The sequence below is a fragment of the Mastigoproctus giganteus genome, chromosome 3, assembly GCF_048544385.1.
Source record: "Mastigoproctus giganteus isolate SK-2022 chromosome 3, ASM4854438v1, whole genome shotgun sequence".
NCBI classification, from domain to species: Eukaryota; Metazoa; Arthropoda; class Arachnida; order Uropygi; family Thelyphonidae; genus Mastigoproctus; species Mastigoproctus giganteus.
The window spans coordinates 174,883,006-174,955,094 of NC_143577.1; the positions used below are offsets into that span (position 1 = coordinate 174,883,006).

A 72,089-nucleotide genomic window follows, 5' to 3' on the forward strand; every position below is an offset into this window, starting at 1 on the left:
TAGAACTTGTGGTTTGGTCACTCGCACTCTAGCAAGACTTTTGTGGATTTATTGAAGGATCGGTTTCTACAGCAACATGTTTAAGAGGCAACCAGAGGGAGTAATACCTTTGATCTGATTATCAGCAGTGATTGTTCATGCATTAAGAATTTGCAGATAAAGGAACCACTAGGTGACAGTGATCACAGTGTACTGATGTGGGATTTACTTAAAGATGTAACTACCATCAAGGGAAAAGGGAAGGGTTTCTTTTTCGTAAAGGCGACTGCTGTGGTCTCAGACAGTTTTTAAATTCTATACAGTGGGATCAACTGATGAAGTTACCAACGGTGAATTCTAAATGGGAAGCCTTCAGGGACTTAATCTTGGAGGCTACTAGGCTTTTCATACCAACTAAGAAATACTGTTCAAGGTTCAGGCCTAAATGGATGTCGGATGAATTAATGAGGCACGTGACAGAAAAGAATAATGCATAGAATGCATATAAATTATCAGGCGCCACAGAAGCCTACAGCATATATAAGCTAGTCTGTAATCAAGTCACAAAGGGGGTTCAAAGGATGACACAAATAATTATAGACCTGTTAGTTTAACTTCTGTTCCTGGGAAAACAATGGAGTCACTGTTTAAGGAGGTGATACAGAATCACCTAGACAAGACACCAGTAATAGTTCAGACATAGCATGAGTTTGTAAAGGAGAAGTCTTGTCTGGCCAATTTGATTGGATACTACGATGTGGTCACAAAGGAACTGGATGCAAAAAATAATTTTGATATCATATACTTGGATTTCAGGAAAGCTTTTGATACTGTTGCACATGGAAGACTTCTGTACAAATTGGAGTGGTATGGCATTAATGGCAAGTTACTGCAATGGATAAAGGGATGGTTGAGTGGGAGACGGCAGAGAGTGGTAATAAATGAACACTGCTCTAGTTGGACGAATATTATTAGCGGAGCTCCCCCCAGAGTTCAGTGCTGGGCCCATTGATTTTTGTGTATTTATCAATGATATCGATGAAGGTATATTAGGCTTAATGTCGAAGTTTGCAGATGATACAAAGGTTGGCAGGGTTGTTAATGACAATAAAGACAATATGCTACTGCAACAGGATCTAGAAAAGTGAGGCAGATGGGCTGAGAAGTGGCAACTGGCGTTTAACATTGACAAATGCAAAGTACTCCATATGGGTAGCAGTAAACCAAGAGAAATGTACCAACTATGTGGTACTACACTCAGGGAGGTGGAGAATGAAAAAGCCTGGGGGTAATTATGCACTCAGATATAAAGTTCTCTGAGCAGTGAGACGGGCTGCCAGAGCAGGTCATGGATTTTTGTCAATGATATATAGGATTTTGCTAGAGACAAGGAGGTGATTATACCTTTTGTATAAGGTAATGATCAGGCCACACCTTGAGTACTGCGTAAACGTCTGGAGGCCTCATTTCAGGAAGGATGTAGAGGTGCTAAAATGAGCACACGATTGGTGAGAGGAACAAATGGGTCTCTTACCAGGAGAGACAATGTCTGTCCGTTGCAGCATCTGGAGACCTTGTACACCTCAATCAGATCACCTGCGATGTGATCTGATTGAGGTGTACAATGCCTTGAATGGCTTGAGCAGGCTCAATGCTGATGGAATACTTCCACCTGCTGAGACTAAGAGAGTGGTAAAAACCTGAGGGGCATAGATTCAAACTGAGAAAAGACAGTTGTAAAACAGATGTGCGGAAGTTTGCCTTTAGCCAGCGGGTAGTTGAGTGCTGGAACAGACTTACGTCTGTTGTTGTGGAAGTTGATAGCTTAAATAAATTTAAAACTGAACTAGACAAACATTTGGAGTGACCGGATGGTTGAAACGGGAAGGTTTTTTTTTTTTTTTTTTTGGCTGATTCTGTATAAGCTTGCTTTCTTGAATCATATGCATCAACTAATGCTAATGCTGATGTATATGTTCATGAAGTGTGACGATTTAACTTATTTTTCTAGCTATTGTTTATTATTTTTTTAAATTTAGGGTTCAGATACATGTTAAAGGGGTTGTATTAAATGCATTTTCCCCTGCATTTAAACTCCTGAAAATTCCTTAGTAATTTTACTAGCACGTAAATAATTTTACAAAGATCTTGTATGTGTGTCCACCTACATAAATCGTGAACAATATGATATTTGTTACTTTTTCGCTGCTAGGTGGCAGGTAGCGTGGAATTTAGTTTCTATGCTTAGTTGGATTCGTTTGTGTTGTTTTGTTTTTTGTTTCGTTGTCGCTCGTAAAGATTTGTATTTTAGCAAAATAAATACTGATTCATTGTGCTTTTCCCATTTTCGGTTCATATTTATATTGTGATATGAGTTTTTGAATAGAAAAATAGTGGGATGGTGGTGGTAGTAGTAATACTAGGATTTAGTCCCTGTTAAATTATATGGAAGTGTAATATTTATGTTTCCTTTCACGAGAGCTTCACCTGCAAATGCTGAAGAAGTGAACCGAAATATGAGTAAATCAAAATATATTCAGACGCAGGATAATGTGGAACTTAGAGATTCTGTGACATCTTTATCAGATGGTCGTAGTTTTACAGATTCCCAAACATATGTAGAAGGCCATGGAGATATTGTCCACGTATGTATTGTACTTAACACTAGAAAACTACCAATAAATAAGTATAATGCAACTGTTTGGCTGAATAAAAATTTTGTATACAAAGAATATTAAAGATGGCAAAGTATACATATGTAAAGCTATTTTATATCTTTTTAATGTTTTTTTTTTTTTTTTTTTTTTCAGTTAATAAGGCACACTATAGGTAACCAATAACTACATCTGAGAACAGAACTTAATCACAAATTAGCCTTTCTTCCGGTGCTGTCCACGTATTGGCTTCTTTCAGTGTTCACAGCAAGTGAGCCGTCCTCCACTTCCGTATACGGAAGAAGTGGAGGACATCTCACAAGCATCTTAGAAGGGGAGTGCAGCTGAATTTGGTTGAATGTGTAGTGTATAAAAAATTATCTTCATTCATAGTAAAAATGAGGATTAAATCTCAGATATGTTATTAACACTTGCTTCATTTACCAATCACAAGACAAACCTCTTTTCCCACTCACATGCTGTTATGTTTTGTTTCTGTTTTTATCAGTATTGGTAGGTATAGTCATGGTAAAAAAAATCTAAAGTTAATGAAGTTTTATTTGATGTCTGTTCATTAGTTAACCGTATTTATATTTCTTACTACAGAATTCCAAATTTGATATTTTATGTTTATTTCCAATAAAATGTTAGCTGCCAGAGTTATTGGGATATTTATTTATTGCCCAATTTTAACCTCAATGTAATCATTAGCTTTACTCGTGGAGTAGGGAGTGGGGGTCACAAAAATTGATTTAGCATTTTAGGGGTTCATAGTATCGCAAAGTTTGAGAACTCCTGATATATGGGAAAGCAATTAAGGGATTTATAATCAGAAAAGAAAGTCCACATGTATGCATACTACAGTTATAGTAGGTTACTGTTACCAGTAATTCTTTATAAAATTGCTATTTCAGTAAACCATATATATGGTTAGGTGCTGCTGGAAATCAGTGCTTTGCCATCACATTTTTTAAGTATAGCAGTGGTGTGCAGATGAATACAGGATTACAGATACAAAAAGTAATCAAGGTTACTTCTTTATCCATGATGTGTGTTTTGAGAACAATAATAAAATTTGAAGGAAAATTCATAACATTGTTCTGGAAGCATACATAAAATCATAAAAAAGGTAAATGTATAGAATGACAGAGGTTTCATTATATGTTTAAAGAAAGAAAAACGAGTGCAACAGTGATTTCATTACATCTCACTAATTACTTCATTTCAAGTCCCATTGGAAACTGGACAAATTGTTACAGGGCATTTCATGTGGCTGAAATTTGCAGATTGCAGGCAGAGAGAATAGAGCCCTCCCTTAAGTTATTCACAGTTTTTCTGCCTGCACAACATTCATATCAGCCTATTAACTCCTATTTTGTGGCATGCTGTAAGGAGTACATATTAGACTGTGAATTTGGCACAATATGACTAGAGTAGTCAGTGCACTAGGAAATCCCAAGAATAAGAGGCATGGACTGCAAAAAAGGCCCTCCATGAGCTGTGAGAGATTGCTTGAACAGCCTCTTCTTTTGTAACTGTAGTTAGCCAGTCAGAGAGAGAGAGAGAGAGAGAAAGAGAGAGAGAGAGAGAGAGAGCGAGCGAGCGAGCAACATGCCAGTTGATTCATGAATACACATTTGTATAGACATAATACAATCTGTGATCACTAAATTTTGACCACCTACCTAATACCACGTTGGGCATCCATTTACATGGATAACAGCCACTAAACCGCTTAGGCATTGATTCCACTAGATGGCTGTAGTTGTCCATAGGGATCTGTGGCCATGCTACCTGCAAGGCTTTCCACAGTGTCAGAATAGATGACGGTTGTGTGTCCATATGCCTCACTTCCCATTCCAGAACATTTCACAACTGTTCAATTGGATTGAAGTCAGGCAAATTTGGAGGCCATTCAAGATGGGTGATATCTTCTGTGTTTCTTGAGTCACTTGTTCACAGTGCAAGACCAATGACATGGTTCATTATCATCTTGGAAGATCCCGTTTCTCTCTAGGAAAATATGCAACTTGGCAGGGTGCACACGGTCTCCTAAGAGCTGCTGATAGACCTCACCAGTGAAACCGTGGTCCATATACCTAGCGGTCCTAGTTCTTGCCAGCAAAACATGATCCATATTAAGAAACCACCACCTGCTTGGATAATGGGCACCATGTACAATGGGTCCATGGACTTGTGTTACTTGCACCAACCTCAAAGGCATTCTGTGGAGTGTTGCACCAAGTATTTTGTTCTCATCTGACCAGTACACTTATTTCCAGTCCTCCAGTGCCCAGCCAATGTGTTGTTGACACCACAGCATTTGCCAATGATGATAATCAGCAGCACAGTGAGGGTGTCTTTTGGGTCATCTGCTGTGGAACCCCATGTGTCTGAGAGTGCAGTGCATCGTCATTTTGGATATTGTTCTTGCATTGCTCATATTGTATTGTGATCAACTGTCAGACAGTAATCTGCTGTTGTGCCCATACAACTTGTTACATCCTTCACGCACTACGGACATCCACCTTGTGTAATCCTTTACAGTTCTGTCAGTGGGAGTTGGTTTGTCCTCTTTAACACCATTCGTTTACACCCTTAGCCACACTGGATCGTGAAAAATTGACAAGATATGCTGTTTCCAATATGGAAGAACCCAATGCATGAGCCCCCACAATCGTGCCCTTTTGAAACTCCATGTTATCTTTATTACGACTCATAACTGCTACTTTATCAATTTGACATGCACAACTAGATACAAATTACCAATGCTCTAGGATACCAAGCTGATTGGATTTTTATGCTGTGAGGTATGCGGCATAGTCTTTTATGGATGGGGGTGGTCACTGTTCAGTGATCACTGAGTACATATGATAAACTATATGAACTTATGTATCATAAATTGGCACACAATGTCCATGTAGCTGATACTCCAAAAAAATGCAGGCAACCATCCTCCTTTTAATTACTCACTCTGAAAATTTATATCATTTTGAAAATTTATATATTCAAAAGAATTTTGACAAGTACCATATTAATTGATAATATATTTTATTTTTACTAATGTGAGTTTTACAATAATCAAATTACATGTTCTGTTTTTAATTAAGTTTAATTTTGTTTACATTTAGCCACATAAACTTGACCCTGTTCATCATGAATCATCTTTTATTGAAATTCCACTCTCAGATTCTACTCAGCAGATTAAGAAACCAAAAAGAGTTCTGTATTTTAGTGATGGTATTTTGGAAGAATATAGTAGTGATGATGATCAAGAGGATGAAGAATGTATAGAACATGATAATGAAAGCCAGCAGCGAACTTCTGTTGAGCCAGTAAGTTCTTTATTAATTTTTATTAATAGTAATTTTACTTGCATTATTGTTGAAATTAATCAATTCAGTATAACAGGATATACAGGGTGTTTCAAAAGTGATGGTCAGTAATTTAAAGGTGAACTGTACAGACTACAATATGCAAAAAAAGCTTAGTAAACACAGTCCTTAAGTGAATCATTTTTGAGATATTGCACATTTCTAGTTTGGATCCACCACTGACAAGGTGAACTGTACAGAGTTGGGATCCACCACTGACTTGTTTTTTAGGTTAGGTTATGCTCATTCTCTCCCTTTCCCCTCTCTCAATGCTCTGAGATGTAGTGTAGCCTCCTCCGTAGCCAGGTGGGAAGGAGCAGCAGTGCGTAGCACACGCTTCTTGATTAGACCGTGGTTCGAGCCCGTCACCACCAAATACGGAGGATGCGGAAAGGTCAGGGAATGACCACCGCATATCCCGGAGCAATATGGCCTTAGTTGCTAATGCTCCTAAAAACCAAATAACAACAACTCTGAGATGTAGCAGGCATACTAGTACTTGTCAAAGGATAGTCAATATGAAAAGAGATTGCAGCAATGAAGAGTATGCGGACATGCACTTAATGTGTGGTAAAGCCAACAGCAGTGCACTCGAGGCTGCATGTTTGTACCAAGAAGCATTTCCCCGCCAAAGACATCCCAACGGGCGCACATTCATCAGGGTACATCAATGCCTTAGAGAACATGGGTGCTTCACACATGGAGTACAAGCGGGTAGGCCCAGAAGCATAACACCTGATGTTGGGGGAAAGGGTGTTAGAAAGAATAGAACAAAATCCAGGAATTTTGACAAGGAGGGTTGCTCTGCAAGAGCGTGTACTGAGTCATAATAGTGTGTGGCAAATTTTGCATTGCCAATTACTGTACCCCTACCATATCCAGCATGTAGAAGGTCTCCGCAATAGACTACCCTCCCAGAGTGCTCGCATAGTCAGTGGCGGATCTTAACAGAAAATGTGTATTATCTTGAAAACGGTTCATTTGCTGCCCGATGTTCACTGGGACTTTTTTGCTTATTTATTTTGTACTTTTCACCTTTAAATTATTGACCAACATTTTTGAAACACCCTCTGTGTGTGTGTGTGTGTGTGTGTGTGTGTGTATATATATATATATATATATATATATATATTATTTTTTTTTTTTTTTTTTACTTAAACCTGTTCAAAAATAATGGAGTAAATATTAATGTATGCCATTTTTTTGAAAAACAGAATTGTAAAACCTGTGAATAATTTGAAATACTTTTATTTTTAAATAATTGGAAAATACATACACTAGCCAAAAAAAATACAAGCCTTTATAACTTTGACATGGGGCAATGACATCTTGCCTTGTTGAGTATAAAGATGCACAGGCTGTTTGACTTCAGTAATCTGAAGCCAGAATTGGGAAAGCACATGATTTGTCAGACTTTGAAAAAGGTCTTATCGTGAGTGCACATTTAGCAGGAGCCACAATTCAAGAAGTGAAAGACATAATTAGTTTCTCAAAAGCATCTATATCACAGGTTTTTAATAACTGGAAAGCAAGAGGTTGTTCCATCTCAAAGGCTCTTGAAGTATTGTTTTTTTTTTTTTTTTTTTTGTCATAGAAAACAATCTTCAAGAGCGAAGGTACTATACTCAAAGGAGGATATCCAGTGTGCAGCAAATGATATTTGAATTCAACCAAGCCAGAACCATTCTATTTCAACCCAAGCCATATGCAGGGAATTGAAGATGGGTATTGGCAGTCTCCTGCCTATTGGGAAATCACTTTTTTCAGAGAAAAACAAAAAAATCTGTTTGCAGTGAATTCCAAACTTTTAATTTTCAACCAATATGTATGAATTTTCAGAATGCTAGGGATATTGAAATGTTGATTTTTTTTTTTTTTCTCAACATTCCAAAAAATTATGGTACGTTGAATGAGTTCTCTCACATTTAGGTGGCAGCAAACGTGTTAAGAAATATTGAAAAATAAATTGTGGGCAGGAACTAGATTAGTTGCCAAAGCAAACATCTGCTCTGTAGCTTATTTTTCGCATATATTGTGAACATGCAATGAATATAACCAAAAATTGGTTGTAATTTTACTACCACTTGCAATTAATATCATCTGACCCCACTTTGTAGTTCAACTAGCCTACCAAGCAACTGTAGCTTATAAGAGAGCAGACTGGAGGATAAGTTAATTTCTAATGTGATGAACCATTCAGTTGCATCTAGCTTGCCAGTATGTTAAGATTGAAAGGACCCACCTTTCATTCTTAACATTTGTGCATTCTTAATATTTGTGCTAAAGAGCCTTTGGGAAGGTTGGGGCTTGTTTCTTCTTACAAAGGTGTACTATAGATAGCTTAGTGATTATCTGAACAAGGTTCCAAGAGTCAAGAACTGAAACCAGAAAATCTCATGTAAGTAAACATCTAGCAATAACGTAGAATAATGTTAGATACTTTTGCCTTTGACACAGTGATAGAGGTTTGACAAACTATACCTGTTCGTACAAAGAAAGTTGCAGTGGCTTCTATGCAAGATATTTAATGTGAGTTTTCCTCACTGATGATGTGAGTTTTCCAACCTACAGGAAAGTGCCTACATTTAGCATGTTGCATAGGTCCATGACCAAGTCTCATATTGTTTACCTCTGAATCCATATTTGCCCTATAAAGTGATTTGAGGTATAGATACTCATCTAGAATAGCCAGGAATGTGGGGATATAGTATGTTTCTAATAATATAATTGAAAGGGAGACCTAAATGATTGGATATAGTGGAGGGGAAGGCAGTATATTGATTTGGGCAGGCAACTGGGTAGTTGTGCTGACCTATATATAGCCAGGAATGTGGGGATATAGTATGTTTCTAATAATATAATTGAAAGGGAGACCTAAATGATTGGATATAGTGGAGGGGAAGGCAGTATATTGATTTGGGCAGGCAACTGGGTAGTTGTGCTGACCTATGTGTGCTTCTGGAGTACATAGTAACTGCACAGAAGTATACAGATGGCATCCTGCTTTCTTATGTAAGACCTTATTAAGGTGCACTGGGGGGGATTCATCTTAGAGGATGATAATGTTTGACCACATATCACTAAACTGGTTGACTTTTATCTAGAAATGAACACAGTTATCTTATCACCAAAGTGTGGCCACCAGACTCTCCTGATCTTGATCATGAGAGCATGCTTGGGATGCTTTTGGGAAACATTGCTGTCCTTCTCTCTTGGACTGTTGTGAATTGGCAATACACTAAGCTTGACACAGTCACTCTCTCCTAGAGCATAAGCAACATTCAGCATCATTGTGAGCCCTTTTATATTGTAACATTGTGGGAGGATAGACTCCTATTGACTATGAGTTTACATTTCATTCAGTTTCGCTTTTAAACAATAAGCTGTCCTCAGTGATTTGTGTATAGCAAGTATGTCTTCCTTTAGCCCTCAGAATAGGTGTAGATTCATTGTGACATGGACTCAAGGTGTTGAAGGCATGCCACAGGGATCCGGTTCATTTTGATTCAGTTGCTTCCCATAGTTGTTGCCAATTGGATGGTTGCAGATCTATACTATGCAACCATCCAGTTTACTATCAGTTCTGTAAATTTTGGCCTTGTGACATGGTGCATTATTCTGTTGGAAGAACCCATTTCCAGGTAACCTGTGGCATCCAAATATTGCTGCACCGATATCAAGGAGAGGTGGGGGGGCAGTGTGCACCATGATAACACTCCTCACACTATTGCACTGCTGACCTGCATTGTTTATCCCTGCCAGGATGGTCCATGGGAGGTATAAACAATGTTATAAACAAAATTATACTCCCAGCAGTGTAACACCAGAAAGTGAGATTCATCAGACCAGGTAACATTTTACAATCCTTCATCATTCAGTATTGGTGTTCCTCAGCCTGCTGTAATTGTACCTTCTTGTATGTATGTGTGTGTGCATGCCTACCTGCTTTATATCATATGATGCTGTTACCAAAGGAGTGTTCCATATTGGAATAAGAGTGTACTAAAATGGCCACTCAGTGTAACTCATTAAAGACAATCTACTTCAAAAGTTGCAATTGATGGATGCAGATTAAACTCTGCATGGATAATATAGCCAGCTCTTCAAAGTGATCTTGTTGCACCCAAGACATCTTGGATGCCTGACAGATCTATCATGGTTATGTACATCTAAATCAATGTCTTTCCCCCATCGGCGCCTCCGTAGCCAGGTGGGAAGGAGCAGCAGTGCGTAGCACACGCTTCTTTGATTAGACCGGGGTTCGAGCCCGTCACCACCAAATACGGAGGATGCGGAAAGGTCAGGGAATGACCACCGCATATCCCGGAGCAATATGGCCTTAGTTGCTAATGCTCCTAAAAACCAAATAACACACACTCTTTCCCCCATCTATTATATTCAGCAGAAATATGGGCATCGGCAACTCCCTTCATCATCAAACTAGTGTATGCCCCTGAGTGCAGAGTAATATGGCCTTAGTTGCTAATGCTCCTAAAAACCAAATAACATAGCATAACAGCCTCTGAGTATTGGCTTCTCAAATGGACTTTCCATAGGCTCAAGTTATCACCCCAGCTCCACACCATGGCCATGGCCAACACTACCAATATTCTGGGGCTCCCATGTTTTACTGAAGACAGGTGATTCCCTAAATAACAGTTAAACTTCTGGCTGGCATAGTTTCCTCACCCTCCTGGGATACCTCTGCTGGAAGATCCCAGTGTCTCATCTTCAGTTAGCCCTGCAGCTGTTCCCTCTTCCTACACGCCTTCACCTGTCTGACTGATTTCTTACACAGCAGATGCCAATCTTAAGAAATTTGCCGAGGATTATGTATAAAAACGTATAATGCCCCTTGACCATTTGTCGAAACCACCCAGTCTTCCGTTATGGCTTTTTAACCCTAGATCTGAGCTTGACTGGAGGGTTCCTCTAAGTCTGACACAGGCATATCTAATTCAGGCACATCTAAATATTTGGACATTTATGCTTTGGCAGTTGTTTGTAACTTCATCTTTTATATGTTAATTTATACATTAAATTGTATTTTTTCTTATAATTTATATAGATTTCTTAGTGTGTTTTTATTTATTATTTTTTTTAAAATAAGGTTTTCCCATATTTATTATTAACTCCTGGCCAAAATGCCATCGTGGGCTATTGTAACAAGCAATATATGTTTATATCATTTTCTACATATTACAGTAAAGATAATTCTTTTTTTCTGAATAGTTCTATTAGTTCTTGCACTATGCTCTATTTGGACTATTGCTCAAATTTTGAATAGTAGTTTATATGGGTGTAATAGCATTTTGGCATATAATTTGATATGAGATTTAGTAGAACTGCGCATACATATTTATTTGTCCTGTTGTGAGCTCTGATTAAATTTTCAGGTGACATTTCTTTTTATTTAAACCATGCACGATAAAATGGTTTTCAACTCAACTTCAGTAATTTGTTCACATTTTTTATGTATTAAAATTAACTCTGTCCCACATGTGCACACTCACAATATTTAATTAAATCTAATTTGTTATTTATACACAACTTAAAGGTTGGTTTCAGCTATGTTTTGAAAGTTTGAATAAATAATGATATCTTTTTTCTTTAATGGGTATCTCAAACAAGGAAAGATTGTTATATAGACTGGATGTAATAAAATCTCTGTTTAAAACAAAGGGAACTGTTCGTCTGAACAGCTCCATATAATTCTGTAGACTGTCTTATTCTAATTCTGCTTATATATTATATAAATTAAATTGAGCCAAAGGTTGAATCAGATATCGGCATGAAATCAGGCGGAGAATTTTATTTTTTAAAGGGCTAACTAATGCAAAATTAGTGTTATCTTTTTGTCAAAATTATTGATCAAAACCAGTTTCATCAATAATTTTTTTTAAATATGCTACTTTTTATATTGATTCATGTAGGTTCTTGATCTGTATAGTATTCATATTATATGTTTGCAGAGTAAGTTAGCTTTGAAGATATGAGGGTTTTTTTTTCCCTCTCCCTTTCAACAACCAGTGGCTTAATGTGAAGTTGTATCTGAATTTAAGTTTCTGGTTGTCAGTTAAAGACAGTAGTTAACAAGCTTACTTTAAAGTATGCTGTAGAGCAGCAATGGCAAGCATTTTCCAGCCAGCGCCTGCCTGCCAAAAATAAGCTGAAACAGAAATATAACAATTTTCATGTGCCATGGGGGGGGGGGGGTTGACTAAAATTAGTAAATAACAGTACTTGAAAGCTTCTAATGCATTTTGTTGCTCATGGTTTTTGTCGCTAGATGTGGCTGTAAACCACACAATAAGTGTCTCAAAATAAAATGTTTTTTTATAATATAAGCTTGGAGTGGTTGTGTCCTGATATCTTTTCCTATGTGTGTGCTTCTTACGGCCTGCATGCCATTGGCTCACCATTGCTGCTATAGACTAATTGCTATAGATTATGTAACAGGACATTAGGCAGTCATATTAATTATTCTTAAAAGAAATATCTTTCCTGGGTATTTAGTACTTAGAAGTTGTCTACTTAGCACTGCTTCATGTGGAAATTGGTAAAGATTTAAAGATAAGTTTACCTAAAGGTGTAACTACAGATTCTGTACCTTCTTCTCCCTGCTGCCCATTTCATTTTCAACTGTGTCCCTCGTGCTTTTAATAAACTATACCAAATAATGGTCATCAGACCCTCCCTGCTCCCCCCCAACACACACAGTAGTGAATTTGATGGTGTCTTACCTATTTTTATGTAGTAGAGATGTCTAACATGCCAGTAAAATAGAATGATCAACTTTGGTTAAATCATGCCATATTCATGTTTTTCTCAAGTATTTATAGTATGTGTAAATGCTATAATTGTAGCATTTGTGTTTTAGTTTCTTGCAATTATATTGTAGCCTAAAGTGGAGCTGAAATAGATTATTGTGTGGAGCAAAAGAATCACATAGCTAAATAACCTATTTCCATTTTTGTGCATGTCATAAAAAATGATTCCAAAATTATCAGGGAAAGTCATGGAATGTTATAGGTAATTAAAATTTAGTTTCTATGAATATCCTGTAGATATGAAATAAAAAAAAAAGTAGTAGTTTTTCTTAATATTGGAGATTGATAGAATTGATAGGTATATTCAAATTATAGTAGTAAAAAATAGGTTTTGCTATCATGCCTCTGATTTTATTACATATTTCTGCTGTGCTACTCTGTTAAAAAATATTTATAGGAATGACTCTATTAATAAAACAAAGTACTGGGATGTTACAAGGTGGAACAAGGTTTAACAAGGAGAGAACAAGAATAAATAATGTGCAAAGTGGATTTGGTTCATAGTGTGTATAGTATGAACTAAAATTCAGAACAACTTAAAAACACAATAAAAGGCACTTTGTTTATATGATGTGTAGACATATAAAGAACCAAAATGTTGCTTTGCTATGGTCTCACAAACTCAATTAAAGAAATAGGTGTTTAACGATATATTTCTGTAATTGAGCCTGAAATTGTTAACATGACTGTAACCCAACATTTGGTTTATACTGTATAAATAGGATTTGAGTGGACTGCAAGGGTTTTCCCAAGCCTGTTAAAAGTACTTCTGATCTGCAGTGAGAGGCACATACAGACTGTTTCAAAGGGTGACAAATGGAAGGCAAGGTCTGCAGACTGTAGTTCATTCAAATTGTTCTGTACACAGACTTGGACATCAAATAATTTTTTTGTAAATGTTTTGTTATCAAAATATTGTCATAGTTTGAAATATTAGATAACTGTCATTTTTTGTTGTGTGTATTCTTTATGAACGTGAATTTTTTTCTGGAATACCCAAGAAGGGTAAATGCATAATAAATAGTCATGGCCCATATGTCATACTTTGGACATGCATTCAAAATTTATATAAAGAAAAAATTCTTAATTGATCTATTTTTGTACTGAATGTAGTATTTCAAATATTGTCATCTCATTAAAACACTTAATAATTAAATTGCAGAGTTCTCTGACGTGGGCACCATACTTAGGTCATCTTGCATTGCGATTTGGAAATAAAACTCTTAATGGTAAGTGTTTACAGTATATTCAAATAATGTGCTTGTTATATGTGGAAACTTTCAGCACTTATACAGGCAGTCTTGGGACTGATTATCCTAACCTTGATGAGCTAGAATAACTATCTCTTGTGGGGTTGCAGGAAACCATCAGCGTCGTTTGACTAAATACTATATACACTTTGTACACTGTACTCATTGGGATGAGTTATAATGTATATATAGACAGATGGGTGGGCCTAAAAGGCTGAATGTCTTATTATGGAGAATTTTAACTTAAATTTGTGGGTTGGTAGCTGACTTGAAACCACTTTCTGTACCAACATGCTAAACAAGCAGCAAGGGAAAGCAGTACTTTTGCTCTGATTCCCTTCAGGTATTCATCATGTATTAAGAACTTCAAGTAAAGGAACCACTATGGGCTTGATATATCAGAGTGGGAGTTCGTGGAATATCCATATAAATGCTAAATACAATTATTGATTGTATTCATCATCAAAATGATTTGTTGTAAACTTATCTGACATAGTGGTCTAGACAACAATAACTAAGTTAGAACAGTGCCAACCTCTGACATCATCAGCTATTTTCAATCCACTGCAGGGTTACGGCATCTTAAGGTAGTAAATGGATGGCCATCCATTTACTACCCACAAACTCGTGAATTTAATCTCTCCATCTCCATTGTTGTCTTCCAGGTTTTCTTTTAGCTTCTCTTGGGTACCTTCTGTTATTTTCTTAGTCCATCTGTCATCATATCTTTGAGCTGTGTGTCCTGCACAAGTCCATTTCAGTTTTTTAGATTTTATAAGAATGTCTTTTATTTGTGTTTGCTGCCTAATCCTTGTGTTTCTCTTCTTATCTAACAGTCTGATTCCTAATATAATTTGTTCCTTTCTTTGCTGTGTAGTTTTCAGCTTCCATTCTTTTGGTGAGTGACCAAGTTTCACTTCAAATAGATCATGGTGGGGAGTATACATTGGTTCATTATTTTACGTTTCAGATAAATTGGGATATTGCTCCTCAGACCATGACTATATTTTCTGAATGCTGTCCATCTGAAATTTATCCTTCTCTTGACTTCCAGCCATTTATCATTATTACAGCTAATTACTTGTCCCAGATTACTGCTCTTTCAATGATTATATCCCTTTCTGGCATACTTGTTCATCATTACTTTTGTTTCAACTATATTTATCTTTAGTCCAAAATCCTTACTAACTCTGCATATCTGATAAAGATTTTCCTCTAATTCTTTGGGATCATGGCTTAAAATCCCCATATCATTTGCTGCTGTTGTTTAGGAGCATTAGCAACTAAGGCCATATTGCTCCGGGGATATGCGGTGGTCATTTCCTGACCTTTCCGCATCCTCTGTGTTTGGTGGTCACGGGCTCGAACCCCAGTCTAATCAAGAAGTGTGTGCTACGCACTGCTGCTCCTGCCCACCTGGCTATGGAGGTGCCTCATATCATCTGCAAATCGTAAATGGTTTTGATACTCAATATTCACATTGACTCCTTTCTGTAATCACTCTTATCTTCTGAGCCAACCGGGCTAGCCGGGTGGGTAAAGTGCCTGCCTGGCAATCCAAAGGTCACGGGTTCGAATCCCGCCTCGGGCTTGGATCAAAGTACTGCAAAAACCTGAAGGGCAGCAGTAGACAACTTTGAAGATATTGTCAAACTCTTTTCTGAATTTTAAATTTGCTACTGTCTTTGTCTAGTCTAATAAAGGAGCTGGCGTTCTCATATATTTTCTTCAAAATCATAATGTATGGGGTACCTATGCCTTTTCTTTCTAGTGCCCGAAACATTGCCTTATGCTGTATGGAGTCAAATGCCTTTTCATAATCCACAAATGCCATGCATAATAGTGTTTTATATTCATTTGCTTTCTCCATTATTTATGATATTACATGAAGGTGATCCATAGTTGAGAATCCTGTCCTAAAGCCAGCTTGCTCTTTCGGCTGATTCTCATCAAGTATTCTTTCTAATCTGTTAGTAATGACCCTTGTGAACAACTTGTAGATGTGAGACAACAAGCTAATTGATCTATAATTTCCCATTTCTGATTTATCTCCTTTCTTATGCAGCAAAATTATGATTGCATTATTCCACTTCTTAGGCATCACCCCCTTTCTTAATGTATTTTGTGAAGTCTTGCCAGTTTCTGTGTTATGTCTCTTCTTCCCAATTTTAACAACTCTACAGTAACTTAATCTTCATTTGGGGCTTTCTGATTCTTCTTTTTCATCACTGCATGTTCTACCTCATCAGGAAGGATATCAGGTATGTCATATGTATTGCTGTTGTTGTTTGTTGTTGTTTGGTTTTTAGGAGCATTAGCAACTAAGGCCATATTGCTCCGGAATATGCAGTGGTCATTCCTTGACCTTTCCGCATCCTCCATATTTGGTGGTGACGGGCTCGAACCCCGGTCTAATCAAGAAGCGTGTGGTACGCACTGCTGCTCCTTCCCACCTGGCTACGGAGACGCCTATGTATTGCTGATTTGTGACCCATCTTCCCCACTGCTGGCATCATTCCCTTGCTTCTTGTATAATTCTTTATAGTAGTCTTCTGCTATTTATAAGTACGCCGTTGCTATTGTTCAGTTTCAGTGTGATTTGTCTTTCTGTATTACTGCTCATGGCTGCTCATTTAAGTCCTTTGTTTTCCCTTAATGCTTGTTCTACTTTTCTTGTGTTAAATCTTCTAATGTCCTCTCTGTCTCTTTCTAATAGCTTTGCATAATTCAGTATACCCAATTTTGTGCTTGTCAGTGTTTATCTTGCTCTTCATTTGTCATCTTCAGTTCACCATGACAGGTGTTTCTTGACTATTTTTTTCTTCTTTGGATTTCTTTGTAAAACTGTAGGTTTCTCAGGCTCTATCACTTTCTGAAAGTTGTTGTATTCCTCATTGATATCTTGGTCCTTAGAGGTCTGAAGAAGCTCAAACAGGTTCTTAAGTTCCAGTACATACTGCTTTTTCTCTATTCTGGTATCTTAAAGGCCTTCATGTTATTTACTTGAGTCAGTCAGTGTTTTTTTTTTTTTTTTTTTTTCCTTTCCTTTCCTTTCCTTTCTTTTCTTACATCTATATCAAGTGTGCATCTTACCATTCTGTGATCACTTCCAGCATTTGCCTTTTTCAGGACCATAACGTCATTCACGATATATCTTCTGTTTTAGTGAGGATGAAGTAGATTTCATTAGATATTAATCCATTTGGGCTCCTCCATGTACACTTTCTGTTCAACCGTTGACCAATATATTTAAATAAAAGACCTTTTCTTGGCACTTCAATTTAAGTGCTGAGAAAAGCCATGGTTACTTTTTTAAAAGCAACCAAATAAAAAAATACAACAAATAATCACTAGTAAGTGGTACTGACTCATCCAGGTTAATTTTTTTTTTTTATGTAAACCCCAAACACGAGAGGTATTAGAACCTATAGTACTTTGTACCGTGCTTGGGTTGGAGGTTGAGAAGACGAAAGAAGATATTTGTTGACATTGGACTTGAACTTCTGTAGACTCTAATTTTCAGGAAATACGTATGAAGGAAGGTTGTTACAGAAAACGGCAGTTGAATGAATAAACGAGGAGGATGAAAAGTTGGTTCTGTGAGTTTGAAGTTGGAGAGTAAATGGATGTTGGCTGGTGGCGGCATGTGTTCGGACTGTTTTGAAAGAGAGAGCGGGAATTATGGAAGCCAATTCAGAAGAACAGTGCCCATGGAAGTATCTGTAGAAGAGGCATGTAGCAGAAACAGTATGTCTATGAGACAGCAAGTGGAGAGACTCTGTTAGAGATGAATCATTAATTAACCTAACTGCCCTCTTCTGAATGGAATCAAGAAGCCTGAGAGAGGTTTTGGGGGAACCACCCCAGATGTGGGAACAATATTTCATGGCAGGGCAGATTTGTGATTTATACAGAGTGAAATTAGAAGTCAGGGTAATCCCCAAAACAGATATATCATTTTTCCTAGAAATCGGAGTGTCACTAAAGATCAGCATAGGAGCAGAAGAATCCTTTTTGTGAGATATAAGACAAGGCTGAGTTTTAGAAGGGTTGAAATCAACTAAGTTGTCTTTGTCCCACTGGAGAATTACCTGAAGATTGGCATTTAAGGAATTGGTAGCAGACTTTCGAGAAGTTGAAGCTGATTGAGCAGGGCAAGGTTTCTCAAAATGGAAAGTGGAATGCAATGTGCTATCATCAGCAAAACTATGGATAGGATTTCCAGTCAATGGAAGAAGGTCATTAATATACAAGAGGAAAAGAGTGGGGGAAAGAACTGAACCCTGGGGAACACCGGCATTAGTGGAGAAGTTAGAAGAATAGAGAGCCATCTACCATCACCCTCAGTGAGCGATCAGAGAGAAAACTGGATAACCAATTACTAAAAACAGTTGGCAAACCATAAGATAGAAGCTTATTTAGAAGACCTTTATGCCAAACATGATCGAAAGCCTTTGAGATATCAAGAGCAACTACTTGTGTTTCACGGAACCTTTCCATTGAATTAATCCATAAATGGGTAACATAAGCCAGAATATCACCAGTGGATCAACACTGAAGGAATCCATACTGGCGATCGTTGATCAGACGGAAGGTTTCTAGGTAGTTTAAGAGTTGGTGGTTAATTGATTTCTCCATTACTTTAGAAAGAGTAGAAGTAATTGCAATGGGACGATAATTGGATGGGAGGGATTTGTCACCCTTTTTGGGAACTGGCTGGATATGAGCAAATTTCCAAGCAGAAGGAAAACACCTTTGGAATAAGAAAGTGAAAAAAGCAGCAAAGAATAGAAGTAAGTTCTGGAACACAGGTTTTGAGAACAAGTGGAGAAATAAGATTGGAACCTGGAGCTTTCTTAGCATCAAGATTCGTCAAAATCCTTCTGACATCCTTTTGACGGAAGACCACAGGAGGCATTGAATGGAGCGTGTTGGGAATGGTGGGAGGTGTTTTACCAAGATCATTAATACATGAGTTGGAAGAAAAATGGGATGCTAGCAGGTCAGCTTTATCCTTGGCTGGAGTGACAACAGAACCATCTGGTTTGGACAGAGGTGGGAGCAGAGATGGGCAAAAGTTGCGGCCAATAGCTTTGGCAAGAGACCAGAGTACTTGGCTACCATTAGGGCAAGAAGCAAGTTTTCTACTCTTAGCCTGTTCAGACTCTAGTTTGGACTGATTAATAACTGCTTTACAATTGTTGCGAGCTTTGGTGTAGGCAGAAAATGAAACTGAAGAATTAGAAACAAGCCAATTACGATATGCAACATTCTTCTCTTGAACAGCCTTATCACATTTATTGGAAAACCAAGGTTTAGATAAAGGACGAGATTTTGAAGTGGAGTGTGGGATAAAGGATTCCTTTCCTGCAAGAATAATTTCACTGACACAATCTGAGCAAACGTTGACATTAGAAGTTTTGAAACAGTAATCCAACCAAGGAAAAGAAGAAAAGAAATCTCGCAGGTCATCCCATTTTGCATTCTTGAAATGCCAAACAACGGGAATAACCATGAGATAAAGGCTCCGTTGGAGAAGAAACAATCACCAAGTTGTGATCTGAAGTGCCTAAAGGACCTCTCACTTCGACCGTGTACTTAGAAGGGTTGTTTGTGAGAAAAAGATCAAGCGTGTTGGCTGTATGATTAGGATTGTCCAGTATTCTTGTAGGTAAATGAACAATCTGTGCAAGGTCATTAGTAATTGCAAAAGCCTCAGCATCTTGACCAGCTGGGTCGGTGTGACTGGAAAACAGAAGCCAGCTGAAGTTATGAACATTAAAATCACCAAGGAAAATTACCTCACTGTTAGGAAAGTTGGACTGGAGAAAGTCAAGTTGCAAAGAGAGGAAGTCAGAGCTCCAAGAGATTAGTGGAGTTGGGAGAATGGTAGAGACAACAGATGAATTTTACACAATGAGGTAGAGAGATTTTAAGGCAGAGAAAATCAAAGAGAGGAGATTCCAAATTTCCAAGTCTCTGACAGGGAATATCAGAACGGACATATACATACCACCGCCTTTGAGGGGAAAGGAATCATACAGCAAATAATTTCATGATCTAAAAAAATTTGGAGAAAAGCATTTGAATCAGTTCCTCAAGGGAAAAAAATTCGGAATCACAAACTTCCACAACAGGCCTAGCAGTTAATAGCTCTAGATAAGTTACACTCATACATGCAAAACAGCTATTCACGTTCTGTTCTTCTGCCATGAATAAAGCATTGTGCTTGTTCCTTTTAAAGGTTACATCAGTGTTTGAAAATAGTTCAATCAAACTTTCTCCATATTCATTTACTGAAATCATTACTCCTTGATATATTGAAGAGTGTGATGTGATGTGTAAATTTGTTACACCAATAGTTTTTAAATTTTCCTCTTCCCTTTGCAGTGTGGATTACAATAGCACACTGAATCAGAAAGAAGATTCTGACTTAGCCATAGGTAACTTCTACTGCCAAGGTCACAGAGGGTTTGAAACTGGAGGAAAACATTGTTCTTTTGGTTAATGAGAAAGTAATTAATTCCTCATCTAACTAGAGAGTGCACAAGCTTTCAATTGAAAAATTATGTTTTTATAAATGTTAAAATAGCATTTATTTCCTGAAGTCAGGTCCCAAACCCTTTGAGCACACCTTGTATAACTTGCATTGAATGGACAGGAGAGTTGCCAGTCACAGGCCTCCCCATTCAAAATCTTCACTGAGTTCGTGTCAGTCTTTATGCAGAAATGGAACACGATACCTTCTGCACTATTAAGTATTATTCTTGGCATGAGGGGGTTGTCATGCCTGTATTGCTGCCGATGGTGATAACATGCCTTAAGGTATGCTTTCATAGACAAAAATGCAAATTATGCAATATTTCAGATCGAAATTTGCTTTTTTGTGTTACTGCATTTGTTTTATAAAATATAATTATGAATGTCTTGATGTTTTTATGTTTGTTCCTTAGTATTTTAAGTACCATTATAGGCTAGGAGTGATAATTTTTAATAGCTATTTTTCTATAACCCTTCTTTTTTTAATATCCTCTTACCCAGAATGATATTTGTTGCATATTTAAATCTATGTATTCTGTTTTCTAGTATGTGATTATTTAGGCGAAGGAATAGCACATTTCCTGGGTATAACTACTCCTAAATATCAGTATGAAATTGAAGAATATGAAAAAATTAAAAAGGAGGTAATTTTTTTTACTTGCCCTAGAAATTTTCTGGCTGTGTTGTAATACTTAATAATTTTTTGAATAGTTGTCTGCATTATATTAACATTATTTAGAAATTGAGATATACATTTGAATAGTATGTGAATAATTTCTTATATGAAGAATAGTTTTGTAACAATTTGTTTGACAATAGATGTTGTTTTTTAAACATGTTCTTAGTATGAATAAACACTTTAACTAGGTACATATCTGCTTATTTGTATATTTTTATTTTATTTTTTATTTTTTTTTTTTACCATTGAAACTCCATAACCAATTTTTTTAAAATTCAAGCAGCGATTGCTTTGTAATCATTCAGAATCAAATACATGTTTATATGAACTTTTTTACTCATAATTACTGCTGCTCAAATCCCCAAACTGTAATTTAGTGTAGTTCCAGATTAATTTAAATATTAATTTTGAAATCTGGTCAGACTAAGGTTATTGCAAGGCAATTAGACATTACATCAGCTAATTGTAAATACTCAGATGCAGATCATTAAAGTTGAGTATAATGATACGTGAATAACAAAGATATTTTCTTCAAACTCTGTATATAGCTGAATTTAAGCAAACAGATACTAAGCAAGATATCTGTACTTAGAGATGTGCTTATCTAATTTCATCTTAAAAAAAGAAATAAAAAAAATAGAAAGCTTACCATATGTACCAGAAATAAATGGCAAAATCAAAAGGCCATTACAGTGACAAAACCTGGGTCCACCATTCTGACCCTGAAATGAAGAGACAGTCGGAGTGGCACCATTAAAATTCGCTGTGCAAGAAGAAGTTCAAAATACAGCCTTCTGTTGGTAAAGTCATGGTGACAGTGTTTTGGGACAAAGATTTGGTCTTGTTTGTGAACTTCTTGTAGCGTGGCGTCACAATCAACCCAGATCTGATATGTGGAAACATTGAAAAAGTTGAAAGCCCACATCTGTAGAGTTCGATGGGACAAAAACTTTAATCTTAATGAGGATCTTCTTCTCCATGACAACGCACAACCCCACACCAGTCTGCACATGATGGAGGCCATTGCAAAACTAGGGTGCACTGTTCTTCCTCTCCCCTCTCATAGCCTGGGTCTTGCACCTTCCGACTATCACCTCTTTGGCCCACTGAAGGATGTACTCTGCAGAACCCATTTTGCAGACTATGACTAGCTCAAGCACTGTGTTTGCAAATCCCTCCAGAGCAAGAGTAAGGACTTACAGGATTGGAATATATTGTCTAACTCAGAGATGGCAGAAGTGCATAGAAAATGGTGACTTTGTGGAAAAATAACAGTGTATTTGTTAATGATTGAGGATTAATTGATGTAAAAGGTATAGTTGTAGAAATTAAATTTTCGTGGGGGAAAAAATAGGAGGCATTACTTCTGTACTGCTCCTCGTATCAAAAATAATTTGTGCAATCTTTAATTTTTATATGTTTTCAACGCATATTTTGATGCAACTAATTAAAGATCCAATAATCCGGCATGCATGAGGCCATAGTGACCAAATTAATGTTGATAGTTCATTTTGTTAAATAATTCTTAGTCATTGGTTTCGTGCACTTTTGGCTATTTTAAGTGTGGTATTTGATTGTACTTACTACCTAACCATTACTTAATCCAAATTCACTGTGAACATATTTTGATCTTTGTTGTCATTTAAAAATGACATAATATTGACTTAGAGCAGTATATACAGTTCCATATACAGCACTATATACCTTTTATTTGTAATAACATTGCCATAATGTAAATACCCTACAAAACTAGGGCAAATACCAGTTTCAAAAAAAAATTGTATATGAACTTTTTTTTTCCAAAAGTCCATGCACGAGATGAAATACATGGAGAAATCCAGTTTTAACTATTAAGTTATTTTAGTTAATCCTTCATTTTATCTATACCTTTCACATATATTAATGGTCCATGGCTAGCTTTGGGGACCGGTACCTAAATTCCCACGTAAAACTATGTTAATTACAGACCACAGCTAAACTGCTCATTTATGGCTGACCTAGTTATTGGAACACTAAAAGAAAAGACAGCAGTGGTTTATACATTGCATTTTTAGAGAAGGTAGTGTACCTCTTTTGGTCTGTAATACATTATGTAGTCTTGCAGGACAGTTCTTACCGCTGTGACTTGTTGATGGAGATATTTCTCCACTCCTCAGCAGAACAATTTTTAATTGGTAAAGTGATGTAGGCCTCTATTGATTAGCCTTCTTAGTATTAGTAGTGGCAAATAATGCAAGGAAGGAAGCTTATAAAGCATCAGCCAAAATAAAAAAAATACCTGCATCAGCCAAAATAAAATAAAAAAACTATCTGCTCACTCTCACCCATTCCCTCCAAGAATAGTTGTTCCGTGAATTTATTCAAACTACCCACTTCCACAACAGATGGAAGTTTGTTCCAACAATCACTTCTGCACATCTGTCCTACAACCATCCTTCCTCAATTTCAATTTATGCCTCACGTGTATGTAGTATCAGCAAGAATAAGAATGCCATCAACATTATTCTATCCATTCAAGACCTTAAACACCTCAATCAGATCTCCTCGCAGATGCCGAGTCTCCAGATGCTGCAATTTGCAGAACTGAAGCCTTTCTTGGTTAGAGCAGCCTTTGTTCCCTTCACCAATCTCGTTGCTGTTCATACAGTACTGAAGATGCAGCCTAGTCATGGCTCTCAAGGGAAAATCACCTCTTTATCTCTGCTAGCAAAAAACTATGTATTATTGACAATACTCATGAGCTGTCCTGGCAGCCTGTCTGCACTGCTCAATGAACACTGCACAATTACCCCTAGGTCTTTGTCATTTTTCACTACACTGAGTGTAATACCACACAGTTATGTTAATGGCTGATGCTGTATAAGCTTGCTTTCTTGCATTATATGCCTCTACTAATGCTAATTTGGGATTACTGCTACCCATATGCAGTACCTTATATTTGTCAGTGTTAAACTACAACTGCCATATCTTATAAAGATAAGATGAAGCTTATTGGCCTAATTTTTCTAGATCTTATTGTAGTAGTTTACCTTGATTACCATCATTAAGCCACTGGCAACCCTTGTATCATTTGAAAACTTAGATATTAAGTGCAATATATATACTTTCATCAGTATCATTAATAAATGTTGAAAACAATGGACTCAGCACTGAACCCTTGGGGACTCCACTAATAATATTAATCCAAGAAGAGCAGTGCCCATTGATAACTACTTATTGTCTTCTCCTACTCAACTATCCATAGCAGTAACTTGCCCTTGCTGCCACATTATGGTAGTTTGTACAACAGTCTTTTATGTGCAATAGTATCAAAGAAAATAGTACCTGAAAAGAAAATCCAAGTGTACGATATCAAAAGTTTTTGCATCCAGTTCCTTTGTTATTGCATCATAGTGTTCAGATTTGTCAGACAAGACTGCTTCCTTAACAAATCCATGCTATGAATGCAGTATAATTACATTCCTATCTAAATGGTTCAGCATTACTTTTATGACCAGTGACTCCATTATTTTCCCCTGAACAGATGTTCAGCTAAGAGTTCTGTAATTACTCATGTCACCTTTTGATCCCCATTTGGAAAGTAAAAATCTCCCATTATGACATTCTGATTTACTGGCCCACTCTATTTCTCTGTATAGTTGTTTCTTAGGTGATTATGAGAAATATCTGGCTAAATAAAAAAGAGTAGAACTGGGCAAAAGATAAAGATTTGGAAACTGCAGAATCAAGAGAGGAGTTTGAAGAGAAGATTAAAGAGAGTAACAAGTACAATGACAGAAAGTGATGGTTCAAACAATTGTAAAGGTGTGTGGGAGAACTGGAGGAATCAGAAAGAAAGAGAGACACAGTGGTTGAATGACAGAGTTAAACGAGCAGTGAAACTGAAGAATGATATGTTCAGGAAATTTATGAAAACAAGATTGGAAGAGGACAAAGAGATAAAGAAAATGAGAAGAAAAAGAAGCAAAGAGAATTGTTAGAGAAGAAAAGGACAGAAGTTGGATGGAGTTTACACATAAATTAGAGGAGGATATTAATGGAAATAGAAAGATGATATATGGGTTGTTGAGGAATAAGAAAAGGAACAATGAATAACCTGGGTTCCTAGTCAATACAGGTGGAAAATTAGTCTGTGGATGAGAAGGAAATCATGAAACAGTGGCGGGACTATTTTGCAACCCTGCTGAATGCTAAGGCCAATGGGAAGGAAGATGGTGTAAGAAGAGCAGAATCAACAGTGGGAAAAGAGAGCCCAAAAGTTGGTCTTGATGAAGTAAAAAAGCAATAAAAAAGATGAAGAATGGAAAATCACCTGGAGTAGATGAGTTACTAGTGGAAGCTATTAGGGCTGCAGGCAGTATTGGACTAAAATGGCTTTATGATATCTGCCTAGTTTTGAAAGAGAAAAGAATACCAGATGATTGAACAAGGGGAAACATCATACCAATTTTTAAGAAAGGGTCCAGAAGAGAATGCAATGACTATAGGGGAATCGCCCTATTATGCTGCTGTGGTAAAACCTTTAAGTGAATTTTTGAAACAAGGTTGTGGAATAACATAGAAGAGAGAATGAGGGAAGAACGGTATGGATTTAGAATAGAAAGGTCCATGATTGACTTGAAATATCCTTAAGAGAATTGTTAGAAAGACACTGGGAGTTTGCTGAGAGCCTTTTTCTGGTATTGTTAGACCATGAAAAGGCATATGATAGTGTGCAAAGAGAAACAGTGTGGGAAAGTTTGGAGAAAATGGAAATAGATAGGGAGGAGGTATTTATGATTAAAAATATGTACAGGTAGTTCCCTACTTTACGAGTTAATTCATTCCTACCGTGCACTTATAAAGTGGGAATTTATTTCCCATAGACGTAATGTTAAAATCAGCGGCTACCTTTTCAACAATGAAATTTGACCATAGTAATGTTAAATAAAGGTCAACAAAAGTAGTTTATGCTTAAACAATGATTTATTTGTCCAAAGAAATGAAAATGACCTTTAAAGTCAAGTCAATTATAAAGAAATTATTGTCATACAAATGTTTAAGAATTTTTATTATTCTTCAACATCATCATCACCAAATGCACACTCATTGATGGTTCATCACTCATTGTTGGTTTGTTGGATGCACAAGGAGTAGTCTTCTTCAGAAATATTTCAAGAGTCATTTTTTTCCAAGACAGCCTTCTCTTTTCTATATAAATTTTAGCATGCATAAGCATTTTTAAAATCTGTAGCAACTTTTCTAGTGCACTCGAAATTTGAACCTTGTGACTCGAAAATCTCAGTTGATTTTTCTGTGTTGAAAAGCTTCATCAAGCCTCTTGAGAGTTAAGGAACGAACAGGAATTTCAGCTGTTAAATCTTTTTTCTCATCTTCTTCACATTTTGCCATTTCAAGGAGGTCTTCATTTGTGAGATCTCCAATGTGTGCTTGAAGCAGATCAGTGACATCAGGTGTAGAAACCTCAAGCTGCAATTAGTTAGCAACATTAACGACCACTTCTGTTTCATTTTGTATGATCTCTGCTGTAGTAGTAGTACTGTATTGTATAGCTACACGCATGGTTTGAAATGCCTTATTTATAAATGTTTAGCATTTGTTTTGCAATTAATGTTGGTATTTTTGATTTTGTTGATACTTAAAAAAATAACTCGTAAAACGGGAACTGCCTGTATTTAAAGTGTGAAAGTTGTGTGAGGATTAAATTTGGGGATTCAGGTTGGTTTTCATTTTCCAAGGGACTTCAACAGGGTGGTGTATTATCACCACTACTTTTTATTATTGTCATGGAGAATATCCTTGTAGGATGATAAAAAAGGTGGAACATCAGTGTTTGCAGATGTTGTCCTTTGGGCAAACAAGGAGGAAGAACTTCAACTGAAACTAACACATTGGAAAAGAGTAGTTAGTGAGTATTGTCTAAAGCAGTGTTTCTCAATCTTTTTACTCTCGTGGCACATTTTCCAAAGAAGAAAAATTTCGCGGCACACCTACGTAGTCATAGAAGAAGAAATTTCTAAATTTTGCGGCACATTTGGAAAATTTTGCGGCACACCCTTTGAGAAACACTGGTCTAAAAGATAAGTGGCCAGAAAAGCAAAGAGATGGTGATGGACAGAGGAGGAGAGGTGTGTGTGTAAAAGGTGTAAAATTGGGGCAGTAGATAATTTTAAGTACCTAGGGAGTTTATTAACATCAGCCTAGATATGGGGATAATTTCAGAGTTTCTTCTATAATGTTAATAGCCCGTTACAGGATGGGGAAGTTCCAATAAAGTGTAAAAAGCTGATAAAAAAGGCATATTTGGTCCTTATTTTGACCTGTGCTGCTGAAATGTGGAGGATAAATAGAAAGGATTCTAGCAGAATTTTAATGGAAATGAAAGTGCTAAGAACTATGTTAGCTAAAACTAGAAGAGATAAAATAAGAAATACTGACATAAGAATGAATTTTAGATTAGAAAGTCTGTGGGTGAAGATGATGACATCAAGTTTGCAATGGTTTGGATACATGAAGAGAATGAACTTGGACAGATTACCAAGAAAATGTTTGAAATGAAAATGGACAAGAAGAGGCCTAGGGGGAGATGGAGAGATCAGATTAGAGATGTGGAAACAAAGGGAATTGAGTGGGAGAGAATGATAGAAGACAAGATCTGGGAAGATGAAAAAAAATGGAAGGCTTTGACTCACCTGACCCAATCTTAGGTTGGAACAGTGAGGAAGAGGTCAAAATGAAATTTTCTGAAAAGAACTTCACAGGGTTAAGGTGAAAACTTACTATTATCACTCGCATTTTACTAAAGCACATTTCTGGAGGTCTGCCATAAAAAACAATAAAAACAATTTGCACTTTCCGGGTTATTGGGAGTTTCAGTTCATGCATCTAATTATAAACTGGTAGTAAACTTGGATCTTATTGCATTTCGATAATACAGATAGCTGGAATTCTGTGAGTTTTTTTCATTATGGTGAAGTGTGTTTTTTTTTTTTTTTTTTTATGAGAACCCCAAACACGAGAGGTATTAGAACCTATAGTACTTAGTACCGTGCTTGGGTTGGAGGTTCAGAAGACGAAAGAAGATATTTGTTGATATTGGACTTGAACTTCTGTAGATTGTAATTTTCAGGAAATACGTATGAAGGAAGGTTGTTCCAGAAAACGGCAGTTGAATGAATAAATGAGGAAGATGAAAAGTTGGTTCTGTGGGTTTGTAGTTGGACAGTAAATGGATGTTGGCTGGTGGCGGCACGTGTTCGGACTGTTTTGAAAGAGAGAGCGGGAATTATAGAAGCCAATTCAGAAGAACAGTGCCCATGGAAGTATCTGTAGAAGACGTATGCAGCAGAAACAGTGTGTCTATGAGAAAGCGAGTGGAGAGACTGTTAGAGATGAATCATTAATTAACCTAACTGCCCTCTTCTGAATGGAATCAAGAAGCCTGAGAGAGGTTTTGGGGGCACCACCCCAGATGAGGGAACACTATTCCATGGCAGGGCGGATTTGCGATTTATACAGAGTGAGCAGCTGTTTGGAAGAAAAGTAACGCCGAGAGCGAAAGAGAAAACCAAGTTTTTTAGATGCAGAGGAAGCAATATTTGTAATGTGCTTGTGCCAAGAGAGATTAGAAGTCAGGGTAATCCCCAAAAGAGATATATCATTTTGCCTAGAAATCAGAGTGTCACTAAAGATAAGCATAGGAGCAGAAGAATCCTTTTTGTGAGATATAAGACAAGATTGAGTTTTAGAAGGGTTGAAATCAACTAAGTTGTCTTTGCCCCACTGGAGAATTACCTGAAGATCGGCATTTAAGGAATTGGCAGCAGATTTTCGAGAACTTGAAGCTGATTGAGCTGGAGAAGGTTTCTCAAAATGGAAAGTTGAATGCAATGTGCTATCATCGGCAAAACTATGGATAGGATTTCCAGTCAATGGAAGAAGGTCATTGATATACAAGAGGAAAAGAGTGGGGGAAAGAACTGAACCCTGGGGGACACCGGCATTAGTGGAGAAGTTAGAAGACAGAGAGCCATCTACCATCACCCTCAGTGAGCGATCAGAGAGAAAACTGGATAACCAATTACTAAAAACAGTTGGCAAACCATAAGATGGAAGCTTGTTTAGAAGACCTTTATGCCAAACACGATCAAAAGCCTTTGAGATGTCAAGAGCAACTACTTGTGTTTCACCGAACCTTTCCATTGAATTAGTCCATAAATGAGTAACATAAGCCAGAATATCACCAGTGGATCGACACTGACGGAATCCATACTGGCGATCGTTGATTAGACGGAAGGTTTCTAGGTAGTTTAAGAGTTGGCGGTTAATTGATTTCTCCATTACTTTAGAAAGAGTAGAAGTAATTGCAATGGGACGATAATTGGATGGGAGGGATGTCACCCTTTTTAGGAACTGGCTGGATATGAGCAAATTTCCAAACAGAAGGAAAAACACCTTTGGAATAAGAAAGTGAAAAAAGGCGGCAAAGAATAGGAGTAAGTTCAGGAGCACAGGTTTTGAGAACAAGTGGAGAAATATCATCGGGACCTGGAGCTTTCTTAGCAACAAGATTCGTCAAAATCCTTCTGATATCCTTTTGACGGAAGACCACAGGAGGCATTGAATGGAGCGTATTAGGAATGGTGGGAGGTGTTTTACCAAGATCATTAATACATGAGCTCGAAGAAAAATGGGATGCTAGCAGGTCAGCTTTATCCTTGGCTGAAGTGACAACAGAACCATCTGGTTTGGACAGAGGTGGGAGCAGAGATGGGCAAAAGTTGCGGCCAATAGCTTTGGCAAGAGACCAGAATGCTCGGCTACCATTAGGGCAAGAAGCAAGTTTCCTACTCTTAGCCTGTTCAAACTCTAGTTTGGACTGATTAATAACTGCTTTACAATTGTTGCGAGCTTTGGTGTAGGCAGAAAATGAAACTAAAGAATTAGAAACAAGCCAATTACGATATGCAACATTCTTCTCTTGGACAGCCTTAGCACATTTATTGGAAAACCAGGGTTTAGATAAAGGACGAGATTTTAAAGTGGAGTGTGGGATAAAGGATTCCATTCCTGCAAGAATAATTTCACTGACACGATCTGAGCAAACGTTGATATCAGAAGTTTTGAAACAGTAATCAGACCAAGGAAAAGAAGAAAAGTAGTCTCGCAGGTCATCCCATTTTGCATTCTTGTAATGCCAAACAATACGAGGTTGGGAATAGCCATGAGATAAAGGTTCCATTGGAGAAGAGACAATCACCAAGTTGTGATCTGAAGTGCCTAAAGGACCTCTCACTTCAACCTTGTACTTAGAAGGGTTGTTTGTGAGAAAAAGATCAAGCGTATTGGCTGTATGATTAGGATTGTCCGGTATTCTTGTAGGTAAATGAAGAATCTGTGGTAGGTCATTAGTAATTGCAAAAGCCTCAGCATCTCGACCTGCTGGGTCGGTGTGACTAGAAAACGGAAGCCAGCTGGAGTTGTGAACGTTAACATCACCAAGGAAAATTACCTCACTGTTAGGAAAGTTGGACTGGAGAAAGTCAAGTTGCAAAGAGAGGAAGTCAAAGAGCTCCAAGTGATTAGTGGAGTTGGGAGAACGGTAGAGACAACAGATGAATTTTACACAATGAGGTAGAGAGATTTTAAGCCAGAGAAGATCAAAGAGAGGAGATTCCAAATTGCCAAGTCTCTGACAGGGAATATCAGAACGGACATATGCACAAGTATCACCTTTGAGGCGAAAGGAATCATACAGCAAATAATTTGGACATCTAAGATGAGCAGTAGTTGAATCAACTGATAACTGAGATTCAGTCAGAAAAAGTACATGGGGTTTGGAAGACTGCAAGTGGAAATGGACATCGTTGAGATTGGAATTGAGACAACGTATATTTGTGAAATGAATTAGGAAGTCCTTGGGAGGTTTAGATCTTTTCGCAGATAAGCTTGCTCTATTATTTTGACAATTCATGGTGTATTCAATAGTAAGAAAAGGTGGGTGGGTCATGCTGTGTGAAGTAATGAAATTTTTGGATATGGCGTACATGTGGTAAGAATATACCCAGATCCTTGACATAACGTGGCCTCGACAATGCTCCCCGCATACACACTACTCGGACTCCCTCCAGTCACTATCTGGCAGAGTAGAGGTAGCAAGATTATACACTAGCTGATCCGGAAGCCTCCTAGAGAGTTACCAATAGGTTTGGTCCGGTGTACTATCTAGCGGCCGGCCTGCGAACACCGTTTTAGAGCTGTACCCTCAAAATGTAAGGAATATTGGATCTCGCCACGACATTCATCATAACCTCAAAAATCATCAATCATACTGCATAATGGAAGAGATAGGGAAGGGTTGACCGGAACTTAGCTCTAGAGACTAAACATGGGTTCCACCACTTCAAGCCTCCAATAAGCAAAGTGGTGGTATTTCACTGGTTGATGAGAGTCATCTACCACCTAGTACTGCCTGGTAACATAGAGGGGCGGCGTTCCTCCATGTGGTGTGGGCACCACACCTCGACCCCTGCTTACGTTGGTTCACACCTGGGTGGTCACCCACCATGTACTTGTGCATGAAGGTTATACCCAGGATTACTAACAGTCCCACCATCGTGAAGGTGTAAGCAGAGGATTTGGCTGTCATAGACCGTCCGGACTTCGCCGAAATTGGGTCCACTTGACTTGAGTGTCACCCGAATATCAGTTCCATCAGCGTTTTAGACTCCCAGGTAGCAAGAACAGCTTGTCTGGCATATCTGAGAGAATGTCTGTGACAACCTTTCACTTGAAATCTTCAGTCATAAAAAAAAAAAAATAGAAATAGCGAGCCTAAGTCGGGGACTTACTGTATCGAAAAATGATCAGCAACCTATGTAAAAAGTATGGCGATAGATAAAAAAAAAAAAACCTAAAAAAACTTACCAAACACTACTCGCGTGTCCAATACAATGTGTCCATTTATTTTTTATGATGTTGATTTTAAATCTAACAGCTTCCCTTTATTTTTTACGATGTCGTATATGGTTTGGTCATCAACATTATATTGGTTCATTAAAGATTCAGCGGATGCACCGTTTTCAAACTTGTGAATAATATAAAGTTTTTGTTTAATTGAAAGCACAACTCTTGCATTTGCCCATCATTTTCGCGATTTCTAAAAAAAAATTCAGACATTTCTGACGCAAATAACGAAACAAAATTTGTCCATTTGCGGTGTGACGGAACACAACAATCGACGCGATGCACTAAATCAAACTAAGCGTTTGGTTTCTTTCCTTTTTTTTTTTTTTTTTTTTTTTGAGTGGCAGGTGTGAAGACAGCAGGGGTTACAAGATAACAGGTACACTAATTTCCCAATGACGACTTATAATGCTGCTTCTTGTCGCTTATTTACGATTGCAAAACATCTGTTTATACCTATTCTAGTTATTACTTGAAGTTTATGATTTCTGGTTGGATTCTTTTTTTTTTTTTGGAATCTTGAAGTGTCCCGGTTAATCGAGAGCCTGCTGTATATGATATCAAAATTATTCTTTGCATCGAGTTCCTTTGTGACCACATCATAGTATCCAATCAAATTTGTCAGACAAGGCTTCCCCTTAACAAACCCATGCTGTGGGTTCTATACCATATACAGTAATACCCCAACTTACGCGAACTCGGAGTTACGCAGTTCTTGATTTTTTCGTTTGGTGTATATCTAAAATTAGCTTACCAGTGATTTGGAAGTCAAATCATAAAGCTTGGGTGACAGCTTCCATTTTTGAGGACTGGTTTGGTCACCACTTCATACCCGAAATCGAACATTATTGCAAGTCTAAACAGATTCCATTTAAAGTAATGCTTCTTATTGACAATGCACCCGGTCACCCTCCTGCCACCCTAATTAATTTTGACCCACGTGTGAAAGTTGTGTTTTTGCCTCCAAACACAACCAGCCTGATTCAACCGATGGACCACGGAGTCATCAAAACATTCAAGGCTTACTACACGAGGCATTCGTTTGCACGTATGAATGAAGCTATGAGACAAAATAGTGAGATATCTTTTAAAGATTTTTGGAAACAATTCAATGTTTTAGATGCCGTAAGAATCATTGAAGAATCTTGGGATTAAATTCACAAAAAAACATTGAATGGTGTCTGGAAGAAACTTTGTCCATTTTTTTTTTTCAAAAACGAGAGGAAAACAACGCCAGAAACTGACCATGTCACTCATGTGATAGAAGAAGTTGTTAATCTTGCCAGGCAATTAGATTTGGAAGTCAATGGTGATGATGTCAACGAGCTGTTGGATTCACATAGTCAGGAGCTGACAATGAATGAGCTCATAGAGATGCGTGAGCAAAACGTCACTGAAGTATCCGACACTTCAGACCCAGTTTCCCTAGAAAAGCACATGACAGTTGCAAGCTTGACAGAAGGTCTCAGCTCAATTGGAAAGGGCTTAAAAATTTTAGAACACATAGACTCCAACGAAGAACGCGCTATAGCTACAAAGCAAAGAATAAAAAAAATTATTAGCTTGCTACGAAGAAATTCTGCGTGAAAAAAAGAAGGCGCTGTGTCGTCAGACGAATTTGTTAGATTTTATAAAGCCATCGACATCAAAATAACTTTTTTATATTTTGTATTAATATGTATAAAGAACTGCAATTTTATTAAATATTTTTCTTCTAAACTAGTGTTTTTGTTAGTCCTTGGTCCCAATTAAACAAAATTTATATGTATTTATATGCAAAGTTGTACCCCGACTTACACGAATTCGACTTAAGCGATTTTCGTCGGACCCACCTATCGCGTAACTTCGGGGTATTACTGTACACTGATATGGTATAGAATGTCATATTAGTTTGTTGTCTTTTGAATATATGTATACATAATGGAATTTTAACTGTGAAATAACACCATAGCTGAATAAAATATCTTTTTTTCCAGAAAGATATTTTCTTCTGTCATAACTTTGCAGTAATATTTGTATCCTCTGATAATGATATTTCAATGGGTAAAAATTAAACCTGAATGTACTAATGGCCAAGTGCCATTTTAGCCAAAATAATTGGTTGCTTATGAATGTATACTCTGCCTTCGAAAATTTTCAAACTTCTATTTGAAATAGTTGGATTGGGCCCTGAATTAAGTATTAAATATTTTGAATATTTAATTGTAATTATTTATTTATTTAAATACAGTACTTAAAAAACTTAAATTTAATAATACACTGCTTATTATATACATAATAAGCAGTGTATTATTAAACAGTTATTTGAATACAAGTTTTTATACAGTATTTTTATATTTGTATATTAAAAATAAATAAAAATAATAAATAATCTGTTTTGAATGTCCCTGATTTGGTTAAAATTCACGTGTTGTATGTATGGCAACGTAGTGGGAGCTAGTAGAGGGGGGATATGGTCAAGTTTCATTGTTGATGTTTTGAAATGTGCTGTGGCCGAGGTTGCAGCACTGCTGCTGTTTGTGTAAGAATGACATCAGTGCAAGAGATAGTGTAGTCAGTGGTGTGGTTTGCAGAGAGCAAACCTGTTGTCATATTTCTAAGGCAATTTAGATGTGTTCAACAGTGCACTTGACCCAAAGTATACAGAGATGGTCAGGACATTTTTGAACATCGGTAGCGTGTAGAAGCAACATGGAGGAGGTCATCAAAGCATCTCAGAAAAGCAAGTTGAAGAGGTATGTGCTGCCTTTCGTTTGTAGCCCACAAAAATTAATGGAGTGTGCATCAAGAGAATTGAACATGCCCTGTGCAGAATTGCATGGGGTCATACACAAGCGGCTGTGTTTGTACACCTATAAATTGCAAATTTTAAGAAATTAAGCTGAGTGACAAACAGTAGTGACAAAACTTCACTATTGATATTCTTGATTGCATTAACCCAAACCTGATTTCTTGGGTCACGAAATCAGACAAGGCAACATTTCGTGTTTTGGGAAAAATTCACTGATGCAATATTCAAATATGGGGTTCTGAAAACCAATATGCAGTACTGTATCCGAGAGTACATTCAAGACAACTCAAAAGTGAATGTGTAGTATGGTCTTATAAAGGACATGATTATCAGACCATTCTTCTTCATGGAGGATACCATTACAGCAATCACTTACCTAGACATGCTGGAACAATACGTATTTCCTTAGATTTACATCTCTAAAGCCCAACATAATCTTTGAGCAAGATGGAGCATTGCCTCATTGGAGCCTGCAGGTGCCCACAGTTCTGAATGACATGTTCCCGAACTATTGGATTGTACGTGGTGGACTGATACTATGGCTTCCTTGTTCACCGTACATAACTCCTTAGATTTCTTCTTCTGGGGCTATGTGAAAGACATGGTTTATTCCACCAGGGTGTCTAATGTCACCATCTTACTTTCATCATGCAAGAAATTGCTATCATCAGTGCAGATATGTTGGAGTGAACCTGATCTGAAAGCAAGTATCGTTTGGTTATTCTTCATTGCACAAAAAGAGTTCATGTAGAAGCCTGCTGACTTGTATTATAAGCTATTTGCATTTTATTTCCCAATAAAAGTTAACATTTTCTAGTTCACTAGGTTTTCTTTTGTGAGACATTTAAAATCAGGGATGTTCAAAAGGGACATTGTGTGCGTGTGTGCGCCACGTACTCTGAAACTGGTGAGGAAAAGGGTAAATAAAATTTATTTTTGAGAGGGGTTCATGGTCATTGAGTGATACTTGGGTCTTATTTATAAAATTTTTAATGAATTATACATTTCTCTTATTTAAAGGAAGAAGAGGAGAAAAAGGATAATGCAGGTTGGCCATTAAATAGCACCACACAAAAGCTTGACGATACTTGTGCTAATCAGACACTAAGTTCCTCTAGTACTCAGGATGTTAAGCAAGATAATCACAACTTAAAAGACTCATCAGGAATTAATACACAACAGTGGGAGAGATATTAAATGTTTATATATTTAAGTTTTTTTTTTTTTTTCGAAATTTATTATATGATTAATAAATTTCAAAGAAAAAAACATGTACTTTTGTAAAATTTTATTGCTTATTTTCAAAAGCCAGTCAAATAAAAACTGGCAAGGTTTCTTGCTTTATAATATATTTTTCTAACTAAAAATTTTACCTAAAATGCACAATTTATATCACTTTCTTAACTTCTGTGATATTGATAGCAACCAAAGAATTTTTTGGCTTTTTTTTTTTAATTGTGGCATTGGAGGGTATATTTTAAAGAATGTAAGGTATTTATAAGTATATTCTGTTTAAGTAATTTATAAAGTTATTCAGACAATGTTTATTGGTTTCTGCATTACCGGTAAATCAGTTATTAAAGTGCTAAAGGAATACATTTCTTCGTGATGTTGCCTTATTAATTTTATTTATTCTGATATTTTAAATATATCACAGTTTTTTGTTTTTTTTTTTGAACTCATTGCTGTTAAATATGGTTAAAATATGTTTTTAAGCTGTAGTATCGTATAAATGCTAAGGAATTAAATATTTCATAGTAATTTAAAACAAGCACTGTGTGGTATAACCAGAATTGGAAATGTAATTTATTTTTCATTTCTTAGATAAATTTTTAAGTACAGTAAGTGCTCGTTATAGTGGTCACATTTGCAAATTGAATTTTGATTCTAATAAACGGCAATTCTAATAAGTGAAAATTGACAGATTATCCACAGGCTATAAAAATAAAGATATAAAGCACAAATTTACACTTCATTACAAAAAATGTTAGTTTATTACCATTTAAATGATAGCTATAGCTTAATTAATATACATATTCATGATCACTTGCACCAGTTTCTTCCAATGCTCTCCTCAGGACGGCTATAGCTTCACGAGTTTGCCATTTTGTAGCTGGAATTTGTTCGGGTTCATCTTCATTTTCCTCCTCAGCGAAATTATCAGTAACAGACTGGGAAATTTCTTCATCTGTTAAAGCTGTAGTAACTAGTAGATCACCATCTATGTCCACCCAGTCATTCATCTCCTGTTCACCCATGTCTTCAGGCTTTTCAACGTGATCAGTATCATGACTTAGTTGACCATCATGAATAATTAATCCACATTTTTTGAAAGATACTGATGAAGATACTGACACATTTCACCATAATAACATGAAAACACAGAATTCCAGCTATCGGTATTATCACAAAAGCAACAAGATAGAGTTTATTATCCATTTATTGCATTAACAGAAAAGCCAAATAAACTGGAAACTGCAAATTGTTTTTATTGTTTTATGGTTGTGACCTCCAGAAATGTGCTTTAGAAAAATATCACAGAGCCATTCAAAATTGATTCTAATAACCGAAAATGTGATTCTAATAAAGATGAAAGTGTTTTATTGATTTGAATTGGTTCTTCGAAATTTGATTCTATAAAGCGGCTGATTCTAATAACCAGTAATCACAATAACCGGCACTTACTGTATTTCTCTTAACCATACATTTTGGATGGACACACACACACTCTCTTTGATTTTACAAAGATATAAACTTACATAATGAAGCATAGTAAGGTTGTTTTTGAGTGAGATATCCTGTAGCAAAACTGTATTTAGTATTTTTCTATCACTTTTTTTTTTGAAGAAAAAATATTAAAATACATATTTTTAAAGTGCTTGTCACATCAGTTCATTCTGGTATAAAATATATTTTGCATTAACAGTGTTTCTGGTTTCTTGCTTCATTGAACAATTTTTTAAAAAAAAAGTAATTTTTTGAAAAACAAAAGACTTAAAAATCCATCTTTGGTAACTGTCTTGATAAGCAACTATGATCAGACACTTTATCTCCAAATGATAAGAAAATATGCAAGATGTAACAAATGTTAAATTTTTTTACTGAAATATATAAAATAAAACAGATTAAAACTAATAAAATGCATAGTAAAAGTGCTAAAATAATGAATACAGCTGGATAAACACTAAAAAGATAAACTTTAAAAGCAGTAAAATAGATAAGATATAATTTTCAATATTCTCGAGCCATGTGTTTCAACAGAAGATTATAACAGGTTTGTAAAACATTTATATCAGCAGGGGCACACAGTGAAGGTTGCATGCAGTTCATGCACAGTACTGCAGCTTATCAGAATACACTTCTGACCTATTCATATAAGAAAGACATACTGTCAAATTTATGATCTCAAGGTGAGATAATTATGTACTCCCACATCCATACTTCAATTCTATCTTACTGCAGTGCAACCAAACCAAGTCTTTCCTGAAGTTCCAGCAATTCCATTCTTGAGTGCAAATATTTGAGCAGTGGTTTAATTAGTAAAATGGCATATGTATACAGACTTTTTGTACACTGTGACAGTGTCATGAATAGGTCAGTTGTCTGCCCTGCAACGTGAAAGAAAAGAAGGATGTGCAATTTGCTCCTAATTCTAATAATAGTAAATTACCTTAGTATACAGGTAGTTCTCGACTTTACGAGTTAATTCGTTTCTAGCGGGCACTCATAAAGTGAAAACTCATAAAGCGGGAATTTATTTCCCATAGACCTAATGTTAAAAATAGGAGTTACGTTCTCAACAATGAAATTAGTTAGCTAATTAGTTTATGTTTAAACAATGATTGATTTATCCAAAGAAATTAAAATGTAGCATGTAAAATCAAGCAAATTATAATAATAAAGAAATTCTTTGACTTACAAATTTTAAAGAATGTTTATTCTTCGTTGACTAAATGCACACTCGTTGATAACTTATGATATGCTTGGCACTTGTTGGTTTGTTGCAAAAGGAGCCGTCTTCTTCAGAAATGCTTCAAGAGGAGTTTGTTTCCAAGATAATCTTCTATTTTTTTTTATAAATTTCAGTAGATGCACAAGCATTTTTTTAACGGAATGCACAAATTTTAACTAACATGATTTGTGCAGATTAACAAGTTTATGAAGCTTAAAAAAAAAAAACGGAATGAAGTGAAGATTCAGAAATTTTATTTATGTTTTTTATATGATTGAAGATTTCAGTAAAGGGGAAACACATTTCACCACAATAACGCAAAAAACCACACCAATTCCAGCTATCAGTATTTTCTCAAATGCAATAACATTGAGTTTACTACCCATTTATAATTGCATTAACAGAAAAGCCCAATAAACCGGAAAGTGCAAATTGTTTTTATTGTTTTATGGTCGTGACCTCCAGAAATGTGCTTTAGAAAAATGTCACAAAGGCATTCAAAATTGGTTCTTATAACAGAACATATGATAATGACGAAAGCCATTATCATATGTTCATTTTAGTGATTTGAATTGGTAACTAATACAACTTGCACTATAAAAACAACCTTTTAGAGAGTTTTATATAGTAAAAATTTCAACTTCCGAGGTCGTGGAACGAATTGCCAAAAAACAATGTGTTATTGGGTTCACATTACGATATTTTCACGATACGATGGTGTCTCTGGAAAGGATTAATATCGTAAAGCTGGGTGTGCTGTATTATATAGCTATGTGCGCGGTTTGAAATGCAGTATTTATAAATGTTTAGCATTCATTTTTTGCAATTAATGTTCATACATTCGATTTTGTTGATACTTGGGGGAAAAAAACTCTTAAAGCGAGAACTGCCTGTACTTAGTAAAGGAAGTAGTAAACTTAATAAAGAACGTTATCATTGATGTATACACGGTTGTAAATAGATGATATTAGTATTATTATTAGTATTGGAAAATGAAGCAAGAAAGCAAGCTTATACAGCATTAACAAAAAAAAAAAAAAAAATCCTTTCATCTGTTCATCCCCTCCAGTAGTTTGTCTAGTTCTTCCTTGAATTTATTCAAACTATCCACACCCACAACAACAGATGGGAGCTTATTCCAGCCATCAACCATCTGTTGGCTGAAGGGAAATTTCTGCACATCTGTTCTGCAACCATCCTTCCTCAATTTGAATTTATGCCCCTCGTGTGCATAGTCTGAGAAAGAGGAAGAATCCCTTCAGCATTGAGTTTGCTGAAACCATTCAAAGCCTTGCACACCTCAATCAGATCACCTCACAGGTGCCTAGTTTCCATATGCTATTTGCAGAACTGATGCCATCCTTGGTGAGAGCACCCCTTTGTTATTCCCCCCACCAATCTCATTGCTCTTCTTTGTGCCCATTCCAGCAGCTGTACGCACTTGCTGAAATGAGGCCTCCAGACCTGTATGCTTTACACAAGATATGACCTGACCATTGCATTATTCCTGCTAGGAAAATTCGTGTATATCACTGATAAAAACTACACAATTACCCCCAGATCCTTCATTTTCTACTACCCTGATGAGTGCATACAGTTGGTATGTTATTTTGGGATTATAGCCAGAGGTAGACTGGCCATAAGTTGTTGTTGTTGTTGTTATTTGGTTTTTAGGAGCATTAGCAACTAAGGCCATATTGCTCCGGGATATGCGGTGGTCATTCCCTGAATGACCTTTCCGCATCCTCCGTATTTGGTGGTGACGGGCTCGAACCCCGGTCTAATCAAGAAGCGTGTGCTACGCACTGCTGCTCCTTCCCACCTGGCTACGGAGGCGCCTGGCCATAAGACTTACCAGGGAAATCCCGATGTGCTGGTGTGATTTTCAATATTGCACTCTGACCTCTGTTACATTCTATTTGATTTCCCCAGTAAGAATTTTTGATCCAGTCTTCCTCTAGTTGCATGCAGTTAGCTCGGCCCGGTACACCTATTGCAGCAATCACTAATGGGTCGCTGATATGACACGAAATTTCCGAATGCACCAGCGCTTCAATTCTGTATGCAGCCATCATTATTGTCCATGATACTAAAATATAAAATAGTAAAGCTTTATTACAATATCGATTTCATTTGCCGATTTACTGTCTACTTTTATTTGCAATTTTACTGATTGCTATGCATTATGCATTTCATTTTGGAAATTCAATCAAAAAAAGTGCAGAAAGTAGTGGAATCAATTAAAAACTTTAATTTCTTTAAGAATATGTGGAAAATATTTTTTCCACATATTCTTAAAAGATATTCCACCTGTGTGTGTTTATATGCTTATTAAAATATCCATTAGCTACTGTGATGAACTTTAATCCTGGTTTTATGTTAATTTTTAGAAAAATTTAAATTAATAATTAAAAATTGTATATTATATTTTTTTTATATCCACTGTACTGTCTAGATAATGAATACATTAAGAAGTGCCCAATTTTAAATATATATATTTTTTTTTCTTTTTTTTTTAAAAACATTTCCATGGTATCACCAATAAGGACCCATCTGCACTGGATAATGTCACTTTTAGGTTTATGTCAGTTAGAGGCAAACTGACTATAAGACTTACCAGAAAATATTTCAAATATTTATATAAATTAAGTTTTAAAGTTTTAAGTTTTCTAGATGAGCAGAAAACCCACTACACTATTATTATGGGGGACTTCAATGCTAAGGTTGGAAAAAGGCAAAACAGCGCAGAAAGAGGAACTATAGGAAATTTTGGAATTGGTGAAAGAAATAAAAGAGGTGAAAGACTTGTGGAATTTGCAGAATCTCAAGGAATGTCAGTAATGAACACTTTTTTTCAAGAAAAGGGTGAACAGAAAGTGGACATGGAAGAGTCCAAATGGATTAACAACTAATGAAATCGACTTCATCCTCACTAACAGAAGATATATTGTGAATGATGTTACCGTCCTGAATAAGGTAAATGTTGGAAGTGATCACAGAATGGTAAGATGTACACTTGATATAGATGTAGGAAAGGAAAGGAAAAAACTGACTCGAGTAAATAATACAAAGGTCTTTGAAATAGCAGAGGAGGAGAAAAAGCAGTATGTACTGGAACTTAAGAACAAGTTTGAGCTTCTGCAGACTGCTCAGGACCAAGATATCGACGAGGAATATTACAACTTTCTGAAAGTGATAAAGCCCAAGAAACCTATAGGGAAACAGAAATCCAAAGAAGAAAAAATTAGTCAAGAAACACTTGTCATGATGAACCAAAGACGACAAATGAAGAGCAAGAAAAACACTGACAGGGAGAAAATTGAGTATACTGAGTTATGCAAAGCCATTAGAAAGAGACTCAGAGAGGACATAAGAAGATTTAACACAAGAAAAGTAAACAAGCATTAAGGGAAAACAAAGGATTTAAATCAGCAGCCATGAGCAGTAATACAGAAAGACAAATGATACTGAAGCTGAAGAATAGCGATGGTGTACTTATAAACAGCAGAGAAGGCATAATTCAAATAGCAGAAGACTACTATAGAGAATTATACAAGGAGCGAGGGAATGATACCAGCAGTGGGGAAGATGGATTGCAAAGTAGCAACACATACGACATACCCGATATTCTTCCTGATGAGGTAGAACATGCATTGAAGAAAATGAAGAATCGGAAAGCCCCGGGGGAAGATGAAGTTACTGTAGAGTTGTTAAAATTGGGAGGAAGAGACATAACACAAAAACTGGCAAGGCTCTTCACAAAGTGCATTAGAAAAGGTGTGATGCCTAAGCAGTGGAATAATGCAATCATAGTTTTGCTGCATAAGAAAGGAGATAAATTGGAAATTATAGACCAATTAGCTTGTTATCCCATATCTACAAGTTGTTCACAAGGGTCATTACTAACAGATTAGAAAGAATACTTGATGAGAATCAACCGAAAGAGCAAGCTGGCTTTAGGACAGGATTCTCAACTATGGATCACCTTCACGTAATATCACAGCTAATGGAGAAAGCAAATGAATATAAAACACCATTATGCCTGGCATTTGTGGATTATGAAAAGGCATTTGACTCCATACAGCATAAGGCAATGTTTCGGGCACTGGAAAGACAAGGCATAGATACTCCATATATTATGATTTTGAAGAAAATATATGAGAGTGCTACATCCTTTATTAGACTAGACAAAGACAGTAGCAAATTTAAAATCGAGAAAGGAGTTCGACAAGGAGACACAATATCTCCGAAGCTGTTTACTGCTGCCCTTGAGGAAGCTTTCAGAAGATTAGACTGGTCGCAGAAAGGAGTCAATGTGAACGGAGAGTACCTAAACCATTTACGATTTGCAGATGACATTGTGGTCATAAGCCACGATCTCAAAGAATTAGAGGAAAATCTTAATCAGTTATGCACAGTTAGTAAGGATTTTGGACTAAAGATGAATATGGCTAAAACAAAAGTAATGATGAACAAGTATGCCACGGAAAGGGAAGTAATGATTGAAGCAGCAGTAATTGAAAAGGTGGAGTCATATACTTATCTGGGACAAGTTATTAGCTGTAATAATGATAAATGGCTGGAAGTCAAGAGAAGAATAAATTTTGGATGGATAGCATTCAGGAAATATAGTCACATACTGAAGAGCAATATCCCAGTTTGTCTGAAACGTAAAATAATGAATCAATGTATACTCCCCACCATGACTTATGGAAGTGAAACTTGGGCACTCACCAAAAGAATGGAAGAGAAGCTAAGAACTACACAGCGAAGAATGGAATGAATTATATTGGGAATCAGACTGTTAGATAAGAAGAGAAACACATGGATTAGGCAGCAAACTCAAGTAAAGGACATTCTTATCAAAACTAAAGAACTAAAATGGTCTTGGGCAGGATACATAGCTCGAAGACATGATGACAGATGGACTAAGAAAATAACAGAATGGTACCCAAGAGGAGCTAGAAGAAAACCTGGAAGACAAAGGCGGAGATGGATGGCCAGTGCTCAAAACAGAAGGAACTGGAAAGTTGCTGGAGAGGCCTTCATCCTGCAGTGGATTGAAAATGGCTGATGATGATGATGAGGCTAGAGGCCAGTGTAATTTTGGCCATAAACACTAGTATGAGGCCACTACAGGTTTTCCCCAGTAAGAATTTTTGACTCAGTCTGTCTCTGATTATTGCTACCCATATGCAGTACCTAGCACTTGTCAATGTTAAACTTCAGTTGCCATTTCTCAGCCTATATGCCTAATTTTTCTAGATCTTGTTGCAGCAGCAATAAGATATAGAAAAATTAATTACAAGATCCTTCATTACTGTCATTAAGCACCCTGCCAACCTTTGTGTCATCTGCAAACTTATGCATTAAGCATGGGCTTTATCATTATTGAATACAGACAACAACAATGGGCTCAACACAGTCCTGTGGAACCCTACTAATATTATTAGTGGGGCTCCGTGACGCTCAAGGCTTTCCCGTACACCTTCAATCTGATTAAATCTGCTGATCGGGCTGGCCATGGCAGTCTGATATCTTCAGTTTCAAGATATTATTATTATTAGTCATATGATGCAAGGAAGCCTGAGACTTTTGCTACACCAGCCAAAGAAATATTTCTGAGTTACCCTGAGAGAGAATAGTCAGAATTAGAAGGGAATCAGCAAAAAAGGATGATATCCAGCTCAAGAACCTGGATGTGTCAAGCCCATACTCACCAGATGTTAGCTCCTGGGTTTAATTCCTCTACCACTTGAGCTCTGTTGTGCATGAAAAGAAAATCTGGTGGTGTCACACATGAAAAGAAAATATGGGCCAACCATACCCCTAAAAATCGCACTTAAGGTTCAGAGATCTGTTATTGGTACCTATATGCAATTATGGTACCCTTATCAAAAACATGAACACAATTCTTCAAATATCTGGGAGCTATGATTCAACATACTAGTACACCCCAGAAATTCATGCTCATCTTAATTCTGATATTCTAATGCTATTTTTCGCTGCAGAAACACTTTTGATTAAGGCTAATCTCTAGAAGGATGAAATTAGTGTTGTACGCTGAAAGAACAATTAATGGGGTTCCTGGGCAATAGGCACTGTCCCCCTCTTACTAGTGGATGAACCCACCATTTGGTATATAGGTACACTGCATTCATATAGACGGTAATTCGATGTCAGTATGGGTAATTCGATGTCAGCATGAGTTAACCAACTTTGAAAGTGGGTGCACAATGCATGGGTCACTCTATCGCAGAGGTGGTACAGAAATTGCACTATCCCCATTTGACAGCATCAAAAGTATCGGGAATATGCCATTTCCGGAATAACATCTCATCGTGGACAGCGCTGTGGGTAGAGAAAGGTGGTGGATGAACATGCCGTCGACATCTCTCATTGTTTCAACCAATCGAAGAGTGATAGTGGCACAAATCACCGCCAATTTCAATGAGGGAGTTGCCAGAACCTACACCAAGGCAATCATTAGCCACAGTAGGTTATGGTAACTGCCAACCCACCAGTCTCATTGCTAATACTGCAACACAAGACTCTACACCTCACCTGGGCGGAAGAACAGCACTGGACCTTGAATGATTGGAGATGGATCTCCTGGTCCAATGAGTCCCATTTCCAGATATTTCAAGCAGACAGGAGAGTGCGTATGTGGTGGAAACTGCATGAATCTATGCACCCATGTCAGTAAGGAACTGTTCGGGCAGGTTGATGTCGGTAATGGTGTTGGGCGTGTTCAACTGGCACAACGGGACCTCTGTCACATCTAAACATCTCTGAACAGTCCAGATTGGCTCAGTCCTTGCAGACTATCTGCATCACTTCATGGTCATCGTGCACCCACACAGCAATGGACTCTTCCAGCAGGACAATGTGCCTCCCCACAGCTGTGGGCACTAGAACATGGTTTGAAGAGCATTCCGCAAATTTTACCACCATGGAATGACACCCGTTCACTGAACATGAACCCTGTTGAGCATCCCTTGGATGCTGTGGAAAGGTCTGTTCGAGCTTTGGATCCACCCAGGAATGCTACAGAATTATGGATAGCATTGCAGCAAGCGTGGATGGAAATACCTGCAGAACGCTTGTGAACTAGTGGACTCAATGCTTTGCCATGTGATTGCTCTTCCATTGTCATCTGTATATGAAAACTTAGGTAAGCAGGCATTTTGGTTGCAAGCAATGAAGTTTTGACGTAGAAAAATGATCCTTGACTTTTTCACATTTAAAACGTAAGGCTTGACAGTGAACAGACCTTTCACTAAGTAAGCCAATGCTGCGACATATTAAATCTTTCAGATCCTTAAATGCACATTTTAGACCGATCCTGGATACTTTTGCAGGAGCACGAAAATGCGTTTCTTCTTTGTCGCAAGGTATGTTCAACACGACCAGTCAGTAGCATAGCAGTGGCCGTCCTCTTCTGTGTTTTGACTTTCACATACTAATAAATCCTTAAATTGCTTATATTAAATAACCTCAAAATAAATTAACTCAAAGTTGATAATGAAAAAAAATGAGTTCTAAACATTAAACAGTCAATCGGTCTCTAACAAATGGCAACGAGTGTATGACCTTGCCTTGTCCAGCCTAGCTCACGGGGGCTATCTGGCCCTCTTTAGTGTAAACAGTAATTGTTTGGTTGGATGGTGGTGCACCATTATGTGATTCAAAAAACCAGTAACCTCCGATACGGTAGGGTCATTAAAATGCCTATGATCTTCGTTTGGTTCATGATAGAGCTTTAAAACAAAATCTAATTTAAATTTAAAACAAAATATCGGTTTTCAGCAAGTGCTCAGTTCTATTTATCATCCATTTTTTTCCTTCATGAATTCGTAAGTTCGAGCATATGGGTTAACATATAAAACTGCTAAACTGTTCAATGAGTTCTTGCTTTAGGAGCCTATTTTCGAGTCTTTGCATTCGAAAATTATTTGCCTGGGCAAATATACTGTATATATAATTGGCCGTAAGCCAGGGTTTCATGTTTCCCTGGAAATAAGGAACTGATGGAATAATGGAAATCTCCTGAAATGCGGACTGCCCACAACCGGACGGCAAAGTCCGGTTGTTGGCCTTATGCATTTCGGGAATGCGTAAAGAAAAGAGAAAGCATTATTGTATTGCCTGATATTTTCACGAAATTTTTTGGACAATTCATTGTCATCTATGCATAAAGGACTTATGGTTGTTGCAATGAAACTTTACCATTTTGACATGTAGAAAAATGATCCCAAACTTTTTCACACTTAAAATGTAAGGCTTGATAATGAATGCACTTTTCACTAAGAAAGCGAACACTGTAACATTAAATCTTTCGGATTCTTAAATTCACATTTCAGACTAATCCTGAATACATTTGCAGAAACCTGAAAATGCATGTTTCTTCTTTGTCTCAAGGTACCTTCAACATGACCAGTCAGAGTAGCATGGCGGCCGGCAGGTCTTCCTCATTCTGAATGACACTTCTAAATCCTTAAATTACTTACCGTAAATAATCTCAAAACAAAACACAAATAAACTCGAAGTTGATAACGATAAAATGAATTCTAAACGTATTAAACGTAACAAATGGCAATGAGTGTTGAGTTTTCGTGCACAGCGTGGGGACGTGAGTGGTGTGAGCAGTGCAATGGAATCTTCTCATCCTATCTTGAAATACATTCATTCCCAGTTAATCTCCTGCAGCATGTCCAATCAATTTTTGCTGGATCCCTGATCATTCTGGCATTTCAGGTGCTGACATTTCCACTATACATACTCAAGCAATATACTCCGCTGAATTGTTTCTAGTTTGCGTTTATTGCGAACAATTATTGCTCTATGGTACCAAATCCCGGATCCGTATGTAATAACAGGGAGGAATATAACTTTATTTGGAGTTTGAGTGTTCTCCAGTTTAGACCCCAGTCACACCTGCTTACTCGGACGATTAAGGCTGCATAGAATCACACAATCGTATTGTGTTTTATTTTTCTTTTTATGGTTTTTTTTTTTAGTAAGAAGCAATTTGATGTTTGCTTCGCGCAATCTTACTATTCGCGTGTGATTGTTATTAGTATAACAGAGTATTATATTTTTATAAGTTTGTTTCTTTGAAAAATGACTTCACGAAAAGAAGGTATGTTGACAAATATACAAACACGGATTTACTTCGATAACTATAGGAGAGAAAAGGCCGCAGTGAATCATATGGAAGGAAGTTTTTTCTAGTGATCGTCGAAACCAAATCAATTGCAACATCATTTAAATCCCCAGCACGATCCATTTAAGAAGACTCGGCTTTTTTTATTGATATAACGTGAAAATATCCTTCAGACGGATCATTTTACATCATAATCTAAAGTAAAAAATCCCTTGAAGGATCTCTCTTCTCCCCCCCTTCCGATTTCAATTGAATTGAGGTAGGAGCTTCACTGAATTCGCAAAATGGATCCAATTTTCAAAAAGGTGGCAGTGACAATACACATTAATGAATTGCGCTCTTTCCCTTCACAATCGATGCTTGAACGTTTTGCAGCAGCGACAAGAACACGGGTGCCACCCAAATCAACTGAAACCGTTTGCACAGACATAGTCCACAGAATAGTAACATATCTTACTTCTCTGTGGACATAGTCTATATGCGAGGTGACCATTGAGTGCTCGACAACATAGGGTCAAAAGAATGTGAGCATCCGGACATCATGATTGGACTGACAAGAATGACGCTGTGAGGTCTTCAAAGATGAGTCCAGTAAAAATACAGCCTTCGGTCAGATTCTTGTATGGCGAAAAGGGGAACCTGAAACAATCCTGTGTGTATGTATAGGAATACAGTCAGTTCTGTGGAAATGGATTGCGGGTATGGAGTTACATAAGTCTTGTTACTCTTGTCCATCCTCTGCTAATACTGTAGGCAGACAGTTTGTTCTGATGAATGATAACGCTCAACACCATCGAGAAACTAGACAATATGTTGGAAGATGAGGGTTATCCTCCGCATGGATAGATCTGCCTGCTTCTTCAACCATCGAGCACGTTTGGGACACCCCTGGGAAGGCGTTCGGTAGCTCATCTTAATTGTTTCTTGACACTTAATCTACTAGAATGGACTAAAACAAGAATGATGACTGATTATGTAACAATTCATCGATACATTGATTTTATCGATGCATTGCTGGTGCGAAAACATATCTGGCAGTTGCTGAAGTCCATATACCATACTAAAATCGTTTTCCACACATGGAGTTCACAATGATGACAATAACTTCCTACATGCCTACAATACTTCCGACGTGTCTTATTCTGATAAAGCCGCAATTACTGCTCACTCTCTTGAGTTACTTTGAACGTTTTGACACACACACTGATCGGAAATTAGCTTCAACTACATCATGCGATACGTGTCATTATATTTATCCAAATATCCTTTGCACATGCTATGATCCCCTAATTGTTTTGACCTGTATAGACAAATTATTCACCTTTTCGAAAAATAGCAATTAAGCTTTAAAACTAATGGTAAATGCAAGTAATCCCACGTTAACTGCAGGGGGAGGCACTCGACATCGTTGAGACGGAAAGGACCTTGGGACTGTAATGTGTGAAGTGTTGTACGTGAAGTTCCTTGAATAGTATAGTAAGGCTGTCCTTACAGCTTTTCAACAGCAGATAGGGCCGTGACATCCAAAAATTATATATACTGTATATATATATATAAGTTAGGTTATGTTAAGTCCAACCGGAACGGTAATTTGGTGCACTCCAAACCCCGAGTATAATTCTTCATTCAACTGAAATAGAATAAAGAAGGATTTCATTTGTACTTGATAAATGAGATATTTAAAGTTGATATAAGTTATGCAATCACGGTTTAGTACAACGTTTCCAGTACCGAAGGGGAGAGGGGAAAAAGCGAAGAAAGAGAGAAAGGAACTCGAGATGTTAATTTCTTTACAAATATCCCATGACATTATGTTGTAATTGGGAAAACTGAAATAAGTTAAACAACCAATAATAATAAGAAAAGCGAAGAACCGATAGTCTATCCATTTCGTTATGGTCTCACTGAAGATAAGTTAATAATTTATAAATGAATTTAAGAAATTGTTTCAATTTTTTTCTTTTCTTTTTTTTAAACTTTAGTGATTAAATGAGGTTATGACACTGAATTTCATCTCAATAATTGCGATTCATTAGTTTTAACGGTCTTACATCCTTAAGAGCCCATTTACTAAATTAAATGTCTAATACACTACAGACCTGAACAAGAGAGAAAGCCTGCGAGATGAGGTTGAGGTTTTTCTAAAGATTGCTGGTGCATCGTGTATAACGATAAACATAGGCTGGGTTAAGATGAATGATCCGGGGAACAGAGGTAGCGGCAAGAAAAGGATGAACTATTTTTCAAGACATAATAAATGACTGAAAAGCAATATTTTGTTAGTTGGCACCCACGGAAGCATAGCGCGCATCATTTAGGGTTTAAATAAAGGCCCAGATAGTTTCTATGGAAACATCTATGACAGAAATATATGATGATAAAAAGTATTCATTATCTGAAGGAAAGAAATTTTCTTTGAAAGCCCAGACACGAAAATTTAGTTCTTGCTTCGAGAATATAAGCGAAACCCTTTCTTTAATGGATTAACGGATTTGATCCCTAGGGGCTGTATTAAAATAATGTAGCTCGATTACAAAGCGTCTACAATAGGTAGTACGGCATGAATTTAAGAATGGATTATATAATAGCGAAATTGCAAAAGGTTGTTATTCCGTTATTTGTCTTAAAATAAAATAAAAAAATCTTAATTTATATGATTTATTTTTAACCATAAATTCTGATCATCTGTCTGTGGAGCCTCCATGTGGGGATTTTGTCGCTTACCTCCAGTTTGTAAAAGTCTGGATTCGAATCTCTGTTATCGACTGGATGAATAACTTTTCGTCTTTTCGCTCGGAATTGTGCTTAACCGCCATCAGACAGAAATGCAGTAATCCTCTCCTACAGGAGTTCCCCAAAATATACAAACAGGTCCATGTCTGCGTCACCCAGGGTCGTCTTTTCCATTAGGCAACTCTAGCTAGAGCCTACGAAAATAACAAGGACCCGAAACATTATAATTCGAACAGAAGCCAATAATTTTATTAGAACAAAATTCTACAAACTAATTTATAAACAGAGATTTCAAAGATAAATTCTTTCTTCGGATTTTTCTGATTGCAAAATCATTAACAGCATCATCAAAGTTCCTATTGCAAGTAAATTAGTGCTGGGATAAGTGTTGTGGAAATAACTTCAACACCAAATTTATAGAAATACTTTCGAATTTATGTTTAAAAAAAAAAAATAGTAACACAGGGTTTTAATACGTTTGATATAATGTGGTGAGGCCTCGGAATGAAAAGCACCTGTTAGCTACGAACGCCAAACGAAGAGTACCGAGGGCCTACGAACACCAGAGACGACCCTAGCGCCACCTCGACATAAATTTCTAACGCAGGTTTATGATCTCATAAAGGTGGCCAAAATTTTTAACGTGTTCCATATTATTTGTATAAATGACTGCCAAAAATAGATATTAATACTAAGGATATAAATCAACATCAACATATCGCCCAAGAAATATTGAATATTTATAAATTCTTTTTTACTTTATTTTTAAATTTTGCTTGTTTTTGTATCTCCTTAATATGTTGAGGTCCCTCCTGGAATTTTATTAATCCTGGAGTCACTCCTGGTATTTTATTAGGTTAAGCCTTTATTCTTTTGTCCAGAAAATGAGAACAGATAAATTTTCTGTTGTATTAATATTATTTGCCAAAAGTTACATTATATATCATGGTTGTTGTTGTTGTTGTTGTTAGGTTTGTTGGTGCATCAGCAACTGTGGCTATAATGCACTGATTTCTGACTAGTATATCTTTGCTGTTGATGCTGATTCTGATAAAAATTTAAACAAGGTGATATTTATCAATTGATTTTAGGAAAACAAAAACGTCATCCATATCTTGACGATCTTCCAGAATATTACGTAGTGTTAATTGATTGCAATTTTTGAAAAGTAAGGAGAAGGCAGTTTTTCGTTCTCTTAGATATAGCGGGCATTCGATAACGATATGCTTTACAGTGAGTGGACATGAACAGTTACTGCATTGTGGGGCATCTTCCTTTCTTAATAGATAACTGTGAGTGAGGTATGTGTGACCTATGCGCAGTCGTGCTAGTACAGTTTCTTCTTTTCTATTTCCTCTCAGACTGGAGCGCCACTGTTTGGGTTCTTTCTTTATTTCAAAAAGTTTATTATTTATTTCTTTTTCCCATATATGTTTCCACTGTTCTTTAGAGGTCTGCTGTATAATGGATTTATAGTCAACATAAGGTGTCCTGAAATTGTAAGAAATAGGATTTGAAGCATTTTTGGCAGCTAAATCTGCCTGTTCATTTCCTGGGATTCCAGAGTGACCAGGAATCCAACAAAAAATTATGCGGTGACCACGGGCATGAATTGCCATTAACTGAGCCCAGATTTGTTGTACCAGAGGATGACTGTTGGGGCGTTTACTTTGCATACAATTCACGGCACTTAATGAATCGGTATATATTATGGATTGAGTATATGAGGCTTCTTTTATTTTCTCCAGGGCTAGTAAAATACCATACAACTCAGCAGTATAATTACTACATTCTAAGGGAAGCTGTTTCGCGATGATAGCATCCGGCAGGACTACAGCTGTACCAACCTTACTGGCAGTCTTGGATCCATCTGTATATATCTGCATATAATTCCTAAACTGAATTGAGTGGGCCAGATGTAATTGTCTGATGTTAATATCTGGAAGATTATTCTTCCCCCATTTCTGGAAATATCTGTCAACGTATATTGTGGGTATTTGCTATGGCTGGATTTGCATGCTAGTATCCTGCATTATGTTATTCATGCTGATTCCCCAGCTAGTGTTTATAGCTTGAAGCCTAATGCCAGATGGTTTGTTGAGACGTGATTTAGTACGATAGAGGTTTTCCCATTTTGGTCTGAAGAGATATTGCCATATCGGGTGATGTGGAAAGCTGCTGATTTTTGCGGCATAATTTAGGAGAAGAATTTGTCGCCGAAGGTCTAGCGGCGGTTCATTGGCTTCCGTATATAGACTTAAAATGGGAGATGTACGAAAGGCACTCAGTGCTATTCGAAGTGCACTATGATGAATGGGATCAAGCCATTTCAGGACACTTGGCCTGGCTGAGGCGTATGCAGGGGATGCATAGTCTAAGCGGGATCTAATTAATGAGCGGTATAAATGTAGCAACATGTACCGATCTGCACCCCATGACATAGAGGAGATTACTCTGAGAATATTTAGTTTCTTAAGACAGCTAGTACGAATATATTTTATATGTTCAAGGAAGTTTAATTTTTTATCAAGTATTATACCAAGAAAACGAGTGCTTGGTTGAAATGTAATACAATGGGAGTCTAACTGGAGGTTTGGATCAGGATGCAATGTACGTTTACGACAGAAGTGTACTGCAGTTGTTTTCGGTTTAGAAATTCTGTAGCCATTGTTTTTGGCCCAAGAGACTATTCTATTAATGGTGACTTGTAGTTGTCTCTCAATAAGTCGCATATTTTGAGAATGACATGAGATGGCAAGGTCATCGGCATACAGGTATGCATCAACTGTGTTAGGTATACTATTAGTTATAGAATCGATCCTGATGGCAAAAAGTGTTGCACTCAGCACTGAGCCCTGGGGCACTCCCTCTTCTTGAACATATGTGCCAGAAAGTGACGAGTGGTAGAGGACTTGGAAGGATCTGTTAGATAGGAAGTTCTGAATGAATTTCGGGAGATGACCCCGAAGACCAGATTTATGTAAGTCCCGAAGAATCCCATAACGCCAAGTTGTATCAAATGCTTTCTCGATGTCAATGCATATCATAACAAAGTGCTCATTTCTTAGAAAGGCGTTCCGAATATTTGCTTCTGCTTTGATAATGAGATCGAGCGTCGATCTACTTCTCTGAAAACCATACTGGCTTGGACTCAGAATGTTTTGAGTCTCCAAATACCACGTTAGTCGGGTGTTAAGTATTTTTTCCATTGTTTTTCCCAAGCAACTTGTTAAGGAGATAGGTCGATAGTTTGTTGGGTCTGTGTGGTCTTTTCCTGGTTTCGGGAAGGCTAGCACATAAGAATGGCACCAGCTGGTGGGGTAATATTCTTCTAAGAAAATTCTATTATAGAGTAGTAAGAGAGCACTTAATGATCTTTCACTTAAATGGGAAATCATTGAGTAATAAATTCCATCAGGACCTGGAGCACTGTTTTTCACTTTTGTGAGCGCATTAAGCAATTCAATCATGGTCAACGGCAGATTGTATGAATGTTGGAGAGCGGTATTAAAATTCTGTTTATACTTTTCTGTATCGCGTTTTAGCATCTGAAAGCCTGGTTCATAGGCGGAGACAGCTGAGAGTGATTCAAAAGACGAGCCAAATGCATTAGCAAGTTCTTCGGGTTCAGAAATTTCCTTTCCTTTCAGAAATAGAATTGGGGAAGTAACAAGTGGGTATTTGCCATTGATACGTTTGATTTTTTTCCAGACTGTAGCAGTATCTGTGAATCTGTTTATTGTGGCAGCATAGCGTGCCCATGCTTCTTTTTTACTTATCCGTCTTATATAACGAGCCTTAGCCCTTGCTCTTTTAAACTGTAGGAGGTTGGCTGTGGTTGGATGTTTTCTAAACTGATTCCAGGATTTATTTCTTTCTCTTTTAGCAATGCTACATGCTTCGTTCCACCACATTTTTGGATGGAGTCGGATTTTAAATGATGATTTCGGGACAGCGGATTCAGCTGCTGTCATTATTCGTTCTGTGATATAGCTTACTGCAGAATCGATCTTGTCAGTAGCAATGATAGTGGAATCTAAATGAGCTATTTCTTGATATTTAGCCCAGTTGGCCTTGTCAAATTTCCAGATTGTTCTAATTCTGTTGATCGGAGGAGAACTTGTACAGAAATTACAGATGATCGGAAAGTGATCACTACCAAGAGGGTTGTCAGTAACTGTCCAGTCTATGAGAGGAAATATTGTTGGAGAACATACTGTTAGGTCAATGGCAGAGCTTGAGCCAGATGGTACATGAACGTATGTGTGATCACCTGTGTTTAAAATAGTTAGATTGTGTTTATCCAAGAATTTCTCAATTATTTTCCCTCTGCAGTCAAGTTGTTGAGAACCCCATAGAGGGTTATGTCCATTCCAGTCACCCAAAATACAGAAAGGAGCGGGTATTTGTCCTACTAGGTCATCTAAATCAGCCAGGGTGAAAGCGTGGTTTGGTGACAGATACAATGAGACTGATGTTATCGTTATGCCAATGGTGATACGGGCTGCAACTGCCTCCAACGGTGTTTGCAAGGGAACAGGTCTGGAGGGAATTGAAGAGTTTACTAACAGCGCTACTCCTCCGTGTGATGCATTAGAGCAGTTTCTATCTTTTCTATACATGGTGAAGCGTTTAACTGTTATAGATACTGCATTCGTCAGGTTTGTTTCTTGTAAGCATGCTGCGACGGGCTTATATTCACTTAGCAGATCGTAGAGGTCATCTAAATTAGCACGAAATCCGCGACAATTCCATTGAATCACTGTATGCATTGTTTGGTTTTAAAAGGAGGGTTTGGTTTCTTACGGCGGATTTTTTTGTTTGCGCTTGTCTACTTTTGCTTTTTCTTTTTTTGGGAAGACTGGCCTACCGGTGTCAATGTCATCCTCTGGATGAATCTCAAGAATTGAGTCATCTTCATCTATCTTTTCATCAATATCCATGGTATCGGATATAAATTTAGTAGTGTTGCTTCTTTCAGGGGTCTTGGCTCGTTCATTTGGTTTCTCATTAGGCTTCTTATCCGGAGGTATTGTTACAGGAGTATTTGCTTCTCGAGTAGCATATTTAGGAATAGGTTTTTCCTTTGATGACGAGAGGAGCGATTTAGCCCAACCAGATATTGAGATATTTGGAGGGACTGAGCAGTCTGTCTGAGTTTCTACTGAGCGTAGCCGTTGGGTAACTGAAGCATATGTAGGTGACTTAGCAGGTACTGCAAAATGTTTTTTAGCTTCTTGATAGGATACTTTCTGCTCAATCTTATATTTTTGAATATTCTTTTCTCTTTTCCATTGAGGGCATTCCTTAGAGAAGGCAGAGTGGTTACCATGGCAGTTAGGACAAATTTGCACTTCAGTGTTACAGTTTGTGTGTGTATGCTCTTTTGATCCGCAATTAGCACAAGTGGCTATACTTCTGCAGACAGCTTGGGAATGACCAAATTTTTGGCACTTAAAGCACCGGACTGGATTTGGAATGTATGGTCTTACTTGGCATCTAAGATAACCAGCTTTAATATAAGTAGGTAGATTTGGTGTTTCGAATGTTAGAATCACCGTCCGTGTGGGAGTAGGTTCTCCATCTCTTTTAATAACAATTCTTTTGGCTTGTACCACGTTTTGATCTCTTAGTTCATGCACAAGTTCATCCTCTGATACGTTTAATAGATCCCACTCTGATATTACCCCTTTAGAGGAGTTTAAGGTGGCATGTAGGGTAACCTTCGTGGGGATTCCACCGAAAGTAGATATTTTCAATAGCCTCTCAGCATGTCTATGTTTAGCATTAGCATTAGCATTAGTAGAGGCATTTGATGCAAGAAAGCAAGCTTATGCAGCATCAGCCAAAAAAAAAAAAACCACTTCCACTTCACCCCTCCGTTCGTTCAAAATACCTGTCCAGCTGAGCCTTAAACTTATTTAGGCTATCAACCTCCACCACAAGGGATGGAAGTCTGTTCCACCAACCAACCACCCGCTGGCTAAAGGCAAATTTCCGCACGTCTATCCTACATCTGTCCTTCCTCAATTTGAATTTATGCCCTCTCAGGTGATTATTCTGAGCTAGAGGAAGAATCCCATCAGCATTGAGCATGCTTAAACCATTCAAGGCTTTATACACCTCTATCAGATCACCTCGCTGGTGCCTAGTCTCCAGACACTGTAATTTGCAAAACTTAAGCCGTTCTTCGTAAGAGCAGCCCTTTGTTCCATTCACTAATCTTGTTGCCCTTCTCTGTACTCGTTCCAGCAGCTCTACATCCTTCTTGAAATGAGGCCTCCAGACCTGTATACAGTACTCTAGATGTGGCCTGACCATCGCCTTATACAATGGAATAATCACCTCCTTATCCCTGCTGGAAAAATTCCTGTATATCATTGACAATACTCCATGAGCTACTCTTGCAGCCCGTCTGCACTGCTCAGAGAACTTCATATCTGCCTGCACAACCACCCCCAAGTCCCTTTCATTCTCTACCACTGTCAGTGTTGTACCACAGAGTTGATACGTTGCTCTGGGGTTGCTGTTTCCCATGTGTAGTACTTTACATTTGTCAATATTAAACTTCATTTGCCACCTCTCAGCCCATCTGCTCAACCTTTCCAGATCCTGTTGCAGCAGCATAGTGTCAGTAGTGTCCTTGACAACCCTGCCAACCTTTGTATCGTCTGCAAACTTGGACATTAATCCCGATATACCATCATCAATATCATTTATAAATACAGAAAACAATAATGGACCCAACACTGAGCCCTGAGGGACTCCACTAATAACATCAGTCCACGATGAGCAGTGTCCATTGATTACCATTACCACTCTCTGTCTTCTCCCCCTCAACCACCCCTTTATCCATAGCAGTAATTTGCCTCCAATGTCACACTGCTCCAATTTGTGCAGCAGTGTTCCATGTGCAACAGTATCAAAAGCCTTTCTAAGATCCAAATATATAATATCAAAGTTATTCCCTGCATCCAGTTCTTTTGTGACTGCATCATAGTATTCAATCAAGTTGGTCAGGCAAGACTTCCCCTTAACAAAACCATGCTGTGTCTGAGCTATAACTGAAGTCTTGTCTAAATGATCCTGCAGTGCTTCTTTAACCAGTGCTTCCATTAATTTTCCTGGAACAGAAGTTAAGCTCACAGGTCTATAATTACTTGTGTCAGCCTTTGATCCTCCTTTGTGAATTGGGGTCACATTTGCACATTTCCAGTCTATGGGTACCTCCCCTGAGTCCAAGGAAGCTCTCATAATTATGGCTAAGGGTTTGCTTACTTCCTTTGCTGCCTCCTTTAATATAACTGGATAGATCCCATCCACCCCGGGTGCCTTTCTTGTGTTTATCTTCAACAGTTTCTCCTCCACTTTACTCCCAGTTATTTCAAGATTCTGTAACTTACTGCTAGAGTTGAATACCCCTCTGGCATTCCCCTCGCTGAATAACTCCTCATGTGTGAATGTCGATGCAAAATATTCATTTAGTTTACTAGCTACCTGAGCAGGATCATCAACACTTGACCCATCAATATCAAGAGGACCAATCTGATTCATCCCTCTCCTTCTAGAGTTTACATAAGTAAAGAACTCTTTGCTGTTTTTCTTTGCATCCCTTGCCAAGGATTTCTCGTAATCTGCCTTCGCCTGCCTAACCTCCTTTGTAACTTGGTTGCATATCAACTTGTATCTATCATAGGCTTCTGTATCATGTGTTAATTTGTATGTATCCCATGCATTTTTCTTCTCTGCCATATGCCTCATTAGTTCATCTGACATCCATTTTGGCCTAAACCTTGAACAATATTTCTTAGTTGGTATGTAAAGCCTAGTAGCTTCCAAGATAAGTTCTTTGAATGCTTCCCATTTTGAATTTGCTGTTGGTAACATCATCAGTTGGTCCCACTGTATAGAATTTAAATACTGTCTCAGTCCATCGTAGTCGCCTTTACGGAAGCAATAACCCTTCCCTTTACCCCTAATGGTAGTTACCTCTTTGAGTAAATCCCACTTCAGCACACTGTGATCACTGCCACCTAGTGGTTCATTTATCTGCAGATTCTTAATGCAGATTCTTAATGCATCTAATGCATGAAGAATCACTGCTGATAATCAAATCAAGAGTATTGCTCCCTCTAGTTGCCTCCCGAACATGCTGATGTAGAAAACAATCATCCAATAAATCCACAAAAGCCCTGCTAGTGTGTGAGTATCCAGCCCCCAAATTCCAGTCAATATCTGGGAAATTAAAATCTCCCATTATAAGACACTCTGATTTACTGGCCCATTCTATTTCCCTGTACAGTTCCTTATTATACTCATCAGAGTCATTAGGCCTATAGCACACTCCTACTCTCAATTTTGATCTCCCAATGTTTATGTCACACCAAACTGACTCCACACTGCACTGTCCAGCGATGTCGACTGGCTTCACTTCCTTGGTTTTTATGTGTTTCTTAACTAATAGCATAACCCTCCCCCCCTCCTATCCTGTCTATCCTTTCTGTAGACGTTGTACTCCCCAAATTGCAGTTCTGCATCCCTTATATCTGTGTGACACCACGTCTCTGATATCCCAACAATATCTGCCTTTGATGTTTTGAGCAATACCTCAAATTCATCAAATTTATTTACTAAACTCCTAGCATTGGTGTACACGCAAGTATACCTGCACCTGTTTCTATTCTTAGCTACCCTAACACAACCCATGTGTTTACTTGTACCACAATGGCTCCCAGCAGTCTCTGAAATACCATGCATCTTGTTTTTCAGGCTTCTGCTCATTCTAATAGAAGCAGTGCAAGAATCTCTTTCACCTCTGCCAGTGGCTACTGTCAATCTATTGGTCTTTGTCTCCCCCCAAGCTAGCAGTTTTCCGACCCACCTAACACTGCCTCGATAGCATCAGCAAATATTCTTGCACCCTTTCTATTTAAGTGTATCCCATCCCTGTAGAAGCAATCTCTCCTGTTAACAAGTACAGTCCAGGCTGAAAAAAATTCTACCCCTTGAGCCTTGCACAATCTTTCCAGGGCCGAATTGATCGACAAGGCTCTCATCATATACTCCCTCCTATCGTGTCTATGCAGAATTGCAGACACTTTCAAATTCAACCCTAATTCTCGGCTTTTGTTCAACAGTGACCTGTACTTGTTAAGTAATTCTGCCGGTCTCCTACTCTTAATATTATTAGTGCCAACGTGTACAACTATATCACCTTTTGTGCCCTTAAAAGATGATATTCGCTCTACAACGTCATCAACCTTTGCCCCTGGCAGACATACCCTGGTCCTGTTCCACCTATCTTTTTTACAAAGCATGTTCCCCGTTTCCCTGACAATAGAGTCACCAACAACTACTAGTTCCTTCGGGACCAGCGCATTCTGCCTTGGGGGTTGTCTCTGTGTCACGCGATGCCCAAGTGCAAGCTCTGGCGTTGATGTGGGCAGCTGAGAGCTTGATGGGCCCCTCAATTTAGTTTCTTCGAGGGCATCCACCCTGTCCTTCAAGCTCTCATATAGGCCCAAAAGAACGCCGAGTTGTTGCCTGATATCGATACACTCCTTGCATCGCGCACACACAAAGACATCCCCCTTGGCAGTATCATGTCCCGTACCCGATTGCTCTGCAAACATCAAGCAAACAGTGCATTTTATAAGGCTGTGAGTCAGAGGACAACTGCCCCCCTCAGTTCTGCTCTGAGCCACAGCACTTCCATTAGCTTGAGCCTTTTGCTTTGCTGCTCTGGTCTGAGTCATGATTCTATTAATTTATTAATTAATTATGTTATGTTATTAATTATATTACGTTTGTAATCTAAGTCGTTATATGTATTTATTTAAACGTACAATTTAACTGCTAACGAAGTTCAACTAACGCTATCTAGTACGGTATATAACCTACGGTATATCTAGTACGGTATCACAATGGCGGGGGATGTTCGGTCATTTCGATCAATAAATCTCCGGATCTTAATCGCCGAACCATTTTTGGAGGGCCAGCCACATTTTCGAGACATTTCTGTATCAAAAATGGGGACAGCTTACTCAATGGTTGGTCTGTGGAGGAGTGTAGTATTAGAAAGAGTGGTGTGGTCTTATCCATTCCTTCTTTTTTTTGTCTCTTAGCATGGGATACATTTGTGTCGTCATGATCTGGGTTATGTTTGTCCAGTTCTGAATCATAAGATCCACACGAGGACTGTTTATTTTTGTCCATCGTTGCTCCTTTTAGCCCTGGGAGAGTGGATTTCTTCTCCCAGACTTCCAGCCCCGCCACGTGGAGGCAGGAGTGGTGCCACCTAGTGGCCAAGCGGTTGGAGAGGTTAGTTTGTTAGTGCGAAAATTAATAAATATACTAGGAAAAGAAAGGTAATTTTCCTTTCTGGGTTTTTACTTAGGATCTGTTAAGTACAAAACCACTTATAAAGAAATAAGGATGAGAAAAGCACTGGAAAGAAAATATAACGAAATCACTTAGAAAGAGCACTATATATCACTTAGGAAAATCGCTTGGACACTATCGCTTGGCACTCGGGGCCATATATATATATCATGCAATATATATATATATATTGCATGATATATATATATCATGCAATATATCGTTGCATGCAATATATTATAAGGCGAATAGATAAAAGAAAATATGATACAGAATATCTTTCTTGTTTTCAACTGTTATATTATTAGACGTTTGAATATTATAATGAAAGCTGCAAAATGCAGTTTAGATTCTTTCTCTCTCTGTCTGCGGGATGTTAAAAGCTGGACCTGCTTTTGTAATGTTTCTCGAACACAGATAAATAGCGAAGAAAAGAATGGATCAACCATCAGGAGTACCGATGGACAGACACGCCTTCTTTGCCATGATAAACTCATTACTTCTCTTTTTAGCTGATGGTCTGTGACAGCTATACTAATCTTTATTTTAAATGACGAATGCTTTCCTATCACGAAGAGATGATGTCGTAAAAAAACAACGGATTCCCACTTAGCCATAATTATGAAAAATGTTTTACGCAGCACACAAAGACAGAAGTTGTAGTTATTATTTTAACTTCCACGTGTACTAATGCTCCTTCGGTCTACTTCTCTTTCTCAACAGCAGTTTTGCTCTCTTCAGTAATAAGGATAAGTGTGGCATCGAGAGCTATTCGCAGAAATTGTTACAGAAGCCGATGTTCGTCTTTAATTCGTCGTAAAAATGATGAGATTCTTAACAAAATTGAAGTTTTCTGCTCAATGGTAATAACAATGGATGGTATTTGAGAGGCACAGAGAAATTCGCGGCTAAACCTTTTTAGCTGCTCTATCAGAACCTGTTACTTTATCGCAAATTTGAGAGTATTCTTTCGCTCCATTTTAATTTTATGTAAAACACCCGTTTCCTTGATATACGAGTACGTTTAATCTTACTTAAAGGGAAGATTTTGTAGTTTGATAGAAAAGAAAGCAAAATTAAACCGATTCCAGAGTTAAATTTAATCACAAGCGGTAAAAAATTGCTAAAATATCCACGTTTCTTCATTCAGATAAAAAAAAAAAAAATTGAAACCTGAATCTATTAAGAGTGCAGAAGAAAGAGGAATGCTAACTTTATGGAAAACGATATTTGCTGCACGCTTGTTATTCACAAAAGGTTTCAAATAGCAGATATAAATGATTTTATTCCCGATTGTACTGCTGAAGAAAGTGGAACCTTCTGTTGTAAATTCCAGGTAGTGGATGGCACTTATAGCACTTAAGTGGTGAGGACATCTTGCTATAACAAGTGGTGCCATTGGCTTTGAGAAGCAGAAACTTTCGTCCTGTGAAGCTGAAAACAGGAGTGGATTTAAAAATTTGTGAATCTCCATGTAGAGGGGATCCTTAATTTGTAAGTTCTACCAGTTTTACGGACACCTGCAATTGTCTTATTTGTCTAGACCTTGAATCCAGTCGAGGTTTATGCCACATTATTAATCGCGGTGTCACATTTTCGACCAGTTCCTTGTAGCAGGCAGCAGGGATTGATTGCCCCTTCACTGTAGTCGTCAGTTCATCTCTTGAAGAGGGGGATGTATTGTCTGCTTCCTGATCGCGTTTCAGTTCATTTCATTCCAAAGGTGTTCGATCGGATTCAGATCTGAACTGAAAGCCGGCCAGAAGAGTTAGAGTTCTAGCTCCACCGGATTCTTTACTCTAATTGGAATCGGAAGCACGAGAAGAAGTTTTACACTATCACTTCACTTCCTCAAAATTTCAATGTAGGCATAATTCGTTGTTATAACTGATATTCCCCAGACATTCCACACCCACACTAGACTGTCTTGTCTGATCTGAATACTGTGTAATGCTACTCATCGTTCCACAGGACCTGTTTCCATTAGTCTATGGTCCCACAAGGATGGGATAGACATCACAGAAAAAGGACTTGTAGCATTCGTTGATGTGATGTGAGGCTTGTGAATAGTTCTACCACGAAAGTCAAAGTTCTCTAAGACCATGGACATATTTACGGATGTCCCCGTGGACACTTGGAGCGGTTTTTTTTTTTTTTTGGCTTACCTGCGCCCACTTTTCATCGACTGCAGATTAATAAGATGGCGGCTCATCTTTTGCCCCACCATTAATAACCGTGTCACCCTTTCGATCCGTTCTTTGTAGCAGGTGACCTTTAGAGGTTCAGACGGTGTAGTTCTCACATGCAGTGACAAATTGCTGAGGTAGCATTTGTCGATTTACTTTCTTTGAAATTTCGTTAGCGTCTTGCCACGACTCATTCTGCTTGTTTATAATATCCCTGATATTAGAGTAAATGGGCCTGTTGTACTGGAATCCATTGTACATAAGAAATAATAATAACGTATATATCCAGTAAAATATAACTTTAATTAAATAGTTTGGAGCTTTCAAGGCTGAACGTGCCTCTTTATCAACAAATTCTAACAGAATGGAAACTTTAGAGATAAAAATTATTTTAACGGAGACAGAGTTGTGCGTGCAGTGAGGTGTTCGAAGGCTCTGTATCCGTTAAAATAATTTTTATCTCTAAAGTTTCCATTCTGTTAGAATTTGTTGACAAAGAGGCACGTTCAGCCTTGAAAGCTCCAAACTATTTAATTAAAGTTATATTTTACTGGATATATACGTTATTATTATTTCTTATCCCTAATATTGCTTGCACACTTTTAAACCATCTGCCAATAAGAAAAACATTTTGTTTTTCTTATTGGCAGAAATGTCGGAATTCTTTTGGTAGGATGGTATATATCATTAAGAACTATACTATATTCGTTGTGTCAAAGAGATTCTGAAGTTTTTTGCTTTTTTTCACAATGCAACAGATTTATGAAGTTGTATGGTTATGTTTTGCAAAATCTAACCCAAATCGAATCATTAGTTTTATTTATGGGACTGGGAGAGTCGCACAAATTCATTTTATCATTTTATAGGGTTGTGGTGTTGTAAAGTTTGAAAACTCCTGGCTTAAAAATTATAACTTAATATTAAAAGAATGCTATATTTCTATGGATAAAAATCCATAGGAAAGCCGGTAGTACAGGTATTAATACAATCATCGAGATAGTAGAATTGTTTATTTTATCTCTCAGGCTTGTTGTTTAGGGTTTGAGGTAATTAAAGTTGGGGCAAGGCTGCATCGCAGAAACAGGTGTTATTCAGTGCGGGCGATTCCAATTTTTATTCTTCATTAATTCGCATCTTTTACGATTGTAGCAATCGTTCAGATACACATATTTGGGACCAGGCTTTCTTCTTTTTATCAGTTAGGAAAATAATTTAAATCAGCATTTTCTCTCGGAAGGACTTCAAGTTTTTAAAAATTTCTCAGGTCCACTTTGCGTTGTCATTCTTCGTTTGATTTCTTCACTTCCTTTTTTTGCTGTTGGCGCACGAGCTGCAAGTAGCACTTTTTGTATAATTATTTGCAACGGTGTCGACAAACCGTGATTAGTTTTCGCCTGGATTGCCAACGTACTGAGTGGCAGAGAAGATCTGTGTAAATGCATAATTCATGAACAGACTGAAGGATTCCTTTTAAGATCGTATTTGTGTTATCTTTTCCTCCTACCATCTAGATGCCATTAACTCGATTATAGTGTTCATGCACCAGCGACATCTAGTGTCTTGAAATATTTTGCCAATAAATACATTGCTGATTACTGGAAGTAGGTCATACTTTGAGCGCAACAACAACAATTTAATCGTAGCTATAATATTTTTTAGCAAAATAAGTCACCACATATTACAGTTTATAATGGAAAAGCAAAGTAGGTGACGTTTCAACCAATTTTGTTTGATAACGAATGGCCGATATCGAGAAAACTTGCTTATAATGATTGCCATCGAAATTGAAGTCATAGATATTTCATGGAATGTCCATATTTTTCATTAAGTTAGTTATTAGATAACACGGAAACTACCAACCTATTCAAATTGATGCAAATTATTGAGTTTTCTGCGTTATCACAGAAAAACGAGCACAGAGATGAAAATGTTGGTGTAGTTGCAAAGACAATACGTGGTATATACCTGGTTGACTAATATTTGTTTCTGAAAATAAAGGAACAGGCACTTTACTTAAATATGAATATCCTGAAACTCATAAGTCGTGAATAAAATATATTACAGGTTAGTGAGTCAGGTTATGGAAAATATAACACACAAAAATTGATATTTTAATGATTTCATTTAATAAAGCGAAAAAAACAACAACAACAACAAAACAACCAGATAGGTGCATTTATTAAAATAAAAGAAACAAACCATACTAGTGTAATGTAGTTCTTCCTAACTGTATATCCGTCACAGCGTTTTTGAATGCTGTAAAGGAATTAATTAGGTCAAAGGCAACCGGATCAATTTTGTAGTAGATTTCTTCGAATTTTTTTGGATGGGGGGGGAAGGGTTCGATAGTTGCAACTTGTCCCTCATGTGCTTATGGGAGTAATGAATCCATTTCGTGAATTTTCCTTCCTCGTTCAAGGATTCAAATTTGATAACTGGCTTGACGAAATCATGTGACTCATTCCCATCTCTTTCAGATATTCTTCAGAACACCAGTTGCGTGACGGAAGAGTATTATCACATGTTAATGTAGCTATGAGGTGTGCGTGTGTGTTAAGCATTGACGTCTGTGTTCGACTGAGAAACCCTCAGTGGTTTGAGATAATGGAACGATCCTCAACCTGAAAGTAAGTAAGTATACAGACTGTGGTAGAAGAGTTAATAAGCTCTTCTGAAGAATTTCTCTGGATGGAAGTCTTTAACTCCCATCCACAGAAATTCTGGTTTATTCTAAAAAGAAAAAAGAAACTGAATCACAGATGGAGCAATTTATCACTTCATTCACTTCTCGATGTACACCATCTCCATCTGCTACACCGAGAGATACTTCTCCCATTGATGCGAGAACATTTCAATTCCTGCTTCATGGAACTCTTTTAGAAAGGAGCGTCTATCTTGAGACCTTGTTCATCATCACCTCGAACTTTGAGACTTCTATGATTATCCTCCTGCAATTCAGACTGATGGAAATTACAAGGAGATAATCTCAAAAATCCAGACCTCTCATGATATTTTTGACAGAATCCTTTTGGTTACTTTGGCTAATGAGGAAGTGTTGTCGAGCAGCAATTGTCATCTGACAACATTCCCAGTAAATGTTGGCGTTTCGTTCAGTCCTGATGGTACCACCATCAGGACTGAACGAAAGGGACTACACACTCTGTACACAGCTCGTTTGACATGATTTTCCGTACTTTTTCTTTGGCCATAAACTTGATGAACCTGCAGGGCCGTTTTTTCTTTTTGTGTTCGTAGGCCCTGGGTACTCTTCATTCAGAGGCCTTACTGCATCATATCAAAGATATTAAGATACCCCTGCCTGCCCTAAAAAATATATTTTTCCTTTTTGTTTTTAAAGAAATTCGAAAGAAATTTCTATAAATTTGGTAACGAAGCTATTTCAGACAGATTTATTCCAGCACTAATTTACTCTCAATACGTACTCTTACGACAGTGTTAACGATTTTGCTAACAGAAAAAGCCGAAGAAAGATTTTATCCTAAAATGTTTAAACGGAATTTTAGTTTGTAAAATTTAATTTTTGGAATAATATCGTTGAGTTATATTTTATCGGATCCCTGTTTTTTTCATAGGTCCTAAAACTTTGTAGGTCCCATGTATCGCCTAAAGCCTAATGGAAAAGAAGACCCGTGGATCAGTGTATTCTAAGTAAAGTGTGTGTTAATCGCCAAAGCAACTAAGACGATGAGGTGTCAGCATGTTATTCCTGTAATTGCGTGCATTCTTCGATCTGATTATTGTTTACTAAACGAAAATCCGAGTTTGCGGGAGAAAAAACCATATCGCTCTCTCCTGAGACTGACTAATTCAGCCATGTTGTAAAAAAAATCCCACAGATTCCTCGCGTCATTGACGGATTCGAACTCATGCTTTTACCATCCGGGGTGGGGAAGACGGTGATTATAACCACTGTTCTACCAGCTAGTATAGGGTTGTTCTAACACAAAAGGAAGATTACTTTACCCTTCCGCATCTACGTATTCGGTTTCCACTTAACATTCTCCGGCAGTTTATGGTGCAATCAGCATTGTTGTTATTATTCACGGGTAGTTCCTTGTGCTGGTTTGTGATACTACAGAGCTCCAGCTCTTTGTGCTGGCAGTTCTGTCCTGGATAGCTACTTGTTTGGCACAGGCTTTTTTCTGTGGAGTATCTGGTGTCTATACCTGAATAATTCCTTGATCGTGAGGACTTCCTTATTCAGCGTCTGTGGAAAGCAGTTTTTCGTGCTGCTGAGATAATAAGGTTATTGAGCCATACGCCTTCGTTGGAAGATTCTGTTTTTTGCTATGGTTTGGTATGGTTTGCCGCGACCATCTTAATTGATAATGCTGTGGACTTTGAAATTGGCTGACAATTTTTAATGGGAGTATATTATTAAGAGGATTAGGGGGGGTTTGTAGTACCTGGGTTGCAATTCCTCAAGGAGCCGACCGAGACTTTAATATTACGTTTTTAAGTAACTGCTTAAATTCATCTTTAATTCATTTTTAACAATCGGCAAAAAAAATCTCTAAATTTGAAATAATCAAAATGTTTTATTTTATTAATTTTTTTATTCTATTGATTCATTATTAATTTAGAAATGATGTTTTGTTTTTCACCCTTCTCTTTTATATGTGGATATACACACACACACACACACGCAAACACATATGCAAAGACAAGGGAGTTATTGTTATTTGGTTTTTAGGAGCATTAGCAACTAAGGCCATATTGCTCCGGGGATATGCGGTGGACATTCCCTGACCTTTCCGCATCATCCGTATTTGATGGTGACGGGCTCGAACCCCGGTCTAAATCAAGAAGCGTATGCTACGCACTGCTGCTCCTTCCCACCTGGCTACGGAGGCGCCTAGACAAGGGAGGGATCCATCATGCACTATGAATCGGGGGGCTCGCGTAAGCACCGTCGTGGGCAGTAAAGTTGGCCGAATTGCTGTCCACCCAACACGGTGGAAAAGACCCGAGTTCGAATCCCATCCATGACACGAGAATTGTTATGGGTCTTTTTTGAAAGCGTGACTGAGTAGTTGGTATCAGGGGAGGGTAGAATGGTTTCTCTCTCGGAAACTTGAGTCTTTTATCCAGCAAACAGGCAAATGGACCATAGAACACACGCAATTTACAGACATATTAGATACAGCCCAATATGGCCTAAGTCGCTGATGCGCCTAAAATCACTACAGCAACATCCAGCCTTAGCGCTCGATGTTCCAAGCTATACTTTAGTAATGGCATAAGTTTATGACGTCAGTGTTTACGTATGCTTGTCGATATTGCCACTGCTTGCACACCAAATTTAATACCTGCATCATTATTTGCTACTTCCTAGAAACAAAATTGCACGTACACCTTGCACGCTCCTCATATGCTATATTTATTGTTTGTTTGTTTTTTTTACACTCCGTGTAAAAAAACAAACAAACAAACAATGTTTTTCTTATTAGTATGATAATTTTAAAAAGCAGTGAAATTTTAAAACGCAAGCCGCTTGAGTTTCTAAATATTTAGAATGCTGCGTACAAATTCATCTACAGCGGTGTGTTGTCAATAAGGAGACTTAATTTTTCACTTACATGATCAAACCTGAGAGTCGCATAAGGTTAGAGATCTTCTTAAAATCAGGCCTCATTTATTTATCTTGTAAATAAAATTTACATAAGCAATAAAAATATAGAGAAAAAGAGTATGGAAGATAGGAACATGGAACGTTCAAGGTATGAATGCAATAGGCAAATTAGCCAATGTATTTCGAGAAATGAAGAGAATGAATATAAAAATAATGGAATATCAGAAACTCAAGACTTGAGGAAATCTACACGGGTCTAGGGGGGGGTAGATTTTTATCAGCGTGGATAAAAATTTCGTGCACTTGTAGGTAGAACGAATCTATTTTGTACAGATGGTATTCATTTGAACAAAGGTGGTGCAAGAAGTTTTGCCAGTATCATTGAGGATACTCTAAGGGTTCTGCTAGTTAGGGGGAGAAGTGTAATTTAGATCCGCGTTAACCTGATGATATAGGTCAAAGTATTACTTGCGCTTACCTCAAGAATTCTTGTTTCTTACCACATAAGCTGATGTCGATAAGATGGTCTGAGGGTAGCAAAGTTTCAAATGAGGGGAAGATAACGCTTGAGATACAAACCTAAATAACTTCAAGGGAAGTGTCAGGATAGTAAACTACAGAAGATTATTGAATCTTAACTGTGTCTACAGTAATTTCAGGAGTGTTGTCAATAAAATGGTCGAATTTGAACTCCAGCTTGGGACAATTAATGCTGATATAATGGGGCTAATAGAAACGTGGTGCCACCTGCAAATTGAGGAAGACGAGTTCCACTACTTTCTTAGATAAGTGGTTAGGTTTTTGTTGTAGTTTTGGTTTTAACTGCGAACAAATTCAGTGATAATTATCGTAAGATAATCGTTTCAAACAATACCATTTTAATATTAACAAAAAATTGCAGTTACAAAGCAAAAAAAAAAATAAAAATATCCATTCCCCAGCCAGCATCTAATATATGTTTAATTCTCTTTAGTTTCAAATCATTATTGGCTAAACTTATAAGAAAGATTCAGTCTCTATTTGAAAAAATGAAAACCAAAAAAAAATATACAGTAGTTGGAAAAATAATTTTTAGGAATTTCATACTTCTAAATCAGCTGATTTCAGAAGTTTTAAGGTTTTTTTTTTTTTTTTTTTTTTTCCACTTTTGTCATAAAATGTATGATTTTTCAATTCACATTTTATATGAATTTAAAAATCCCATGAAATATTTCTGTAAAAAATTCACGAGATTGTTCTATAAATTATACCAACTGTGCTATATATCGGGTGGTTATAAAATAAGTTTTCCTATTCAGGAGACTCCATTGTCAAAAAAGTTAGAGATAGCGCTGTGAAAATCGGTGGTCACTAACTAGGGTATGTGGAAGAGATTTGTAGAAGAAAAAAAAATTAGTTCAAATTTCCGCCACCAGGGGAGTAATTGGCACTGTAAACATGAGATGGAATACTTAACTTAAGATTAAATTAGATTTTAATATTAGAACTTAGAAATCTACAGATATTGTTCTTTGTGCTCTCCTTCACTTGGGATGACATTCTGAAAACAGAGGACTGCGTGCGACAGTTTCACGTAGCATCTCATTGGGGATGTTGGCTACATGCTGTTTAATGCGTGTTTTCAAATCGACAAGCGTCTTTATGCCGCCACGGTAAATTCTATCTTTCAGGTATCCCCATAACCAGAAATCACAAGGATTGAGATCTGGTGGGATTGAGTGCTGGCCAGAACTGCGGAAAGTCTCTAGAAATGATGCGATCATTTCCGAATGCTGAACGGAGCAGTTCCTTTACTTGTCTACCAACGTGGGGAGGGGCACCATCTTGCATGAACACTACGGTCTCCAAGCATTACCTTTCTTGTAGAGCGGGAATAATGGGATCTCTTAGAAGAGCGCAGTACCGTGCACCTCACGGGGCCATGAGGTGTAAACTATTCAAAGAAAAATGGTCCGATTATAAACTCTGCTGTGAATCCACACCATACTGTAACGTATGGACTTTGTAGTGGTCTTTCATGCACAGCAGATGGACAAAAATATTCGGCAGTTTTGTGCAATTACAGCCCTATGAAGAGTGAAATGTGCCTCATCAGACCACAAGATCATTCGAGCCCATGTATCGTCAAGTTCCATACAAACCAGAAATCGTATTCGTTGTTGTCTATTAGTTGTTGCTGATTACAAGACTTTAGTTCTTGCACTGCGTAAATCTTGTACGGAAACCAGCGTAAAATTATTCGAAGCACTTTACGTACAGTAGACCAAGGAAGGTTCAAGTCCCTTGACACACTTCTGACAGGCACTACTGACTGGTAGTGTTTCGCATTTTGACCATTGCAACCGCTACTTCATCCACTACCTCCGTTCCGATACGTGGTCGTCCCCTGCCTGGAATTACACCTAACTCCCCGGTCGCTTCAAATTTCTTTATTAGTTTTCGAAGCCCCACTGACAACGTCATAGGTCCTTTACTAAAAGTTTCCGATATTCACCTAGTGCTGCACAGGCGTTACTATTATTCTGGTAGAACAGTTTTACTAAAAGAGCACGTTCCGTTTTTAAGAGCCATAATGGTTATTGACGTGGCATTGGCCTTTCTGCTTTTATCTAACACGATGTCATTTGCGTAAGCAGCGTGTCTTGAAGTAAATGACAACTTTTACATATGTGCAGCGCCGTTTTTTCCCTGATGGCGGAACTTTGAACTAATTTTTTTTCTTCTACAGATCGCTTCCTCATACCTTAAATGACATACCCACCGATTTTCACAGCGCTAACTCTAACGGATCTCCTGAATAGGGAAACTTATTTTATAACCACCCGGTATTTGTAAGTTGGTATAATTACCGTCTTCCCCACACCGAGTGGAAAAGATCTGAGTTCGAATCCAGTCAGTGGTGCGAGGAATCTTTATGGACTTTTTCACGCGGCAGAGTTAGTCAGTCTCAGGTGATTGTAGCATGGTTTTTAATCTCGGAAATTCGGGTTTTTCGTCCAGCAAACCGACCAGAGAAC

General features: G+C 37.5%; 1 protein-coding gene across 1 annotated transcript; it reads left to right on the forward strand.

Annotated features, from left to right (window-relative positions):
* Positions 1 to 2,268: 2,268 nt before the first annotated feature.
* On the forward strand, positions 2,269 to 36,259 carry LOC150088424 (uncharacterized). Its single transcript, XM_090370153.1, has 5 exons — positions 2,269 to 2,624; positions 5,765 to 5,968; positions 14,000 to 14,066; positions 21,174 to 21,271; positions 36,083 to 36,259. Exons 1-5 carry the CDS (start codon positions 2,442 to 2,444, stop codon positions 36,257 to 36,259), a joined length of 729 nt encoding a protein of 242 aa, XP_090226279.1. The 5' UTR covers positions 2,269 to 2,441.
* Positions 36,260 to 72,089: the final 35,830 nt, after the last annotated feature.

Bases quoted from the DNA above. Each gene is read 5' to 3' on its own strand.
- LOC150088424 (XM_090370153.1), top strand. From the start codon at position 2,442: ATGTTTCCTTTCACGAGAGCTTCACCTGCAAATGCTGAAGAAGTGAAC. The intron at 14,067-21,173 runs GTAAGTGTTTAC...TCTGTTTTCTAG, and splicing joins TGGAAATAAAACTCTTAATG to TATGTGATTATTTAGGCGAA. The intron at 21,272-36,082 runs GTAATTTTTTTT...TCTTATTTAAAG, and splicing joins ATGAAAAAATTAAAAAGGAG to GAAGAAGAGGAGAAAAAGGA.